A 72,089-nucleotide genomic window follows, 5' to 3' on the forward strand; every position below is an offset into this window, starting at 1 on the left:
TTAGCAGACACTCTTATCCAGTGCGACTTACAGGAGCAATTAGGGTTAAGTGCCTTTCTGCAGGGCACATAGATTTTTCACCTAGTCGGCTAGGGGATTCGAACCAGCAACCTTTCGGTTACTGACCCAACGCTCTTAACCGCTAGGCTACCTGCCGCCCAATATTTCCCATAATAATTCCTATATGCCCCTATACTATATTCCCCATTATCATAAAGATCACATATGAAAGTTATTTGATGCCACAGACAGACCTTCCGAAGCTGTCCTTTCTGTTGAAGTCTGCCCCTGTGTTGAGCAGCAGATTCAGACAGTCCAGGTTCCTGGTAACAAGATATCAAGTTCAGAAAGGCTCTCGTACATCTGAGCTATCAGGTGAATGGTAACAAGATATCAAGTTCAGAAAGGCTCTCGTACATCTGAGCTATCAGGTGGATGGTAACAAGATATCAAGTTCAGAAAGGCTATCGTACATCTGAGCTATCAGGTGGATGGTAACAAGATATCAAGTTCAGAAAGGCTCTCGTACATCTGAGCTATCAGGTGGATGGTAACAAGATATCTAGTTCAGAAAGGCTCTCGTACATCTGAGCTATCAGGTGGATGGTAACAAGATATCAAGTTCAGAAAGGCTCTCGTTCATCTGAGCTATCAGGTGGACGGTAACAAGATATCAAGTTCAGAAAGGCTCTCGTTCATCTGAGCTATCAGGTGGATGGTAAAAAGATATCAAGTTCAGAAAGGCTCTCGTACATCTGAGCTATCAGGTGGATGGTAACAAGATATCAAGCTCAGAAAGGCTCTCGTACATCTGAGCTATCAGGTGGATGGTAACAAGATATCAAGTTCAGAAAGGCTCTCGTACATCTGAGCTATCAGGTGGATGGTAACAAGATATCAAGTTCAGAAAGGCTCTCGTACATCTGAGCTATCAGGTGGATGGTAACAAGATATCAAGTTCAGAAAGGCTCTCGTACATCTGAGCTATCAGGTGGATGGTAACAAGATATCAAGTTCAGAAAGGCTCTCGTTCATCTGAGCTATCAGGTGGACGGTAACAAGATATCAAGTTCAGAAAGGCTCTCGTTCATCTGAGCTATCAGGTGGATGGTAAAAAGATATCAAGTTCAGAAAGGCTCTCGTACATCTGAGCTATCAGGTGGATGGTAACAAGATATCAAGTTCAGAAAGGCTCTCGTACATCTGAGCTATCAGGTGGATGGTAACAAGATATCAAGGTCAGAAAGGCTCTCGTTCATCTGAGCTATCAGGTGGATGGTAACAATGAGAACCTGAAAGAAAAGAGAAACCCGTACACTGCTCTTGCTAGTATCACTGTTTTTATAATGCTACTAAAAGCAATAATAAAAAGTGATACTAGCAAGAGCAGTTTGCAGGCTTCTCTTTCAAGAAGATATAAAGACAATTTAGACCAGAGCTCAAGTCAATACCACCATGGCATGGAACCACATTATACAGAAATGATACCGCACTAATGATCTATACGATTTTTTAAATAACTCTAAACAATACTGCTAAACCATGTGAAATGTAAGAGTGTGAATATGTGTTTGTTCTTTCTGGTGGCTTTCCAGTTCATGAACTAAATATTCCTTGGTGTAAAGCCTGGACCAGTCCACTCACCCTCCAGCTGCTGCAGCATGTAAACAGGTCCTTCCAAAGTCGTCAGGGGTGTCTATATCAAAGCCTGATGAGAGGAGCTTCCGACAGCAGTCAGAGAACCCACTGAGAGCAGCCAGGTGGAGGCGGAACATCCCATGGACGCCTCGCCTGCAACACATTTTTACATTTTAGACTTTAAGCAGACACTCTTATCCAGAGCGACTTACAGTTGATTCAGCTAAGATTGGAAACAGCACCACATCACAGTCCTCATTAAACCCCACAGCAGATCAACACATCAGAATGCTGCAATGCCCTGTCTATCAACCCCCCACACACCACAATGTGTTGAGCATAGTCTCCAAGCGGGAATTCGGTCAATGACAGAATTGCAGATGCATGTTGCATTATTGCTGGAAACTGTGTGTGTGTTCTCACTTGGCTGTGTCAGCTCCGTTCGTGATGAGTGTATTGATGAGTAACTCGTGGCCGTAGCGAGCAGAGATGTGCAGGGGTGTGTTTCCATTCTTATCTTCACAGTCGATCTCAGCACCTACAGAACACACACACACACAGACACACACAGACACACACAGACACACACAGACACACACAGACACACACACACACACACACATACACACACACAGACACACACACAGACACACACACACGTCAACCACTTGACCCTAGAGGCCTCATGAAGCTTCATGTTCAACCACATTGCAAGTAACATTGCTCTGTGCCAGTGAATCATGGTTTGAAGACTAAAGACAATGCTGAAGAGCCTACTGGTTCATATATATTCAGTTGAGAGCATTCACAGCGACTCACCATTCTGGATGATGGCTTGAGATCTGGAGAAGCGTCCGTGGATGGCCGTCATGTGGAGGGGGGTCTTTCCATCTTTACTCTGCAGATAGAAAGACAAAGATGGTTCACACGGCAGTCTGTGCTGCTGACAACAGGCAAAATCAAACACGTATTGGAGGAGCGCTTGATTGCATTTAGTTTGCATTGTTAGGCCTATTCCATTGGTATTTGAATGTAGACCAGGGCCAAATACTAAGCCATGTGCTGCGTCAGTGTGGGCGTCCCAAATGGCACCCTATTTATAAGTACACTACTTTTTGAACCAAAGTAGTGTACTTATAAAGGGAACAGGGTGCCATTTGGGACACAGGCAGTGTCATCACGGCTCCTTGCTCTATGGGCCCCTGGTCAAAAGTAGTGCACTACATAGGGAATAGGGTGTTATTTAGTTCAGACACGGTGTTGGTCATCCAGTCTCCTCACCTTGATGTTGACGAGGGCCCCGTTGCCCACCAGCAGCTCCAAGCAGAGCGCCCCATGGCGCAAGGCGGCCGTGAAGTGGAGTGGGGCGAAACCCTTCTCGTTCACCTGGTTCACGTTGGCGCCACACTCGATCAGCTCATTCACCACCACATCCTGCCCGTTGTAGCATGCCACGTGGAGGGGGGTGTTACCGTAACCATTGGGCTCATTTATCTGGAGGGAGCAAGGGAGGGAAAAGAGTGGAGAGAGAGAGGGGGGGGGGGGGAACAAAACAATACATTCCTGATCAGGTCACTTGGTTCTGAAACCCCCCTGGTCCAACCTCTCTCTCTTCATCACTTGGTTATGAAAAACCCCTGGTCCAACCTCTCTCTCTTCGTTACTTGGTTCTGAAAACCCCCTGGTCCAACCTCTCTCTCTTCATTACCTGGTTATGAAAACCCCCTGGTCCAACCTCTCTCTCTTCATTACTTGGTTATGAAAACCCCCTGGTCCAACCTCTCTCTCTTCATTACTTGGTTATGAAAACCCCCTGGTCCAACCTCTCTCTCTTCATTACTTGGTTCTGAAAACCCCCTGGTCCAACCTCTCTCTCTTCATTACTTGGTTCTGAAAACCCCCTGGTCCAACCTCTCTCTCTTCATTACTTGGTTCTGAAAACCCCCTGGTCCAACCTCTCTCTCTTCATTACTTGGTTATGAAAACCCCCTGGTCCAACCTCTCTCTCTTCATTACTTGGTTATGAAAACCCCCTGGTCCAACCTCTCTCTCTTCATTACTTGGTTCTGAAAACCCCCTGGTCCAACCTCTCTCTCTTCATTACTTGGTTATGAAAACCCCCTGGTCCAACCTCTCTCTCTTCATTACTTGGTTATGAAAACCCCCTGGTCCAACCTCTCTCTCTTCATTACTTGGTTATGAAAACCCCCTGGTCCAACCTCTCTCTCTTCATTACTTGGTTATGAAAACCCCCTGGTCCAACCTCTCTCTCTTCATTACTTGGTTATGAAAAACCCCTGGTCCAACCTCTCTCTCTTCATTACTTGGTTCTGAAAACCCCCTGGTCCAACCTCTCTCTCTTCATTACTTGGTTATGAAAACCCCCTGGTCCAACCTCTCTCTCTTCATTACTTGGTTATGAAAACCCCCTGGTCCAACCTCTCTCTCTTCATTACTTGGTTATGAAAACCCCCTGGTCCAACCTCTCTCTCTTCATTACTTGGTTATGAAAACCCCCTGGTCCAACCTCTCTCTCTTCATTACTTGGTTATGAAAAACCCCTGGTCCAACCTCTCTCTCTTCATTACTTGGTTATGAAAACCCCCTGGTCCAACCTCTCTCTCTTCATTACTTGGTTCTGAAAACCCCCTGGTCCAACCTCTCTCTCTTCATTACTTGGTTATGAAAACCCCCTGGTCCAACCTCTCTCTCTTCATTACTTGGTTCTGAAAACCCCCTGGTCCAACCTCTCTCTCTTCATTACTTGGTTATGAAAACCCCCTGGTCCAACCTCTCTCTCTTCATTACTTGGTTATGAAAACCCCCTGGTCCAAATCACTGGCTCTAACCTCTCTCTCTTCATTACTATTATGAAAACCCCCTACACATTTGAATGCGTGTTGACTCACATCCACTCCAAGGTCCAGGAGGTACTTGACCACACTGATCATTCCACTGGAGGCTGCAGAGTGGAGAGGGGTGTAGGCCTTCTTGTCTTTACAGGACACCTCTGATCCATGAGAGGCCAGCAGTTTCACCACCTCAATGTGCCCTATGGTAGAGAGAGAGAGGGAGGGATAAATAGAGAGAGAGAGAGAGAGAGAGAGAGAGAGAGAGAGAGAGAGAGAGAGAGAGAGAGAGAGAGAGAGAGAGAGAGAGAGAGAGAGAGAGAGAGAGAAGGGGAGGGAGATAGTAAGGGGGTTAAGAGAGAAACAGAGATACAAACACAGAGAGATAGGCAGAGAGAGGGAGAGATAGATTAGTTTACAGTGGTACACAGCACCATAAGCAACACCTACATCATGTTAGTACAACTGAAAACATCTAATCAACCTACTTAGTACATGATTCTGACATAATAACACACTAGACGTGGCTCATACAGCTGAGCTGTGAGACTAACACACAGTCCATTCATTCATTTATTCATTGGTATAAAGGACATTAGTCAGAATGTAAATGATGTGGTAAACTCATCACCCATGTAAGCAGCCCAGTGGATTGCTCGGCGATCCTTCTTGTCAAAGGCATTAATGTTGGCTCCTCTGGAGAGAAGCAGCCTCACCATCTAACAGGGAGAGGAGAGAGAAACAAAACACAGGTTGAGGAAAACTAAACAGCAAAATCCGCTAAATCTGGCTTCAAAGCCTTCCCTTTAAAATTATATATTTTGTATTCACAATGAATGAAAGATAACATGTAAAGACATTGTCACGGTTCAGACAGACGACCAGAGGACCACAATTGCGTCACACCAGAAAGTTTATTAAACTTAAGGGAAAAGGGAAGTAGGGAGTGAATGAAGGCTCCAGGGGTAACAGGGATCCCGTCCAATGCGCTGGGTCTGTGCCCCCCCCAGTGGCAGCGATGCGTCCTATGAAGCCGGTGGTGGGTGGTCCAGAAGTCCTGGGGGGGGGAGACACAGACACAACAGGGCGGAATGAAACCAGGCAGCAGTACAGTTCAAGGGAAATCCAAAATACGTAGTAGCAAGGCAGAAGGCTGGTCAGAGTTACCGGGATTGAAGAGTAGTCAGGAGTCGTAATGGCAGAAGCAGGTCTGGATCTCCTGAGGCAGAAGAGTATCCAAAAAACAGGCAGGTCCGGGGTCACAAAACCAGGGTGAGCCAGAAGCGCGAGCAAACAGGTTCCGGGTGTGAGCTTTGCAGACGATCTGACACCGGAGAGCTGAAAGACAGGGCCTTAAATACTGGGAGAGGTAGTGGGTAATGCAGCGCAGCTGGCAGAGTAATTAGAGCAGAGCAGAGCAGGGACAGGTGGAGCTAGTTAGGCTGAGTAGAGAGAGTGGTGAGCAGAGTGGAAGAAAATAAAGGTGGTAACCCGGTGGAGTGAGAGGCCCATGACAGAACCCCCCCCCCAAGGGACGGCCCCAGAAGTCCCAAGAGCAACACCACGCCGGGCGGGAGGAGGGGAGCCGGAGGAGGGCTAGAACTCCTCCGAACGGTCCGAGTGAACGTCCTCATCCTCGGAGGAAGCCGGAGGGCCGTGGTCGGGAGATGGGACAGGTCCCGAGACAGGATCAGGCACAGGACAGGAAGCTGAGCGGGCCGGACGGTTAGGGACCCCTCTGGGGCGGCCCCTACGGATTGCAGGTTGATCAGGATGCCGTTGGTGGAAAGCGGTGATGAGAGTCCTATCCACAATCCGACTAGCTGGCACCCAGGTCCTTTCCTCAGGTCCATAGCCCTCCCAGTCAATGAGGTACTGGAGACCCCTACCCCTCCGTCTGGACCGAAGCAGGCGGCGGACGGTGTAAACCAGACCACCATCGACGAGCCGTGGAGGAGGAGGACCAGGCGCAGCAGGGACCAGCGGACTCTCATGGATGGGCTTAATCTTAGACACATGGAAAGTGGGGTGCACCCTCAGGGAATTAGGCAGTTGGAGCCGGACAGCAGTTGGGATAATCACTCTTATGATAGGGAATGGGCCAATGAACCGAGGTGCCAGCTTCTGCGACTCCACCCTGAGTGGCAGGTTCTTCGATGACAACCACACCCTTTGACCAACATGGTAGGTGGGAGCAGGAATTCTCCGACGGTTGGCCCCGGTAGTGTAGCTGGCAACGGATCTGAGGAGTGTGGCTCGGGCTTGTGACCAGGTGCGGCGACATCGACGGGCAAAAGCAAGTGCAGATGGGCAAGTAACCTCCTCTTCCTGGCTGGCAAATAGAGGAGGCTGGTATCCATAAACACATTGGAAAGGGGACATACCGATGGCAGAGCAGGTCAGAGAATTGTGTGCGTACTCCACCCATGTCAATTGCTGCGACCAGGAGTGGGGGTTGCGTGAAGTCATGCATCGCAGTGCCTTCTCGAGCTCCTGATTAGCCCGCTCTGACTGCCCATTGGATTGGGGATGGAATCCGGAAGTCAGACTGACTGTGGCTCCCAGCAGGTGACAGAACTCCTTCCAAAAAGCGGAGGAGAATTGTGGACCACGGTCAGAAACTACATCCTTTGGCAGTCCGTGGATCCGGAAGACGTGTTCCAGGACCACCTGGGCGGTCTCCTTGGCGGTTGGGAGCTTGGGGAGGGGAATGAAGTGTGCCATCTTGCTGAAACGGTCAACGATGGTGAGAATGACGGTCATGCCACTTGAAGGGGGCAGCCCCGTGACAAAGTCAAGGGCGATGTGAGACCAGGGACGTCTGGGCACAGGCAGGGGCTGCAGCAATCCGGCTGGGGGCTGGCAGGACGACTTGTGTTGGTTGCAGATGGGGCAGGCTTGGACGAATTCCCGTACATCCTTCCTCAGAGAGGGCCACCAGAATCTCTGGGCGAGCAGGTTGTAAGTGCGGGTGGAGCCAGGGTGACAAGCTAGGCGGGAGTCATGTCCCCACTGAACGACCTGGGACCTCAGGTCTTCGGGGACAAAAAGGCGGTCAGCTGGGCAAGTGCTGGGACCTGGCTGGTTACGGAGAGCCTCCAGCACCTGTTCCTCAACAGCCCAGGTCAGAGCTGCAACGATGCAGGGACTTGGCAGAATCGACACAGGGTCCTTGGAGGGGGTGTCATCCTTCTGGAATTGACGGGAGAGGGCGTCTGGCTTGGTGTTGCGTGATCCAGGCCGGTATGACAGAGTGAAATTAAACCTGGTGAAGAACAGGGCCCAGCGGGACTGCCTGGAGTTCAACCGTTTGGCCGTGCGGATGTACTCCAAGTTCTTATGATCGGTCCAAACGAGAAATGGAATGGTGGACCCCTCCAGCCAGTGACGCCACTCCTCCAAGGCAAGCTTCACAGCCAGCAGCTCACGGTTCCCTATGTCGTAATTGCACTCAGAGGGGGACAACCGACGTGAGAAAAAGGCACAGGGATGGAGCTTCCTATCCTCCGCAGCCCACTGAGAAATCACAGCACCAACTCCCACATCCGAGGCGTCCACCTCCACAATGAATTGCCGGTCCACATCAGGCATCTGGAGGATGGGAGCGGAGGTGAACCTCACCTTGAGGGTACTGAAGGCTTTGTCGGCTGCTGGGGTCCAGGTGAAGGGTTGCTTGGTGCTGGTTAGAGCAGTGAGAGGGGCAGCAACGGTACTGTAGTTCCGGATAAACTTCCTATAGAAGTTAGCAAACCCCAGAAACTGTTGCAGCTTCTTTCTGTTCTCCGGAACTGGCCATGAAGTGACTGCTGATACTTTGGCAGGATCCATTTGGATACTTCCCTCTGCCACTATGTACCCCAGGAAGGCCACTGTCTTGACGTGAAACTCACATTTCTCTGCCTTGGCGTAGAGGGAATTCTCCAGAAGACGATGAAGGACTTGCTGGACATGGCGGGTGTGTTCAGACAGGTTTCTGGAGTAGATTAAGATGTCATCCAGGTAAACGAAGACAAACTTGTTTAACATGTCCCGCAGTACATCATTCACTAGAGCCTGGAACACAGCAGGAGCATTGGTGAGGCCAAAAGGCATAACCAGATACTCGTAGTGGCCTGTTGGTGTATTGAATGCGGTTTTCCATTCATCTCCCTCCCGGATCCGCACTAGGTGGTAAGCGTTTCTGAGATCCAACTTGGTAAAAACAGTGGCTCCCTGGAGCAACTCAAAAGCAGAGGTGAGCAGAGGCAGAGGGTAACGGTTCTTCACTGTGATGTCGTTGAGTCCCCTGTAGTCGATGCAGGGGCGAAGAGATCCGTCCTTCTTCCCCACAAAGAAGAAGCCAGCACCAGCAGGAGATGAAGATGAACGGATTAATCCTGCGGACAGAGAGCCATTGATGTAGTCCTCCATGGACTTTCTTTCAGGAGCAGACAACGAATAAAGACGACCCTTTGGAGGAGCTGTTCCAGGGAGGAGGTCGATGGCACAGTCGTACGGTCGGTGAGGGGGCAGAGATGTGGCTCTTGCTTTGTTAAACACCTCTCTGAGACCATGGTAGCATTCTGGGACATTGGAGAGGTCAGGAGCGGAGTTAGTAGGTACTGGCAGAGGGGGTAGTGCGGCAGCAAGCAGGCAGGTTCGGTGGCAGTCCTCTCCCCACTCCCTGATCACCCCGGTCACCCAGTCGAGCTGAGGATTGTGCCGGCGGAGCCATGGGTAACCCAGGATGAGGGGTTGGCCTGGAGAGGGGAGCAGGTGAAACTGGATAGTTTCTTGATGGTTTCCGGACAGACCCATCGAGACCGGGGCCGTGACATGAGTGACCGATCCGAGTAAGTGTCCGTCCAGTGCCCGGGCAGGAATAGGAGGTGTCAAACGGAGGTTCTCCAGTCCCAGTTGGCGTGCCAGCTTGATGTCCATTATGTTGGCTTCGGCGCCAGAATCCACCAGAGCAGCCAGGGTGTGAGTTGAGTCAGAGAGGCGGAGGTGAACTTGCAGCAGGGGTTTGCGGTCGGAGGACTGGATGGTCATTGAACTCAACCGGACTCCCCCTATGCCCGGTGAGCTTCGGCCCTTTAAAGGGCAGGTTACCACACGATGTCCATCACCTCCACAATAGAGGCAGAGGTTTGAGGTGAAGCGGCGCTGGCGCTCTGCAGGAGTGAGGGAGGCTCGCCCAATCTCCATAGGCTCAGACTGATCAAGCTGACCTGGGTGAGTGGCAGTAGATGACAGGAGCCCAGTCGGATCTCTCCGAATGCCGGTAGTAGGTGGACCTTGGCGCCCCCTCTCACGACGACGGGTCTGTATCCTTCTGTCGATCCTGACAGTCAGTGCGATGGCTTCATCAAGAGTGGAAGGCAGTTCATGGGAGACCAACTCGTCCTTGATATAGTCAGCCAAACTATGGAAGAACGCGTCCACCAACGATGGTGTGTTCCAAGAACTTCGTCTAGCCAGGGTTCGGAAGTCGATGGAATGGTCTGCGACTGTACGTCTGCCTTGTCGAATACTGAACAGTTCACGAGACGCCTCTGCGGTGGGTGAATCCAGGTCAAACACCTTCAGCATCTCCTCAGCAAACAGGTCGAAGGTTGCACATGCGGGGGTTTGACGTTCGAACTCTGCTGTTCCCCAGAGTCGAGCTCGGCCCGTCAGGTGAGTGATGGCATACCCAACTTTAGCCCCCTCCGTGGCGAAGGTCCTTGGCTGCAAGGAGAACTGAAGTCGGCAGCTAGTCAGGAATGGCCGGACCTGGGTTGAATCGCCGTTGAACCGCTCTGGGTTTCCAATCTTGGGTTCCGGAGCAGCGGCTGCAATGACCGGGGCAGGTAACTCGGGGGCTGGGCTGGTGGGCAGACTGGCTGGGGTAAGGTTGGTGAGGAGTTGAATGATCATGGCGAGTTGTTGTTGCTGCTGCTGGAACTGCTGCTCATGCTCATCGGTTTCCATGTCGGGGAAAGTGTGCGCTGAGTCCATAATGGTCAGATCGTACTGTCACGGTTCAGACAGACAACCAGAGGACCACAATTGCGTCACACCAGAAAGTTTATTAAACTTAAGGGAAAAGGGAAGTAGGGAGTGAATGAAGGCTCCAGGGGTAACAGGGATCCCGTCCAATGCGCTGGGTCTGTGCCCCCCCCAGTGGCAGCGATGCGTCCTATGAAGCCGGTGGTGGGTGGTCCAGAAGTCCTGGGGGGGGGAGACACAGACACAACAGGGCGGAATGAAACCAGGCAGCAGTACAGTTCAAGGGAAATCCAAAATACGTAGTAGCAAGGCAGAAGGCTGGTCAGAGTTACCGGGATTGAAGAGTAGTCAGGAGTCGTAATGGCAGAAGCAGGTCTGGATCTCCTGAGGCAGAAGAGTATCCAAAAAACAGGCAGGTCCGGGGTCACAAAACCAGGGTGAGCCAGAAGCGCGAGCAAACAGGTTCCGGGTGTGAGCTTTGCAGACGATCTGACACCGGAGAGCTGAAAGACAGGGCCTTAAATACTGGGAGAGGTAGTGGGTAATGCAGCGCAGCTGGCAGAGTAATTAGAGCAGAGCAGAGCAGGGACAGGTGGAGCTAGTTAGGCTGAGTAGAGAGAGTGGTGAGCAGAGTGGAAGAAAATAAAGGTGGTAACCCGGTGGAGTGAGAGGCCCATGACAGACATGGTACATTTCTCCCCTTTTAGTCCCCCTTTGACCTCCCCCTCCCCCCAGAATGCCTCCAAACACATTTAAAAAGAAAGGGAAAGTAATTGAGTTACATGTCAGAAAACAAAACAAAAGTATACAACAACGTTACTTCAAGCAAAAATGTAATAGCCTAACAATTTCAGGTGATTAAGTGATTTTATAGGCCTATATAGCAGTAATCTCAAGTTGGGCCAAGAGTACTAATCTGGAGGAAGTGTTTGGAGCTGTTCAAAATAGGATATCATCGGGTCCCAGGAGGAATAAAATGAGTTGGTTGACCCTCGAATGGTAACTTCATTTTTTCTCATTTTAGGAACAGCTTCAGATCTTCGAGCCAAAGAGAGGCTAAGGGAGGATTGATAGATTTCCAATCCAATAAAATCCTTCTGCGGGCTAACATGGAGGCAAAGGCAATGGCATCTAGCTGTCTATTGGTCAGAGAAGGATTGTTGTTTGGTACTCCAAAAATAGCAATTTCTGCACTAGGCTGCAACTTTATATCAAATGCTTCAGAAAGGGTTTTAAATAGTGGACAAATAATCTGCCAGACGGGGACAGGACCAGAACATGTGGGTCAAGTCCACCAAGGAGCTTTTACACCTGTCACATGTACCATCAATATTTGGGTAGAATTTGGACAATCTGGCCTTACTGAAATGGATACGGTAAAGTACCTTAAACTGTATAAGGCTGAGCCGGGCACAAGAGGAGCTTCCATTTACCCTCAGTAAGGCATTTCACACTCAGATCGGATTTTATTCAAAGCCTCCTCTGAACAAACTCAAGCATACAACTAGGGCTGTGATGGTCATGGAACTTCAGGTGTCGGTGATTGGCGTGTCTTATGTACGTGGTCATCGACAAAACTGACAGCTGACAGGGGGGCGGGACGCACATTAGCAAAGGAAAACATTAGCGCGTTTAGGCCAGTCTTGCTCTCAAGTTTGGGGAAGCTAATTTTCTCCATGAAGAATATATCAAGCATTCCATGCATCATCACATTTGCAAACTTATTAAAAATAAATAAAAAATTCACCTTTATTTAACCAGGTAAGCCAGTTGAGAACAAGTTCTCATTTACAACTGCGACCTGGCCAAGATAAAGCAAAGCAGTGCGATAAAAATAACACAGAGTTACATTTGGGGTAAAAAAACATAAAGTCAAAAATACAACAGAAAATATATATACAGTGTGTGCAAATGTAGCAAGTTATGGAGGTAAGGCAATAAATAGGCTATAGTGCAAAATAATTACAATAGTATTAACACTGGAATGCTAGATGTGCAAGAGATTATGTGCAAATAGAGATACCGGGGTGCAAAAGAGCAAAATAAATAACAATATAGGGATGAGGTAGTTGGGTGGCCTAATTTCAGATGGGCTGTGTACAGGTGCAGTGATCGGTAAGGTGCTCTGACAACTGATGCTTAAAGTTAGTGAGGGAGATAAGAGTCTCCAGCTTCAGAGATTTTTGCAATTCGTTCCAGTCATTGGCAGCAGAGAACTGGAAGGAATGGCGGCCAAAGGAGGTGTTGGCTTTGGGAATGACCAGTGAGATATACCTGCTGGAGCGCAGACTACGGGTGGGTGCTGCTATGGTGACCAATGAGCTAAGATAAGGCGGGGATTTGCCTAGCAGTGATTTATAGATGGCCTGGAGCCAGTGGGTTTGACGACGAACATGTAGTGAGGACCAGCCAACAAGAGCGTACAGGTCACAGTGGTGGGTAGTGTATGGGGCTTTGGAGACAAAACGGATGGCACTGTGATAGACTACATCCAGTTTGCTGAGTAGAGTGTTGGAGGCTATTTTGTAAATGACATCGCCGAAGTCAAGGATCGGTAGGATAGTCAGTTTTACGAGGGCATGTTTGGCAGCATGAGTGAAGGAGGCTTTGTTTGCGAAATAGGAAGCCGATTCTAGATTTAACTTTGGATTGGAGATTCTTTATGTGAGTCTGGAAGGAGAGTTTACAGTCTAACCAGACACCTAGGTATTTGTAGTTGTCCACATACTCTAGGTCAGACCCGTCGAGAGTGGTGATTCTAGTCGGGAGGGCGGGTGCCAGCAGCGTTCGATTGAAAAGCATACATTTAGTTTTACTAGTGTTTAAGAGCAGTTGGAGGCTACTGAAGGAGTGTTGTATGGCATTGAAGCTCGTTTGGAGGTTTGTTAACACAGTGTCCAATGAAGGGCCAGATGTATACAAAATGGTGTCGTCTGCGTAGAGGTGGATCTGAGAGTCACCAGCAGCAAGAGCGACATCATTGATATACACGGAGAAAAGTGTCGGCCCAAGAATTGAACCCTGTGGCACCCCCATAGAGACTGCCATAGGTCCAGACAACAGGCCCTCCGATTTGACACACTGAACTCTATCTGAGAAGTAGTTGGTGAACCAGGCGAGGCAGTCATTTGAGAAACCAAGGCTATTTAGTCTGCCAATAAGAATGCGGTGGTTGACAGAGTCGAAAGCCTTGGCCAGGTCGATGAAGACGGCTGCACAGTACTGTCTATTATCAATCGCGGTTATAATATCGTTATCCTATGTTGATTTATGACAAGTTCATTGACTAGGGCCCTATAAAATAAGCGTTGCGGACCGAATCACGGAATCCAGACATTAAACCGAAATTCAACAATATTCAAACATTTATTGAACTTAGTAAGAAATCAACTAAATCTATTCAACTTGTTAGAAAACACATTCATTTGCCCAAGTCAATCATAAGACATGAACAAAATGCATCAGTGATTCGTATTTCCATGAACTTTCTGAAACGGCACAGGAATGCCCCTGTCTGTGTGCATGTGTGCGGTGCGCGCGTATGTCTACACTTTGTGTAGCCGTTAGCGATGATGCTAATGATAACCTTCTTCTGGTAGGGAAGGAATGGCTTTCCCCAAAACCTTCGCAAGTAAATGTTAACTACAAAGTAGCCTATGCCTGCCTGGCAGAATTATACCGTGATCATTTGCATCACTCCAGTGGCCATTTGTTCTACAGCAACACCGCTTAACCAAACAAAGGTCTCTTCCTGGTGCACGCTTGCATTTAAGGGTAACTACACCCCAAAATCTAAATGTCTTACATTTTTCCCAGACCTCACAAATGGTCACCTGATAGGGTTTAAACATTGTTGTGGACATAGAACATCCAATTGTGCTGTTTTGCTATTAAAAAGGTGTACTTTTGAGAGCGAAAACCTGCCAAAACAGGGACAAACGGTCAACGGGGAAATCTAAACGGAGAAAAGGGAACTTGGGAATTAACGGAATCAGGCAAAACATTGAAGGGATTTTATAGTGCCCTAATGGACTACAGACATTGACTGTCTCCTAGACTAAAAACTAAGATTGCATGTACTGCCTATATTTTGAGGGAAACGCACTGTCCATTATTTGATTTGATCAGGGCAGGGCAGGGCAGCACACAAACTGCATTTAGTCCAATAACAATCCATGATATTATTAGGGTGATAAATAAAAGGCAGTTGCTCCATGACACAAGAGCACGCTCTACTGGGACAAAAAGCTTACAGCACCTGGTATTCCCAGGCGGTCTCCCATCCAAGTACTAACCAGGCCCAACCCTGCTTAGCTTCCGAGATCGGACGAGATCGGGCGTATTCAGGCTGGTATGGCCGTAAGCGAGGGAACAACTCTTGGTACACTATATAAAGTAAATGTGTCACTCACTCTGAAAGGGACACAGAAACTTATCCACTTTGTGACACAAACTGAAGAAGCTCAACCCTTGCTTACATTTCCTATATATATATATATATATATATATATATATATATATATATATATATATATATATATATATATATATATATATATATGAGTCTTGTGGGGGGGGGGGGGGGGGGAAAGAGGGCCTATCCTATGTTGATTTATGACAAGTTCATTGACTAGGAATCCTCATCTCATTCCCAGACCCAGTGTAACCCCTCTTCTCTAGGTAGACTTCCATTAACTCCTCCCACTCCAGGACAGAGTACTTATCTGAGCCATCACCCCTAAAAAGAGGTGGAGCACTAACATCTGACTTCACAACCAGATTCAGCTTGGACGCATCAATAAAGGTTGACCCACACTGCTCAGGCAGGGGAAACTGCTGGGGTTGGTGAGGGGGACGGGCAGGAGAAAGACTTGAAACCCCAGGCTGCAGTAAACTCGCTCTGATAGATTCTCCTATCTCTGAACCAATCTGCTTAATAAGGTCACTAAGCTGACTCGGAGGCGTCCCATTATCACCGAGTACTGTGGATGATGGTACATCAAAAGACAGAGGTGGGATACCCTGGTCAGGTGGAACAAACAGCCTACCCCTCCCAGTGCTTGCAAACTCAGGACTAGCAAACGCTCTACTCCCAGGAGCTGACTGTACAATTGGTGTAAATGGAAGGACACCCCTCCCTCTACCCACACTAAAATCCCCAGCATAACACGGTGCATTTAGTGCATTCAAATACCCCCCCCAAAAAATGCAATAAACAAATTCATCCAAAACATACAAATAAGCACGAATACCTGTATCTAATGAATATGCTACATTCACTTTCACTGTTTACAGTATATATTCACTTACAGTAAGCCATCAACAAATTCACATGCGCAGGTCGTGCACCTCATCCACATGCACAGCTCCGGCGGTCGGCTTGAGCTGACCAGTCGGCAGGTCACGTAATTAGGACACTGCCACAACTGGAATTCTGATGGTTGGATAATTTTTATTCGACCTGCACACGAAGAGACAACACACAATATGTTAGCTCTTGGTGCAGCCACAGCTCTCGGGCACCTTGCTAGTTGAAGGTCAGGCAAAAGAGAACAGGTGCTGCATGCACACATTCAGTGCCTAACAACACACTATACAATACAAGTAAAATGATATACAACATAATTCTGACAAAATAAATGACATACCTGTACACGAAGAGACAACACACAATAGTTTAGCCCTTGGTGCAGCCACAGCTCTCGGGCACCTGCGTGAGCACATAGACACTCACTCAAACACTGCCCCAAATACTCCCGAGTTACAATAGGTACCCTAATTAGCGAGCTCGGTGAAAGTTGTTAACATACATCTTTATATTGTCCACATTGTAACAAAACCTGTAGTTGCGTAACAGCACTTTGTGTAACTTTACCACAGTTTTATATCGACAAATTACGGCGCCAAGGACAACATACCTTGCTAGTTGAAGGTCAGGCAAAAGAGAACAATAAGAGGGTACATAAATACAGATAACCCGCGATGGACCAAACCAAAATATACACAACTTTTACAATTAGGTGTATTAACAATATAGATACATAAAAATGTTTGTACACCAAAAAATAACATTAGCTATGGAGCTGTAATTAAATAAAGAAACCGTATTGAATTATTATTATTATTAACTTTTTAACATCCCCTCTTGACCTGGCCTACTTGAACTGTCCTTGTGTGCAATTTGGTGCATAATCTAGGGGAACAACATCACACTACTACACATATAATTCAAGTCATACCTTTATTGTCATTCATGCTCTTATTTTTAACCGAGTAGTTTTGCAAAAGTGTAACCTGCGTCAATTCTAGGAAATATTGGAATAACGTGCTTAAGAGGACACCTGACACGCACAACAGGATAACACAACAACCAGATTTTCAATTGACAATCATTGATTTAAATGGATGTGGTCAATAGATTTGTATAGGCATATATACTAATTTAATTTAACTTGTAAGCCAAGGTTTGATTAGTAGGTCTATGCAACTTGCACCTGGATAACCGCGTCATGAATCGGAACGGGCTCCAACGTCCTCATATACACATTATGACAAAATAAAGATCTTAATCTTTCACGAAATAAAGATATAGAAGAAAACAGGTTCTAGAAACTCAATTTCTCCATGGCAATAGAATGTAAACATGTATGTTGCGCCAAACATAACCAAATATCGCCTACAACTCAATTCTCAGCGCAGCAAATTGGACGATTCCACAGGCATTGATCATTCGCGACTTTAAGTAATTCCTGTTATCTCTAGAGCATCCCGTATATTTATAGCGCTGCATTTCGTCCCCCTCTGACCATGGATAGGATTGGGAGCATTCCTGAGTTCACTTATGGTCCCACTAAGGTAATTTTAGGAGATATTCCTTTTGGCATACTGTAAATGCATGTGCATAATGTACCTAATAAAGCATACTTATTTTAATTATCTTCAAAGGAATTCTGTAGAAGCAGCCTTTATTTTCAGACTCTGCAGGCCTGCTGGGAGGAAGCATATTACAATAAACAGGTAAGATTCATCCCACAAAAACAGTAACCACAGAAAGAAAGAGATAGATTTAATCCCAAAACAAGAGTTTTATTTCAAGACAGTTTAGAGAAGATGGTCATAAGAGTTCTTAATATCACTTGCAAATTGTGAGACATGAGCAGTTGTGAAATGTTACGAGAGGCCCTTCTGAAAGCACATTATATGGTCTTTAGTGGCACGGTCTCACACCTTACCTCATCTTGCAGAAGAAGCTCATGGTCCACTATCTGCTGCTCCAGAGTCGAGGCCAGGTCTCGCCCCATGTCACCATGGAGCACATGAGCGACTGGCTGGTGTCTCAGGGCAAAAAATCCCTTAGGGAGAGGTGAGTACCACGTCAGCTCTCACCTTCACTGCCATTCTCTGTCACCAGCAGCACTCCAGGAGGTGTGGGTAAAATAAACAACAGATAAATAGGAAGCCAGGAAAGTTGAAATGCTTTGTGTTTTATTTGAAGGGTGTGGAAGGAAACCCTGGAGGAGGGGAACGAACTCGCTCGGCTGGTAAGAGAATGAGAGTTAGAGACTTAGACTATCAGTCAGTGAGCTCTTTTCTAGCCTTTCAACAACTAGTTAGTACAGCAGAATATATCTGTTGTGAAATTACACTAATGGGACTTCCTGTTTCCTACGGCAGACCTGGGAAGTAAACACCTGCCTAAAAATGATTGACATGGAGCACAAGGCTGTCTGCAAGCTCCGCCGCTCTATGCACCCCACCTCTCCAGCTGGCGCTGACATGTGAGTTCCATGTACTGCCCCGCATACGGCTTGCTCCATTCATCTACACATCTGGAGCTATGCAGAAAAAAACTAGGGCAGTGTTCTCTGTGTGAACATTGCACATTGTTTAGCTTTCTCTGCTGCTTTTTGTTGATTTCAGCGACCCCAAGGTCCACATCATCATGGAGAGAGCTGTGAGGAGCATTCAGGACAAGCTGTCCAATAAGCCCTGTAGCAACCTGCTCAGCCCATCCCAGGTGGTGGTGGAGCTGGTGCCCAGGATCCTCCTGGCCCTGTGGCTTCAGCCAGAGGAAGGCCATTCAGATCACCCCATCCTCCTAAGCGGGATGGCTGTGAGTATGGTGGTGGCCGTAGGGGAGAAGCTCTCCAGCATGTTGAAGGCCTCTTCTCCTCACACCCCTTTCTCCCGGGCTGCTACTTTTGACTCTGTGAGGTCGATCCTTGGGAGAATCAGCCAGTCCTTCTCCCTGGATGACCTCACAACCCCTTTTTTTATGAGCTCTGTCTGTGCCTTTGTGGCGGACGAGGTGAAAAGCTACTTCCAGCCTACTGCAGACACCCTGCCAGTTCCCCCTGTCCTAGTGGTGGCCGTCTCCGCCACACTACCAGCTGACATCCAAGCAGGTGAGTAGCACTCATAGAGAACACTCTGACATATGCCTTTTGTCATGACATCCTGGTGCCTTGTAGTAGTAAAGCCAATCAGGATTTTAATTGTCACCCCAAACACAGATGCAGACCAGGCTTCTTCCCACCTGGAGGTTGTGGAAATCCCCCATAACACAGAGGCAGACCCAGCTTCTTCCCACCCATTGGTTGTGGACATCACCCCTAACACAGAGTCAGACCCTGCTTCTTCCAACCTGGAGGTTGTGGACATCACCCATAACACAGAGGCAGACCCGGCTTCTTCTCAGCTGGAGGTTGTGGACATCACCCCTAACAAAGAGGCACACCTGGCTTCTTCCCACCTGGAGCTTGTGGACATCACCCCTAACACAGAGTTAGAACCGGCTTCTTCCTATCAGGAGGTTGTGGAAACCACCCCTAACACAGAGACAGACCCGGCTTCTTCCCACCTGGAGCTTGTTGACATCTCCCATAACTCAGAGGCAGACCCAGCATCTTCCCACCTGGAGGTTGTGGACATCACCTCAAACACAGAGGCAGACCCGGCTTCTTCTCACCTGGAGGTTGTGGACATCACCCCTAACAAAGAGGCACACCTTGCTTCTTCCCAACTGGAGGTTGTGGACATCACTCCTAACAAAGAGGCACACCTGGCTTCTTCCCACCAGGAGCTTGTGGACATCACCCCTAACACAGAGGCAGACCCATCTTCTTCCCACCAGGAGGTTATGGAAATCATCCCTAACACAGAGGCAGACCTGGCTGCTTTCCACTTGGAGCTTGTGGACATCACCCCTAACACAGAGGCTAAGAAGGCTTCTTCCCACCTGGAGCTTGTGGACATCACCCCTAACACAGAGTTAGACCCGGCTTCTTCCTATCAGGAGGTTGTGGAAACCACCCCTAACACAGAGGCAGACCCGGCATCTTCCCACCTGGAGCTTGTGGACATCACCCCAAACAAAGAGGCAGATCCTGCTTCTTCCCACCTGGAGCTTGTGGACATCACCCCTAACACAGAGTTAGACCCGGCTTCTTCCTATCAGGAGGTTGTGGAAACCACCCCTAACACAGAGACAGACCCGGCATCTTCCCACCTGGAGCTTGTGGACATCACCCCAAACAAAGAGGCAGATCCTGCTTCTTCCCACCTGGAGCTTGTGGACATCACCCCTAACACAGAGTTAGACCCGGCTTCTTCCTATCAGGAGGTTGTGGAAACCACCCCTAACACAGAGGCAGACCCGGCATCTTCCCACCTGGAGCTTGTGGACATCACCCCAAACAAAGAGGCAGATCCTGCTTCTTCCCACCTGGAGTTTGTGGACATCACCCCTAACACAGATGCAGACCTGGCTTCTTCCCACCTAGAGGTTGTGGACATCACCCCAAACACAGAGGCAGATCCTGCTTCTTCCCACCTGGAGCTTGTGGACATCACCCCTAACACAGAGGCAGACCCGGCTTCTTTCCACCTAGTTGTTGTGGACATAACCTTTAACACAGAGGCAGACCCGGCTTATTCCCAGCTGGAAGTTGTGGAAATCACCCCTAACATAGAGGCAGACCCGGCTTCTTCCCACCGTAAGGTTGTGGACATCACCCCTAATACAGAGGTAGACCCGGCTTCTTCCCACCGTATGGTTGTTGACATCTCCCATAACTCAGAGGCAGACCCAGCATCTTCCCACCTGGAGGTTGTGGACATCACCTCAAACACAGAGGCAGACCCGGCTTCTTCTCACCTGGAGGTTGTGGACATCACCCCTAACAAAGAGGCACACCTTGCTTCTTCCCAACTGGAGGTTGTGGACATCACTCCTAACAAAGAGGCACACCTGGCTTCTTCCCACCAGGAGCTTGTGGACATCACCCCTAACACAGAGGCAGACCCATCTTCTTCCCACCAGGAGGTTATGGAAATCATCCCTAACACAGAGGCAGACCTGGCTGCTTTCCACTTGGAGCTTGTGGACATCACCCCTAACACAGAGGCTAAGAAGGCTTCTACCCACCTGAAGTTTGTGGTCCTCACCCCTAACACAGAGTTAGACCCGGCTTCTTCCTATCAGGAGGTTGTGGAAACCACCCCAAACACAGAGGCAGACCCGGCTTATTCCCACCGTAAGGTTGTGGACATCACCCCTAACACAGAGGCAGACCCGGCTTCTTCCTATCAGGAGGTTGTGGAAACCACCCCTAACACAGAGGCAGACCCGGCATCTTCCCACCTGGAGGTTGTGGACATCACCCCAAACAAAGAGGCAGATCCTGCTTCTTCCCACCTGGAGTTTGTGGACATCACCCCTAACATAGAGGCAGACCCGGCTTCTTCCCACCGTAAGGTTGTGGACATCACCCCTAATACAGAGGTAGACCCGGCTACTTCTCACCTGGAGGTTGTGGAAATCACCCCTAACAAAGAGGCAGAACCCGTCTCTTCCCACTTGGAGATTGTGTTCGTCACACCTAACACAGAGGCAGAACCCGTCTCGTCCCACTTGGAAGTTGTGGACATCACCCCTTACACAGAGGCAGACCCGGCTTCTACCCACCTGAAGGTTGTGGACATCACCCCTAACACAGAGGCAGATCCGGCTTGTTCTCAGCTGGAGGTTTTGGACCTCACCCCTAACACAGATAAATACCCTGCTTCTTCACTCTTGGAAGTTGCGGACGTCACACCTGAAGAAAAGCCTCTCATGGTGGCCGTCTACGCCACTCTGCCATCTGACATCCAAGCAGGTGAGTAAGACTTATAGAAAGCACTCTGACAGGTGCCGTTCATCATGATAACATGTAAAGTGTTGGTCCCATGTTTCATGAGCTGAAATAAAAGATCCCATTCAACTGGCCAGTGTTTAGAACCTACGGTTTGCATTTATTTACATTCTGCCCCACTTTTGTCCCTTTCCAGAGGATGTTGCTGTGGTCACCCTGGACGTCACCCCACACGTCACCAAGGAGGTGACCCTGGATGTTCCATGCAGGGCGAGGAAAGGGGCAGTCCGGCGTTTTTTTTGCAGGCTTTGGAGGGCAGTGTGCTGCTGCGCTTGCCACAAGGAAGAGGAGGAACAATATTAATTATTCATTAGACCAGAAACAGGATTGAACCATAGACCATTAAATTCTTTGCATTATAGTTGCCTTCAATTCTGATTTTCTTCTGTTTAATTCTTAATTAATTTCAGAACATTTCTCTAAACTTTGTGGAGTAGGTTGTATAAATAAGTGGGAAACATCCCAATCCCAATTTTAATGCTTTTAATAATTAACTTATTACATTTTTTTTAGATGTATTATTTGACAAAAAAGTGGAGGGCGCGACCAAAAAACTTTAATCATCATAGAAAACTCTTGCTCACTATGAAAAATGCATTGTTTTATTTAAGCAAAGTTAAAAGATGAACGTTTCCGCCTAGTCTATGACGATATGCAAGTTGTGTTTGCCCAGTTAAAGGGGGACCCAGACTCACCCTGGTTCTTGAGGGTTGCAGACACTGAATAATTATCATTTGAAATAAATGGCACTTTTCAAGTCTTGACTAAAAATCTTTAATGAATATGAATTTAAATACAATTGACTTGAGGATCAGAGCAGGCAGACTGACTGGCTTGCCCTGAAGGCCCTCTACCTCTACCTCTGTGTGGTTAATCTCAGCCAAGAGGTTGTATGGGTTATCTGTCTCTCTCTGGGTGTGAATCACTATCACTATGACCTCTCGCTCCGCCTGCCCGTTGGCCTGATCACAGGAGCAGGGGTGATGGCATTCGGGGTAACCTCCTCCTCTCCTGTATCTAACCCATCTTTCTGGCTATGAGTTCGACTGAGGTCACTCGTTCTCTCTCCCAGGGTGTTGGATAGTTTCTCCTCCTCTGTGTCTTGTGTATTTTCTACATTGTAGAATAATAGTGAAGTCTTCAAAACTATTAAATAACACATATGGCATCATGTAGTAACCAAAAACGTGTTACACATATCAAAATATATTTCAGATTTGAGATTCTTCAAAGTAGCCACCCTTTGCCTTGAAATGTTCTGAGACCAGGTTGCGCTTTCACCTCCCTCGGTAAGAGGGGAATAAGGCAACCTCAGAGTTACATCCAAGGATACTTTATTGACACACACGGATGAAATGGACATGGAAAGGTAGTGGAATGATAGTGGTCCTGTAATGGACAGATAACAGGGGTAATGAATATGCACAATAACTGATAGCACAAGTAGAGCAACAACGCTATTAACAAAGGAAGGGCTGTATTAATGGCATAATGCTACCTGCGGAGTATTACACAACACAGTAAAACACAGAGAGGCAACTTACAATAGGCAATGGTAGTAACTATAAAGAACAACAAGCAAGAATGATATACATGTTACAAACTCACTTTGTGCACGTACACTATCCCACGGTATCTCTGTGCATTCAAATTGTCATCGATAAAATGCAATTGTGTTCATTGTCCGTAGCTTATGCCTGCCCATACCATAACCCCACTGCCACCATGGAGCATTCACAACGTTGACATCAGCCAACAGCTCGCCCATACGCTGCTTTACAAGTGGTCTGAAGTCGTGAGGCCAGTTAGAAGTACTGCCAAATTCTCTACAGCCGCCTTGGCTTATGGTTGAGAAATTAACATAAACGTATCTGGCAACAGCTCTGGTGGACATTCCTGCAGTCTGTAAGCCAATTGCACGCTGCCTCAAAACTTGAAACATCTGTGCATTGTGTTGTGTGACAAAACTGCACATTTTAGAGTGGCATTTTATTGTCCTCAGCACAAGGTGCACCTGTGTAATTATCATGCTGTTTAATCAGCTTCTTGATATGCCATATTTGTCAGGTGGATGGATTATCTTGGCAAAGGAGAAATGCTTGCTTACAGGGATGTAAACAAATGTGTGTACAATCAGTTGTGTTGTGACAAGGTAGAGGGGGTTTACAGAAGATAGCCCTATTTGGTAAAAGACCAATGGAAGACCCAGAGTTACCTCTCATGTTAACTTGCTGCATAGGATAAGTTCATTAAAGTTCCCAGCCTCAGAAATTGCAACCCAAATAAATGCTTCACAGAGTTCAAGTAACAGACACATCTCAACATCAACTGTTCAGAGGGGACTGTGTGAAATCAGGCCTTTGTGGTTGAATTGCTGCAAAGAAACGACTACTAAAGGACACCAATAAGAAGAAGAGACTTGCTTGGGCCAAGAAACACGAGCAATGGACATTAGACCGATGGAAATTTGTCATTTGGTCTTTGTGAGACGCGGTGTGGGTGAACGGATGATCTCTGCATGTGTATTTCCCACCATAAAGCATGGAGGAGGTGGTGTTATGGTGTGGGGGTGCTTTGCTGGTGACACCGTCTGTGATTTATTGATTCAAGGCACACTTAACCAGCATGGCTACCACAGCATTCTGCAGCGAATCGCCATCCCATCTGGTTTGGGCTTAGTGGGACTATCATTTGTTTTTCAACAAGACAATGACCCAACACACCTCCAGGCTGTGTAAGGGCTATTTTACCAAGAAGGAGAGTGATGGAGTGCTGCATCAGATGACCTGGCCTCCACAGATGACTTGGCCTCCCCCAACCTCAACCAAATTGAGATGGTTTGGGATGAGTCGGACCACAGAGTGAAGGAAAAGCAGCAAACAAGTGCTCAGCATATGTGGGAACTCCTTCAAGACTGTTGGATAAGCATTCCAGGTGACACTAGTTGAGAGAATGCCAAGAGGGTGCAAAGCTGTCATGAAGGCAAAGGGTGGCTATTTGAAGAATCACTATTATTCTACAATGTAGAAAATAGTAAAAATTAAGAAAAACCCTTGAATGAGTAGGTGTTCTAAAACTTTTGAACAGTAGTGTAAGTATTCACACCCCTTAGTCAATACATGTTAGAATCACCTTTGCCAGTGATTACGGCTGAGAGTCTTTCTGGGTAAGTCTAAGAGCTTTGCACACCTGGATTTTACAATAGTTGCACATTATTCTTTTTTAAATGATTTTTTAAATTTGTCAAGTTAGTTGTTGATAGATTTAAGCCAATTTAAGTCAAAACTGTAACTAGGCCACTCAGGAACACATCTTCTTGATAAGCAACTTGTGTACGTGCATTCACTTTCTCCTCATTGTTACGTTACAGCCTTATTCTAAAATTGATTAAATACAAATCTACACACAATATCCAATTATGACAAAGCGAAAAACAGGTTTTTATATATATTTTTCTTACAAATGTATTAAAAATAAATAAAATACCTTATTTACATAAATATTCATACCCTTTGCTATGAGACTCGAAATTGAGCTCAGGTGCATCCTGTTTCCATTGATCATCCTTGAGATGTTTCTACAACTTCATTGGAGTCCACCTGTGGTAAATTCAATTAATTGGACATGATTTGGAAAGGCACACACCTGTCTATATAATGTCCCACAGTTGACCGTGCATGCCATGAGGTCGAAGGAATTGTCCGTAGAGGTCTGAAACAGGATTGTGTCGAGGTACAGATCTGGGGAATGGTACCAAAACATTTCTGCAGCATTGAAGGTCCCCACGAACACAGTGGCCTCCATCATTCTTAAATGGATGAAGTTTGGAACCACCAAGACTCTTCCTAGAGCTGGCCACTCAGCCAAATGGAGCAATCGGCGGAGAAGGGCCTTGGTCAGGGAGCATAGTCACAGCCTGGGTAGGACAACAACAAGACAACCATGGTCACAGCCTGGGTAGGACAATGACAAGACAACCATGGTCACAGCCTGGGTAGGACAACACCAAGACAACAGTAGTCACAGCCTGGGTAGGACAATGACAAGACAACGTTATGGCCTATAAGATAACAGCAAGAAACACCACAAAAAAGGCTGAAAGCCAACAAGAGCCATATAAGTCCACAACACCAGGGCACCAATTTTTTTCTGACCACACATTACCTGACAAGGAACATCTCCAGATCCTGGCTATAACTACTGTCTGGAGTTTTCCCTCTCATGTCATGTGAGATAGAAAAAGGAAAATAAATGTAACTGGTGTTAGAACCCCTACCTCTTTGAGAGTGTAGTGTAAAACTAGTTTGTCATTGGCTGTTTTTTGTTTCCTCTTGGTCAAAGCCTCCCCCAGCAACTCCTGTTTGACCTATGAGAACAGAGCAGACTGTCAGTTAACGCAGTGTACAGGTGTTCCTCTAAGCAGGTGAGACTAAAGATTGATTGATTCCTCTACCTTGAGTAGGTGAGATAATAAAGATATTGATTGAGTGATAGATTGATACCTGTACCTTGAGCAGGTCAGACAGGGTTGAGAGGACGTCTGCTGGCCCTGCCTCCAGCTCCTGGCCATCTTCTGATTGGGTGTACGTCACGTTGCCCAGATACAGGATGGCAGAGAGCATGGAAAATATCCTACACAGACACGCACAATTATTATACAATACACCTTTATTACTGATCATATCCTGCACAAGAAAACATAGGGCACAATACACCTGGATAACAGTCTCACACACCAGGAGCGCCTCTCACTGGCTAGTAGGAGTTATTGCATCATCCTTATTTCAAGGACACAATACACATATACACACATGATCATTTACGAGCTACCATATAATTACATAGAGAAACAACCCCAGTAGGCCACCAGGTGAGTAACAAAGATCTACTGTTCCACCTGCCACACCCTAAGACCATGATCAGATGTCTGCTGCTGAAATGTTCCCTGCATTTTTCTCCTGCTAGGACTGACAAGCTCTAACCTGCTGTGGCCATGGGGGAGAGAGGTGCAATTCTTGGAGAGTTGTTATGTTAAATACAGACTGTTTTAGTTCCATCAGGTTTGACTGTGACAGAAACTTTTCATGAAAGAGATATCATCAGGGATCATGAGAGATGACAAGAGAATGGTACAGGGGACGTAAACAGGAGAGGATAAGGTTTCTGAGATAAACTGGTTTATAGAGATCTGGCGCTCTCTATTTTGTCATTATCTCAGTCTCCCTCTGTCTCCTTCACGCTTTCTCGTTTCGTTGCACACGCTCTGTCTCGCTCCCCTGAAGAGTTAACCCTAAAAGTATCCATACGTACTGTTTTTTAGTGGAGGGCAGGAATCCCACCATCTCCATGGCCTGATGAAGCCTCTTGAACTCATGTCTGAGATCCTCAGCGTCTTCTAAATGAAAGTTATCCTGAGCAGAGTGACAGAGATAACTAATTGAAACAAACTTTTTAAAATGTCAATCCACTTAAAACAAAAAATAGAGAAAATAGAGAGACAATTGACAGAAAATAAAGAGAAAATATGAAGACAAATATGCTTTTAGCATCTGTATTGCTGACCTAGAGTACAGGCTTACAGACTGTTGTAACTTTAATGGGTTACAGAGCTAATGTTTACAGTGAATTCATTGAGCTATTGAGTTATTTACATATGTAAGACTAATTGTATTAGAATTCATGTGATGGAGGTTGAGAGAACTATGTAAATATTTCTGTTGTATTGGTTAGTATTGGATTACGCTATTGACTGCAAGTACCAGAATGCCTTGCGACAGGAAGTAAGAAAAACGAGAACGCGCCAGTTATGTACAAGTGATTATCCTGGCTTTCGCTAGCAACTTTCTTTTATTGTTTTTAAAATCTAAAGCAGTAAAATGTAACATGAACAAGTATTATTACTAAAAAGAAGCTTTCATCTCACAACCGACGTCCCGAGTCATTACTTTGAAGATAGTTATTCTATACAGACAGGTATTACCCTGATGACAGACAGACGTGCACTAACAGATCATAATGTAACAGTCAGAGCCACATGATAGGGCAGTTTAGACTAGAGATGAACTCTGACACTAAGTCACCCTATTCCCTACATAGTGCACTACTTTTTATCAGGGCCAATGGCACCCTATTACCTATATAGTGCACTACTTTTGATCAGGGCCAATGGCACAATTCCCTACATAGTTTGCACTACTTTTGACCAGAGTCATATGGGTACTGATCAAAAGTTGTGCCCTATATAGGGAATAGGGTGCCATTTGGGACACAACATTAATAATGAATACAACAATAGAGTTGAGCGCTCCAGACCAGGCTTTCGTATGAAAAGTTATACAAGTAATGACTTCCATACAGTTGAACTGGTGTTTACCCTGTGTTGCTGTGTGATTGTGTGTGTGTGTGTGTGTGTGTGTGCGCACGCATATGTGTGTGTACCTGTTGTAGGTATGTGTAGTCTTCAGGCTGCAGCAGACTGAACTCTCTCTGCTCCTCCTTGGACGCTCCCACCAGCAGGTAGTAGAACACGTGGTAGTTCCTGGAGGTCAAGGGTCAGAGGTCATACTGTGTGTGTTTCAGTCAGAAGCCCCCCACCAGCAGGTACTAGAACATGTAGTAGTTCCTGAAAGTCAGATGTTAGAGGCTATACTGTACTGTAGAGAGGGCCAGGAGTTTTTTCTGACTGCATGACCTGACCAGGAAAAATTCCAGGCCTTAGTTATAGGCAACAACTACCGTAAGGCTCTGGGTATTTCCTGGTCAGTAAAAATATAGGTCCCCAGTCATAGACTGTTAATCATTAGTGTATATATAGTGCATGAATCAGTAATAAACATTGTCACTAATTGATTCAAATGGTGTGATTGTGTGATTTGTCCTGTGTTTTGTATCATATTGTACAACAGCTGATGAAACTAACACTGTAAAAGTGTTACAAATAAAAAAAAATCGGTGTTATTTCCTAATAGCTGCTTGTTGAAAATACAATCTAAACAGGACCTTCTAATCAGCAGGTTTGCATGGGTGGGAGTTTCGGCTTTCCTGGTGACATCACCAGGCGGTAAATTGGTTAATAGACCAATAACAACGAGTTCAAACCTCTCTGCCAATAACAGCCAGTTTTCAGTTTTCCCCTCCCCACTCAGACCACTCCCAGACAGTCCTAGCAAAACTCTTGCATGAGAAATTATTTTTCGCTAAAAAGCGATTTTTGTACAGTAAGGTACTTAACTGTTAACCAGTAATTATCTGATATCGAACAGCGTTGCCGTATCCCCTAACGTGGAGTCCATCTTTAAGTGTTTCCATCATTAGTTTCCATTTTGCAGCATGAGAGTAATGTACAGCGGTGCTATCACTTATACCTTCTCTATGCTTTTCCGCATTCCTTGAATTAAAGTCTACTTCACTTTCATATTAAGTTACACTTCAGACCAGGGTTAAACTTTAAATAAGGGGACCTAAAAGAATAACAAGGAGCGCATGCTGTGTGTGTGGCATTAACCTCACAGCCTGTGAAAGTCTCCCGAGTGGCGCAGTGGTCTAAGGCACTGCATCGCAGTGCTAGCTGTGCCACTAGAGATCCTGGTTCGAATCCAGGCTCTGTCGTAGCCGGCCGCAACCGGGAGACCAATGGGGCGGCGCACAATTGGCCCAGCGTCGTCTAGGATAGGGGAGGGAATGGCCGGCAGGGAGGTAGCTCAGTTGTTAGAGCATGGCGTTTGCAACGCCAGGGTTGTGGGTTCGATTCCCACAGGGGGCCAGTATAAAAAAATAAATAAAATGTATGCACTAACTGTAAGTCGCTCTGGATAAGAGCGGCTGCTAAATGATGTAAATGTAAAGTAAGAAGCAGAAAATTGCTTCAGAGAATAGTTGATGTGATGCTCCTATGACAAATGAAAAGCTTCTGTACAATTCATGATCTGAGATTGAGTCAAAGCGTGAATTTCCTGAATTAGTGTTGACACTTTCACAATGAACTGAGTCTTCTTGGATGTGCTCATTTCTACATCGCAAAGCAAGGACTCATTCAGTAAGGGACAGAGTCAAAATGTAGATAAGCAGGTGCAACTCTGGCTTTCCCTTGAATCATTCATTGATGTCAATAGCGCAAAAATGTTTGTCAAGCGCCAGGTCTTCCCTGCTAGTCCATCCATACCTGTGTGTGTGTGTGTCAGATCTCTGCTAGTCCAGCCATACCTTTCACTCTTAGCTCTGAACACCAGTCGACACTTTTCCAGCAAGTACTTCTCAATTACTGCCCTGCAAGGGAGACAAACAGATCAATCAATACCAACAACTGATAGAAGTGTGGTTTGTGTACTTATGTCTGATTTGTAAAATAAAGCCAAATGGCTGTGCTGTGAACTAAAAAGAAAGGTTATGACAGCAGTCATGTTAGAGACACTGGCAGCAAGGAACTACATAAATAAACCAATTAATTACAATGAGATTCAATTTTAGCCAGAAACTCACTGATGAAAATGTGATTGCCATTCAGTGAGGAAATATAGCCTGGTCCCAGATCTTTGTGCTCTTGCCATAAGAAGTTGGCAAGAGAGCAGAAACATACAGGCACCCAGGCAAACCAAAATAAACCAATTCACTGATTTAAAAGTGAATGGTATTTTGTTTCTGTGATGCTGCTATCATGCAGCGACAGTTGTTGCTATGGTATGAAATATGTCATGGAATACATGATAACACAAACACACTGCCTTACCCTCTCACCGACCCACTCTCCAGATAGTTGACCCGGATGAACTTCCCAAAGCGGCTGGAGTTGTTGTTCTGTGCAGTCTTTGCATTGCCAAACGCCTGTTTAGAAACAGAGCGAGAGGAGATATTATTTACAGTTACAAAAACTGTACTGTAAAGGGTTGAGACTGCATCTTGGGAAGAGGTGGGATAGGGTGGGACACAGCCCTACTTTGTGCCTTATGTAAGTCGTTACTAATGACAGTACTGCACTTAAACCGTAATAACAGAACAACAGTGGTCTAAGCAAAGACAGTGCCTTCAGAAAGTATTCATACCCCTCGACTTATTCCACATTTTGTTGTGTTACAGCCTGAATTCAAAATGGATTAAATATATTTTTCTCACCCATCTACACACAATACCCCATAACGACAAAGTGAAAACCTGTTTAGAAATGTTGGCAAATTTATTGAAAATGAAATACAGAAATATCTAAATTACATACACTACAGGTTAAAAGTTTTAGAACACCTACTCATTCAAGGGTCTTTCTTTATTTTTACTATTTTCTACATTGTAGAATTGTCACGGTTCAGACAGACGACCAGAGGACCACAATTGCGTCACACCAGAAAGTTTATTAAAACTTAAGGGAAAAGGGAAGTAGGGAGTGAATGAAGGCTCCAGGGGTAACAGGGATCCCGTCCAATGTGCTGGGTCTGTGCCCCCCCCAGTGGCAGCGATGCGTCCTATGAAGCCGGTGGTGGGTGGTCCAGAAGTCCTGGGGGGGGGAGACACAGACACAACAGGGCGGAATGAAACAAGGCAGCAGTACAGTTCAAGGGAAATCCAGAATACGTAGTAGCAAGGCAGAAGGCTGGTCAGAGTTACCGGGAATGAAGAGTAGTCAGGAGTCGTTATGGCAGAAAGCAGGTCTGGATCTCCTGGGGCAGAAGAGTATCCAAAAATCAGGCAGGTCCGGGGTCACAAAACCAGGGTGAGCCAGAAGCGCGAGCAAACAGGTTCCGGGTGTGAGCTTTGCAGACGATCTGACACAGGAGAGCTGAAAGACAGGGCTTTAAATACTGGGAGAGGTAGTGGGTAATGCAGCGCAGCTGGCAGAGTAATTAGAGCAGAGCAGAGCAGGGACAGGTGGAGCTAGTTAGGCTGAGTAGAGAGAGTGGTGAGCAGAGTGGAAGAAAATAAAGGTGGTAACCCGGTGGAGTGAGAGGCTCATGACAGAACCCCCCCCCCAAGGGACGGCCCCAGAAGTCCCAAGAGCAACACCACGCCGGGCGGGAGGAGGGGAGCCGGAGGAGGGCTAGAACTCCTCCGAACGGTCCGAGTGAACGTCCTCATCCTCGGAGGAAGCCGGAGGGCCGTGGTCGGGAGATGGGACAGGTCCCGAGACAGGATCAGGCACAGGACAGGAAGCCGAGCGGGCAGGACGGTTAGGGACCCCTCTGGGGCGGCCCCTACGGATTGCAGGTTGATCAGGATGCCGTTGGTGGAAGGCGGTGATGAGAGTCCTATCCACAATCCGACTAGCTGGCACCCAGGTCCTTTCCTCAGGTCCATAGCCCTCCCAGTCAATGAGGTACTGGAGACCCCTACCCCTCCGTCTGGACCGAAGCAGGCGGCGGACGGTGTAAACCAGACCACCATCGACGAGCCGTGGAGGAGGAGGACAAGGCGCAGCAGGGACCAGCGGACTCTCATGGATGGGCTTAATCTTAGACACATGGAAAGTGGGGTGCACCCTCAGGGAATTAGGCAGTTGGAGCCGGACAGCAGTTGGGCTAATCACTCTTATGATAGGGAATGGGCCAATGAACCGAGGTGCCAGCTTCTGCGACTCCACCCTGAGTGGCAGGTTCTTCGATGACAACCACACCCTTTGACCAACATGGTAGGTGGGAGCAGGAATTCTCCGACGGTTGGCCCCGGTAGTGTAGCTGGCAACGGATCTGAGGAGTGTGGCTCGGGCTTGTGACCAGGTGCGGCGACATCGACGGGCAAAAGCAAGTGCAGATGGGCAAGTAACCTCCTCTTCCTGGCTGGCAAATAGAGGAGGCTGGTATCCATAAACGCATTGGAAAGGGGACATACCGATGGCAGAGCAGGTCAGAGAATTGTGTGCGTACTCCACCCATGTCAATTGCTGCGACCAGGAGTGGGGGTTGCGTGAAGTCATGCATCGCAGTGCCTTCTCGAGCTCCTGATTTGCCCGCTCTGACTGCCCATTGGATTGGGGATGGAATCCGGAAGTCAGACTGACTGTGGCTCCCAGCAGGTGACAGAACTCCTTCCAAAAAGCGGAGGAGAATTGTGGACCACGGTCAGAAACTACATCCTTTGGCAGTCCGTGGATCCGGAAGACGTGTTCCAGGACCACCTGGGCGGTCTCCTTGGCGGTTGGGAGCTTGGGGAGGGGAATGAAGTGTGCCATCTTGCTGAAACGGTCAACTATGGTGAGAATGACGGTCATGCCACTTGAAGGGGGCAGCCCCGTGACAAAGTCAAGGGCGATGTGAGACCAGGGACGTCTGGGCACAGGCAGGGGCTGCAGCAATCCGGCTGGGGGCTGGCAGGACGACTTGTGTTGGTTGCAGATGGGGCAGGCTTGGACGAATTCCCGTACATCCTTTCTCAGAGAGGGCCACCAGAACCTCTGGGCGAGCAGGTTGTAAGTGCGGGTGGAGCCAGGGTGACAAGCTAGGCGGGAGTCATGTCCCCACTGAACGACCTGGGACCTCAGGTTTTCGGGGACAAAAAGGCGGTCAGCTGGGCAAGTGCTGGGACCTGGCTGGTTACGGAGAGCTTCCAGCACCTGTTCCTCAACAGCCCAGGTCAGAGCTGCTACGATGCAGGGACTTGGCAGAATCGACACAGGGTCCTTGGAGGGGGTGTCATCCTTCTGGAATTGACGGGAGAGGGCGTCTGGCTTGGTGTTGCGTGATCCAGGCCGGTATGACAGAGTGAAATTAAACCTGGTGAAGAACAGGGCCCAGCGGGACTGCCTGGAGTTCAACCGTTTGGCCGTGCGGATGTACTCCAAGTTCTTATGATCGGTCCAAACGAGAAATGGAATGGTGGACCCCTCCAGCCAGTGACGCCACTCCTCCAAGGCAAGCTTCACAGCCAGCAGCTCACGGTTCCCTATGTCGTAATTGCACTCAGAGGGGGACAACCGACGTGAGAAAAAGGCACAGGGATGGAGCTTCCTATCCTCCGCAGCCCACTGAGAAATCACAGCACCAACTCCCACATCCGAGGCGTCCACCTCCACAATGAATTGCCGGTCCACATCAGGCATCTGGAGGATGGGAGCGGAGGTGAACCTCACCTTGAGGGTACTGAAGGCTTTGTCGGCTGCTGGGGTCCAGGTGAAGGGTTGCTTGGTGCTGGTAAGAGCAGTGAGAGGGGCAGCAACGGTACTGTAGTTCCGGATAAACTTTCTATAGAAGTTAGCAAACCCCAGAAACTGTTGCAGCTTCTTTCTGTTCTCCGGAACTGGCCATGAAGTGACTGCTGATACTTTGGCAGGATCCATTTGGATACTTCCCTCTGCCACTATGTACCCCAGGAAGGCCACTGTCTTGACGTGAAACTCACATTTCTCTGCCTTGGCGTAGAGGGAATTCTCCAGAAGACGATGAAGGACTTGCTGGACATGGCGGGTGTGTTCAGACAGGTTTCTGGAGTAGATTAAGATGTCATCCAGGTAAACGAAGACAAACTTGTTTAACATGTCCCGCAGTACATCATTCACTAGAGCCTGGAACACAGCAGGAGCATTGGTGAGGCCAAAAGGCATAACCAGATACTCGTAGTGGCCTGTTGGTGTATTGAATGCGGTTTTCCATTCATCTCCCTCCCGGATCCGCACTAGGTGGTAAGCGTTTCTGAGATCCAACTTGGTAAAAACAGTGGCTCCCTGGAGCAACTCAAAAGCAGAGGTGAGCAGAGGCAGAGGGTAACGGTTTTTCACTGTGATGTCGTTGAGTCCCCTGTAGTCGATGCAGGGGCGAAGAGATCCGTCCTTCTTCCCCACAAAGAAGAAGCCAGCACCAGCAGGAGATGAAGATGAACGGATTAATCCTGCGGACAGGGAGCCATTGATGTAGTCCTCCATGGACTTTCTTTCAGGAGCAGACAACGAATAAAGACGGCCCTTTGGAGGGGCTGTTCCAGGGAGGAGGTCGATGGCACAGTCGTACGGTCGGTGAGGGGGCAGAGATGTGGCTCTAGCTTTGTTAAACACTTCTCTGAGACCATGGTAGCATTCTGGGACATTGGAGAGGTCAGGAGCGGAGTTAGTAGGTACTGGCCGAGGGGGTAGTGCGGCAGCAAGCAGGCAGGTTCGGTGGCAGTCCTCTCCCCACTCCCTGATCACCCCGGTCACCCAGTCGAGCTGAGGGTTGTGCCGGCGGAGCCATGGGTAACCCAGGATGAGGGGTTGGCCTGGAGAGGGGAGCAGGTGAAACTGGATAGTTTCTTGATGGTTTCCGGACAGACCCATCGAGACCGGGGCCGTGACATGAGTGACCGATCCGAGTAAGTGTCCGTCCAGTGCCCGGGCAGGAATAGGAGGTGTCAAACGGAGGTTCTCCAGTCCCAGTTGGCGTGCCAGCTTGATGTCCATTATGTTGGCTTCGGCGCCAGAATCCACCAGAGCAGCCAGGGTGTGAGTTGAATCAGAGAGGCGGAGGTGAACTTGCAGCAGGGGTTTGCGGTCGGAGGACTGGATGGTCATTGAACTCAACCGGACTCCCCCTATGCCCGGTGAGCTTCGGCCCTTTAAAGGGCAGGTTACCACACGATGTCCATCACCTCCACAATAGAGGCAGAGGTTTGAGGTGAAGCGGCGCTGGCGCTCTGCAGGAGTGAGAGAGGCTCGCCCAATCTCCATAGGCTCAGACTGATCAAGCTGACCTGGGTGAGTGGCAGTAGATGACAGGAGCCCAGTCGGATCTCTCCGAATGCCGGTAGTAGGTGGACCTTGGCGCCCCCTCTCACGACGACGGGTCTGTATCCTTCTGTCGATCCTGACAGTCAGTGCGATGGCTTCATCAAGAGTGGAAGGCAGTTCATGGGAGACCAACTCGTCCTTGATATAGTCAGCCAAACTATGGAAGAACGCGTCCACCAACGATGGTGTGTTCCAAGAACTTCGTCTAGCCAGGGTTCGGAAGTCGATGGAATGGTCTGCGACTGTACGTCTGCCTTGTCGAATACTGAACAGTTCACGAGACGCCTCTGCGGTTGGTGAATCCAGGTCAAACACCTTCAGCATCTCCTCAGCAAACAGGTCGAAGATTGCACATGCGGGGGTTTGACGTTCGAACTCTGCTGTTCCCCAGAGTCGAGCTCGGCCCGTCAGGTGAGTGATGGCATACCCAACTTTAGCCCCCTCCGTGGCGAAGGTCCTTGGCTGCAAGGAGAACTGAAGTCGGCAGCTAGTCAGGAATGGCCGGACCTGGGTTGAATCGCCGTTGAACCGCTCGGGGTTTCCGATCTTGGGTTCCGGAGCAGCGGCTGCAATGACCGGGGCAGGTAACTCGGAGGCAGGGCTGGTGGGCAGACTGGCTGGGGTAAGGTTGGTGAGGAGTTGAATGATCATGGCGAGTTGTTGTTGCTGCTGCTGGAACTGCTGCTCATGCTCGTCGGTTTCCATGTCGGGGGAAGTGTGCGCTGAGTCCATAATGGTCAGATCGTACTGTCACGGTTCAGACAGACGACCAGAGGACCACAATTGCGTCACACCAGAAAGTTTATTAAAACTTAAGGGAAAAGGGAAGTAGGGAGTGAATGAAGGCTCCAGGGGTAACAGGGATCCCGTCCAATGTGCTGGGTCTGTGCCCCCCCCAGTGGCAGCGATGCGTCCTATGAAGCCGGTGGTGGGTGGTCCAGAAGTCCTGGGGGGGGGAGACACAGACACAACAGGGCGGAATGAAACAAGGCAGCAGTACAGTTCAAGGGAAATCCAGAATACGTAGTAGCAAGGCAGAAGGCTGGTCAGAGTTACCGGGAATGAAGAGTAGTCAGGAGTCGTTATGGCAGAAAGCAGGTCTGGATCTCCTGGGGCAGAAGAGTATCCAAAAATCAGGCAGGTCCGGGGTCACAAAACCAGGGTGAGCCAGAAGCGCGAGCAAACAGGTTCCGGGTGTGAGCTTTGCAGACGATCTGACACAGGAGAGCTGAAAGACAGGGCTTTAAATACTGGGAGAGGTAGTGGGTAATGCAGCGCAGCTGGCAGAGTAATTAGAGCAGAGCAGAGCAGGGACAGGTGGAGCTAGTTAGGCTGAGTAGAGAGAGTGGTGAGCAGAGTGGAAGAAAATAAAGGTGGTAACCCGGTGGAGTGAGAGGCTCATGACAAGAATAATAGTGAAGAGATCAAAACTATGAAATAACACATAAGGAATCATGTAGTAACCAAAAAAGTGGTAAACAAATCAATATATATTTTATATTTGAGATTATTCAAAGTAGCCATCCTTTGACTTGATGACAATCAGTTGTGTTGTGACAAGGTAGAGGGGGTTTACAGAAGATAGCCCTATTTGGTAAAAGACCAATGGAAGACCCAGAGTTACCTCTCATGTTAACTTGCTACATAGGATAAGTTCATTAAAGTTCCCAGCCTCAGAAATTGCAACCCAAATAAATGCTTCACAGAGTTCAAGTAACAGACACATCTCAACATCAACTGTTCAGAGGGGACTGTGTGAAATCAGGCCTTTGTGGTTGAATTGCTGCAAAGAAACGACTACTAAAGGACACCAATAAGAAGAAGAGACTTGCTTGGGCCAAGAAACACGAGCAATGGACATTAGACCGATGGAAATTTGTCATTTGGTCTTTGTGAGACGCGGTGTGGGTGAACGGATGATCTCTGCATGTGTATTTCCCACCATAAAGCATGGAGGAGGTGGTGTTATGGTGTGGGGGTGCTTTGCTGGTGACACCGTCTGTGATTTATTGATTCAAGGCACACTTAACCAGCATGGCTACCACAGCATTCTGCAGCGAATCGCCATCCCATCTGGTTTGGGCTTAGTGGGACTATCATTTGTTTTTCAACAAGACAATGACCCAACACACCTCCAGGCTGTGTAAGGGCTATTTTACCAAGAAGGAGAGTGATGGAGTGCTGCATCAGATGACCTGGCCTCCACAGATGACTTGGCCTCCCCCAACCTCAACCAAATTGAGATGGTTTGGGATGAGTCGGACCACAGAGTGAAGGAAAAGCAGCAAACAAGTGCTCAGCATATGTGGGAACTCCTTCAAGACTGTTGGATAAGCATTCCAGGTGACACTAGTTGAGAGAATGCCAAGAGGGTGCAAAGCTGTCATGAAGGCAAAGGGTGGCTATTTGAAGAATCACTATTATTCTACAATGTAGAAAATAGTAAAAATTAAGAAAAACCCTTGAATGAGTAGGTGTTCTAAAACTTTTGAACAGTAGTGTAAGTATTCACACCCCTTAGTCAATACATGTTAGAATCACCTTTGCCAGTGATTACGGCTGAGAGTCTTTCTGGGTAAGTCTAAGAGCTTTGCACACCTGGATTTTACAATAGTTGCACATTATTCTTTTTTAAATGATTTTTTAAATTTGTCAAGTTAGTTGTTGATAGATTTAAGCCAATTTAAGTCAAAACTGTAACTAGGCCACTCAGGAACACGTCTTCTTGATAAGCAACTTGTGTACGTGCATTCACTTTCTCCACATTGTTACGTTACAGCCTTATTCTAAAATTGATTAAATACAAATCTACACACAATATCCAATTATGACAAAGCGAAAAACAGGTTTTTATATATATTTTTCTTACAAATGTATTAAAAATAAATAAAATACCTTATTTACATAAATATTCATACCCTTTGCTATGAGACTCGAAATTGAGCTCAGGTGCATCCTGTTTCCATTGATCATCCTTGAGATGTTTCTACAACTTCATTGGAGTCCACCTGTGGTAAATTCAATTAATTGGACATGATTTGGAAAGGCACACACCTGTCTATATAATGTCCCACAGTTGACAGTGCATGCCATGAGGTCGAAGGAATTGTCCGTAGAGGTCTGAAACAGGATTGTGTCGAGGTACAGATCTGGGGAATGGTACCAAAACATTTCTGCAGCATTGAAGGTCCCCACGAACACAGTGGCCTCCATCATTCTTAAATGGATGAAGTTTGGAACCACCAAGACTCTTCCTAGAGCTGGCCACTCAGCCAAATGGAGCAATCGGCGGAGAAGGGCCTTGGTCAGGGAGCATAGTCACAGCCTGGGTAGGACAACAACAAGACAACCATGGTCACAGCCTGGGTAGGACAATGACAAGACAACCATGGTCACAGCCTGGGTAGGACAACACCAAGACAACAGTAGTCACAGCCTGGGTAGGACAATGACAAGACAACGTTATGGCCTATAAGATAACAGCAAGAAACACCACAAAAAAGGCTGAAAGCCAACAAGAGCCATATAAGTCCACAACACCAGGGCACCAATTTTTTTCTGACCACACATGACCTGACAAGGAACATCTCCAGATCCTGGCTATAACTACTGTCTGGAGTTTTCCCTCTCATGTCATGTGAGATAGAAAAAGGAAAATAAATGTAACTGGTGTTAGAACCCCTACCTCTTTGAGAGTGTAGTGTAAAACTAGTTTGTCATTGGCTGTTTTTTGTTTCCTCTTGGTCAAAGCCTCCCCCAGCAACTCCTGTTTGACCTATGAGAACAGAGCAGACTGTCAGTTAACGCAGTGTACAGGTGTTCCTCTAAGCAGGTGAGACTAAAGATTGATTGATTCCTCTACCTTGAGTAGGTGAGATAATAAAGATATTGATTGAGTGATAGATTGATACCTGTACCTTGAGCAGGTCAGACAGGGTTGAGAGGACGTCTGCTGGCCCTGCCTCCAGCTCCTGGCCATCTTCTGATTGGGTGTACGTCACGTTGCCCAGATACAGGATGGCAGAGAGCATGGAAAATATCCTACACAGACACGCACAATTATTATACAATACACCTTTATTACTGATCATATCCTGCACAAGAAAACATAGGGCACAATACACCTGGATAACAGTCTCACACACCAGGAGCGCCTCTCACTGGCTAGTAGGAGTTATTGCATCATCCTTATTTCAAGGACACAATACACATATACACACATGATCATTTACGAGCTACCATATAATTACATAGAGAAACAACCCCAGTAGGCCACCAGGTGAGTAACAAAGATCTACTGTTCCACCTGCCACACCCTAAGACCATGATCAGATGTCTGCTGCTGAAATGTTCCCTGCATTTTTCTCCTGCTAGGACTGACAAGCTCTAACCTGCTGTGGCCATGGGGGAGAGAGGTGCAATTCTTGGAGAGTTGTTATGTTAAATACAGACTGTTTTAGTTCCATCAGGTTTGACTGTGACAGAAACTTTTCATGAAAGAGATATCATCAGGGATCATGAGAGATGACAAGAGAATGGTACAGGGGACGTAAACAGGAGAGGATAAGGTTTCTGAGATAAACTGGTTTATAGAGATCTGGCGCTCTCTATTTTGTCATTATCTCAGTCTCCCTCTGTCTCCTTCACGCTTTCTCGTTTCGTTGCACACGCTCTGTCTCGCTCCCCTGAAGAGTTAACCCTAAAAGTATCCATACGTACTGTTTTTTAGTGGAGGGCAGGAATCCCACCATCTCCATGGCCTGATGAAGCCTCTTGAACTCATGTCTGAGATCCTCAGCGTCTTCTAAATGAAAGTTATCCTGAGCAGAGTGACAGAGATAACTAATTGAAACAAACTTTTTAAAATGTCAATCCACTTAAAACAAAAAATAGAGAAAATAGAGAGACAATTGACAGAAAATAAAGAGAAAATATGAAGACAAATATGCTTTTAGCATCTGTATTGCTGACCTAGAGTACAGGCTTACAGACTGTTGTAACTTTAATGGGTTACAGAGCTAATGTTTACAGTGAATTCATTGAGCTATTGAGTTATTTACATATGTAAGACTAATTGTATTAGAATTCATGTGATGGAGGTTGAGAGAACTATGTAAATATTTCTGTTGTATTGGTTAGTATTGGATTACGCTATTGACTGCAAGTACCAGAATGCCTTGCGACAGGAAGTAAGAAAAACGAGAACGCGCCAGTTATGTACAAGTGATTATCCTGGCTTTCGCTAGCAACTTTCTTTTATTGTTTTTAAAATCTAAAGCAGTAAAATGTAACATGAACAAGTATTATTACTAAAAAGAAGCTTTCATCTCACAACCGACGTCCCGAGTCATTACTTTGAAGATAGTTATTCTATACAGACAGGTATTACCCTGATGACAGACAGACGTGCACTAACAGATCATAATGTAACAGTCAGAGCCACATGATAGGGCAGTTTAGACTAGAGATGAACTCTGACACTAAGTCACCCTATTCCCTACATAGTGCACTACTTTTTATCAGGGCCAATGGCACCCTATTACCTATATAGTGCACTACTTTTGATCAGGGCCAATGGCACAATTCCCTACATAGTTTGCACTACTTTTGACCAGAGTCATATGGGCACTGATCAAAAGTTGTGCCCTATATAGGGAATAGGGTGCCATTTGGGACACAACATTAATAATGAATACAACAATAGAGTTGAGCGCTCCAGACCAGGCTTTCGTATGAAAAGTTATACAAGTAATGACTTCCATACAGTTGAACTGGTGTTTACCCTGTGTTGCTGTGTGATTGTGTGTGTGTGTGTGTGTGTGTGTGCGCGCGCATATGTGTGTGTACCTGTTGTAGGTATGTGTAGTCTTCAGGCTGCAGCAGACTGAACTCTCTCTGCTCCTCCTTGGACGCTCCCACCAGCAGGTAGTAGAACACGTGGTAGTTCCTGGAGGTCAAGGGTCAGAGGTCATACTGTGTGTGTTTCAGTCAGAAGCCCCCCACCAGCAGGTACTAGAACATGTAGTAGTTCCTGAAAGTCAGATGTTAGAGGCTATACTGTACTGTAGAGAGGGCCAGGAGTTTTTTCTGACTGCATGACCTGACCAGGAAAAATTCCAGGCCTTAGTTATAGGCAACAACTACCGTAAGGCTCTGGGTATTTCCTGGTCAGTAAAAACATAGGTCCCCAGTCATAGACTGTTAATCATTAGTGTATATATAGTGCATGAATCAGTAATAAACATTGTCACTAATTGATTCAAATGGTGTGATTGTGTGATTTGTCCTGTGTTTTGTATCATATTGTACAACAGCTGATGAAACTAACACTGTAAAAGTGTTACAAATAAAAAAAAATCGGTGTTATTTCCTAATAGCTGCTTGTTGAAAATACAATCTAAACAGGACCTTCTAATCAGCAGGTTTGCATGGGTGGGAGTTTCGGCTTTCCTGGTGACATCACCAGGCGGTAAATTGGTTAATAGACCAATAACAACGAGTTCAAACCTCTCTGCCAATAACAGCCAGTTTTCAGTTTTCCCCTCCCCACTCAGACCACTCCCAGACAGTCCTAGCAAAACTCTTGCATGAGAAATTATTTTTCGCTAAAAAGCGATTTTTGTACAGTAAGGTACTTAACTGTTAACCAGTAATTATCTGATATCGAACAGCGTTGCCGTATCCCCTAACGTGGAGTCCATCTTTAAGTGTTTCCATCATTAGTTTCCATTTTGCAGCATGAGAGTAATGTACAGCGGTGCTATCACTTATACCTTCTCTATGCTTTTCCGCATTCCTTGAATTAAAGTCTACTTCACTTTCATATTAAGTTACACTTCAGACCAGGGTTAAACTTTAAATAAGGGGACCTAAAAGAATAACAAGGAGCGCATGCTGTGTGTGTGGCATTAACCTCACAGCCTGTGAAAGTCTCCCGAGTGGCGCAGTGGTCTAAGGCACTGCATCGCAGTGCTAGCTGTGCCACTAGAGATCCTGGTTCGAATCCAGGCTCTGTCGTAGCCGGCCGCAACCGGGAGACCAATGGGGCGGCGCACAATTGGCCCAGCGTCGTCTAGGATAGGGGAGGGAATGGCCGGCAGGGAGGTAGCTCAGTTGTTAGAGCATGGCGTTTGCAACGCCAGGGTTGTGGGTTCGATTCCCACAGGGGGCCAGTATAAAAAATAAATAAAAATGTATGCACTAACTGTAAGTCGCTCTGGATAAGAGCGGCTGCTAAATGATGTAAATGTAAAGTAAGAAGCAGAAAATTGCTTCAGAGAATAGTTGATGTGATGCTCCTATGACAAATGAAAAGCTTCTGTACAATTCATGATCTGAGATTGAGTCAAAGCGTGAATTTCCTGAATTAGTGTTGACACTTTCACAATGAACTGAGTCTTCTTGGATGTGCTCATTTCTACATCGCAAAGCAAGGACTCATTCAGTAAGGGACAGAGTCAAAATGTAGATAAGCAGGTGCAACTCTGGCTTTCCCTTGAATCATTCATTGATGTCAATAGCGCAAAAATGTTTGTCAAGCGCCAGGTCTTCCCTGCTAGTCCATCCATACCTGTGTGTGTGTGTGTCAGATCTCTGCTAGTCCAGCCATACCTTTCACTCTTAGCTCTGAACACCAGTCGACACTTTTCCACCAAGTACTTCTCAATTACTGCCCTGCAAGGGAGACAAACAGATCAATCAATACCAACAACTGATAGAAGTGTGGTTTGTGTACTTATGTCTGATTTGTAAAATAAAGCCAAATGGCTGTGCTGTGAACTAAAAAGAAAGGTTATGACAGCAGTCATGTTAGAGACACTGGCAGCAAGGAACTACATAAATAAACCAATTAATTACAATGAGATTCAATTTTAGCCAGAAACTCACTGATGAAAATGTGATTGCCATTCAGTGAGGAAATATAGCCTGGTCCCAGATCTTTGTGCTCTTGCCATAAGAAGTTGGCAAGAGAGCAGAAACATACAGGCACCCAGGCAAACCAAAATAAACCAATTCACTGATTTAAAAGTGAATGGTATTTTGTTTCTGTGATGCTGCTATCATGCAGCGACAGTTGTTGCTATGGTATGAAATATGTCATGGAATACATGATAACACAAACACACTGCCTTACCCTCTCACCGACCCACTCTCCAGATAGTTGACCCGGATGAACTTCCCAAAGCGGCTGGAGTTGTTGTTCTGTGCAGTCTTTGCATTGCCAAACGCCTGTTTAGAAACAGAGCGAGAGGAGATATTATTTACAGTTACAAAAACTGTACTGTAAAGGGTTGAGACTGCATCTTGGGAAGAGGTGGGATAGGGTGGGACACAGCCCTACTTTGTGCCTTATGTAAGTCGTTACTAATGACAGTACTGCACTTAAACCGTAATAACAGAACAACAGTGGTCTAAGCAAAGACAGTGCCTTCAGAAAGTATTCATACCCCTCGACTTATTCCACATTTTGTTGTGTTACAGCCTGAATTCAAAATGGATTAAATATATTTTTCTCACCCATCTACACACAATACCCCATAACGACAAAGTGAAAACCTGTTTAGAAATGTTGGCAAATTTATTGAAAATGAAATACAGAAATATCTAAATTACATACACTACAGGTTAAAAGTTTTAGAACACCTACTCATTCAAGGGTCTTTCTTTATTTTTACTATTTTCTACATTGTAGAATAATAGTGAAGAGATCAAAACTATGAAATAACACATAAGGAATCATGTAGTAACCAAAAAAGTGGTAAACAAATCAATATATATTTTATATTTGAGATTATTCAAAGTAGCCATCCTTTGACTTGATGACAATCAGTTGTGTTGTGACAAGGTAGAGGGGGTTTACAGAAGATAGCCCTATTTGGTAAAAGACCAATGGAAGACCCAGAGTTACCTCTCATGTTAACTTGCTGCATAGGATAAGTTCATTAAAGTTCCCAGCCTCAGAAATTGCAACCCAAATAAATGCTTCACAGAGTTCAAGTAACAGACACATCTCAACATCAACTGTTCAGAGGGGACTGTGTGAAATCAGGCCTTTGTGGTTGAATTGCTGCAAAGAAACGACTACTAAAGGACACCAATAAGAAGAAGAGACTTGCTTGGGCCAAGAAACACGAGCAATGGACATTAGACCGATGGAAATTTGTCATTTGGTCTTTGTGAGACGCGGTGTGGGTGAACGGATGATCTCTGCATGTGTATTTCCCACCATAAAGCATGGAGGAGGTGGTGTTATGGTGTGGGGGTGCTTTGCTGGTGACACCGTCTGTGATTTATTGATTCAAGGCACACTTAACCAGCATGGCTACCACAGCATTCTGCAGCGAATCGCCATCCCATCTGGTTTGGGCTTAGTGGGACTATCATTTGTTTTTCAACAAGACAATGACCCAACACACCTCCAGGCTGTGTAAGGGCTATTTTACCAAGAAGGAGAGTGATTGTGAGGTCTGGGAAAAATGTAAGACATTTAGATTTTGGGGTGTAGTTACCCTTAAATGCAAGCGTGCACCAGGAAGAGACCTTTGTTTGGTTAAGCGGTGTTGCTGTAGAACAAATGGCCACTGGAGTGATGCAAATGATCACGGTATAATTCTGCCAGGCAGGCATAGGCTACTTTGTAGTTAACATTTACTTGCGAAGGTTTTGGGGAAAGCCATTCCTTCCCTACCAGAAGAAGGTTATCATTAGCATCATCGCTAACGGCTACACAAAGTGTAGACATACGCGCGCTCCGCACACATGCACACAGACAGGGGCATTCCTGTGCCGTTTCAGAAAGTTCATGGAAATACGAATCACTGATGCATTTTGTTCATGTCTTATGATTGACTTGGGCAAATGAATGTGTTTTCTAACAAGTTGAATAGATTTAGTTGATTTCTTACTAAGTTCAATAAATGTTTGAATATTGTTGAATTTCGGTTTAATGTCTGGATTCCGTGATTCGGTCCGCAACGCTTATTTTATAGGGCCCTAGTCAATGAACTTGTCATAAATCAACATAGAATAACGATATTATAACCGCGATTGATAATAGACAGTACTGTGCAGCCGTCTTCATCGACCTGGCCAAGGCTTTCGACTCTGTCAACCACCGCATTCTTATTGGCAGACTAAATAGCCTTGGTTTCTCAAATGACTGCCTCGCCTGGTTCACCAACTACTTCTCAGATAGAGTTCAGTGTGTCAAATCGGAGGGCCTGTTGTCTGGACCTATGGCAGTCTCTATGGGGGTGCCACAGGGTTCAATTCTTGGGCCGACACTTTTCTCCGTGTATATCAATGATGTCGCTCTTGCTGCTGGTGACTCTCAGATCCACCTCTACGCAGACGACACCATTTTGTATACATCTGGCCCTTCATTGGACACTGTGTTAACAAACCTCCAAACGAGCTTCAATGCCATACAACACTCCTTCAGTAGCCTCCAACTGCTCTTAAACACTAGTAAAACTAAATGTATGCTTTTCAATCGAACGCTGCTGGCACCCGCCCTCCCGACTAGAATCACCACTCTCGACGGGTCTGACCTAGAGTATGTGGACAACTACAAATACCTAGGTGTCTGGTTAGACTGTAAACTCTCCTTCCAGACTCACATAAAGAATCTCCAATCCAAAGTTAAATCTAGAATCGGCTTCCTATTTCGCAAACAAAGCCTCCTTCACTCATGCTGCCAAACATGCCCTCGTAAAACTGACTATCCTACCGATCCTTGACTTCGGCGATGTCATTTACAAAATAGCCTCCAACACTCTACTCAGCAAACTGGATGTAGTCTATCACAGTGCCATCCGTTTTGTCTCCAAAGCCCCATACACTACCCACCACTGTGACCTGTACGCTCTTGTTGGCTGGTCCTCACTACATGTTCGTCGTCAAACCCACTGGCTCCAGGCCATCTATAAATCACTGCTAGGCAAATCCCCGCCTTATCTTAGCTCATTGGTCACCATAGCAGCACCCACCCGTAGTCTGCGCTCCAGCAGGTATATCTCACTGGTCATTCCCAAAGCCAACACCTCCTTTGGCCGCCATTCCTTCCAGTTCTCTGCTGCCAATGACTGGAACGAATTGCAAAAATCTCTGAAGCTGGAGACTCTTATCTCCCTCACTAACTTTAAGCATCAGTTGTCAGAGCACCTTACCGATCACTGCACCTGTACACAGCCCATCTGAAATTAGGCCACCCAACTACCTCATCCCTATATTGTTATTTATTTTGCTCTTTTGCACCCCGGTATCTCTATTTGCACATAATCTCTTGCACATCTAGCATTCCAGTGTTAATACTATTGTAATTATTTTGCACTATAGCCTATTTATTGCCTTACCTCCAGAACTTGCTACATTTGCACACACTGTATATATATTTTCTGTTGTATTTTTGACTTTATGTTTTTTTACCCCAAATGTAACTCTGTGTTATTTTTATCGCACTGCTTTGCTTTATCTTGGCCAGGTCGCAGTTGTAAATGAGAACTTGTTCTCAACTGGCTTACCTGGTTAAATAAAGGTGAATTTTTTTTTTTTTTTTAATAAGTTTGCAAATGTGATGATGCATGGAATGCTTGATATATTCTTCATGGAGAAAATTAGCTTCCCCAAACTTGAGAGCAAGACTGGCCTAAACGCGCTAATGTTTTCCTTTGCTAATGTGCGTCCCGCCCCCCTGTCAGCTGTCAGTTTTGTCGATGACCACGTACATAAGACACGCCAATCACCGACACCTGAAGTTCCATGACCATCACAGCCCTAGTTGTATGCTTGAGTTTGTTCAGAGGAGGCTTTGAATAAAATCCGATCTGAGTGTGAAATGCCTTACTGAGGGTAAATGGAAGCTCCTCTTGTGCCCGGCTCAGCCTTATACAGTTTAAGGTACTTTACCGTATCCATTTCAGTAAGGCCAGATTGTCCAAATTCTACCCAAATATTGATGGTACATGTGACAGGTGTAAAAGCTCCTTGGTGGACTTGACCCACATGTTCTGGTCCTGTCCCCGTCTGGCAGATTATTTGTCCACTATTTAAAACCCTTTCTGAAGCATTTGATATAAAGTTGCAGCCTAGTGCAGAAATTGCTATTTTTGGAGTACCAAACAACAATCCTTCTCTGACCAATAGACAGCTAGATGCCATTGCCTTTGCCTCCCTGTTAGCCCGCAGAAGGATTTTATTGGATTGGAAATCTATCAATCCTCCCTTAGCCTCTCTTTGGCTCGAAGATCTGAAGCTGTTCCTAAAATGAGAAAAAATGAAGTTACCATTCGAGGGTCAACCAACTCATTTTATTCCTCCTGGGACCCGATGATATCCTATTTTGAACAGCTCCAAACACTTCCTCCAGATTAGTACTCTTGGCCCCACCTTGAGATTACTGCTATATAGGCCTATAAAATCACTTAATCACCTGAAATTGTTAGGCTATTACATTTTTTGCTTGAAGTAACGTTGTTGTATACTTTTATTTTGTTTTCTGACATGTAAGTCAATTACTTTCCCTTTCTTTTTAAATGTGTTTGGAGGCATTCTGGGGGGAGGGGGAGGTCAAAGGGGGACTAAAAGGGGAGAAATGTACCATGTCTTTACATGTTATCTTTCATTCATTGTGAATACAAAATATATAATTTTAAAGGGAAGGCTTTGAAGCCAGATTTAGCGGATTTTGCTGTTTAGTTTTCCTCAACCTGTGTTTTGTTTCTCTCTCCTCTCCCTGTTAGATGGTGAGGCTGCTTCTCTCCAGAGGAGCCAACATTAATGCCTTTGACAAGAAGGATCGCCGAGCAATCCACTGGGCTGCTTACATGGGTGATGAGTTTACCACATCATTTACATTCTGACTAATGTCCTTTATACCAATGAATGAATGAATGAATGGACTGTGTGTTAGTCTCACAGCTCAGCTGTATGAGCCACGTCTAGTGTGTTATTATGTCAGAATCATGTACTAAGTAGGTTGATTAGATGTTTTCAGTTGTACTAACATGATGTAGGTGTTGCTTATGGTGCTGTGTACCACTGTAAACTAATCTATCTCTCCCTCTCTCTGCCTATCTCTCTGTGTTTGTATCTCTGTTTCTCTCTTAACCCCCTTACTATCTCCCTCCCCTTCTCTCTCTCTCTCTCTCTCTCTCTCTCTCTCTCTCTCTCTCTCTCTCTCTCTCTCTCTCTCTATTTATCCCTCCCCCTCTCTCTCTACCATAGGGCACATTGAGGTGGTGAAACTGCTGGCCTCTCATGGATCAGAGGTGTCCTGTAAAGACAAGAAGGCCTACACCCCTCTCCACTCTGCAGCCTCCAGTGGAATGATCAGTGTGGTCAAGTACCTCCTGGACCTTGGAGTGGATGTGAGTCAACACGCATTCAAATGTGTAGTCACTGTTCAATTACAACTCAATGAAAATACAGAGCTCTAGTGGGTTGGCGAATGATTTCCTTTCAAGTAATGAAGAGATGGAGGTTGGAGCCAGTGTTTTGGGCCAGGGGGTTTTCAGAACCAAGTGACCTGATCAGGAATGTATTGTTTTGTCCCCCCCCCCCCCCCTCTCTCTCTCCACTCTTTTCCCTCCCTTGCTCCCTCCAGATAAATGAGCCCAATGGTTACGGTAACACCCCCCTCCACGTGGCATGCTACAACGGGCAGGACGTGGTGGTGAATGAGCTGATCGAGTGCGGCGCCAACGTGAACCAGGTGAACGAGAAGGGTTTCGCCCCACTCCACTTCACGGCCGCCTCGCGCCATGGGGCGCTCTGCTTGGAGCTGCTGGTGGGCAACGGGGCCCTCGTCAACATCAAGGTGAGGAGACCGGATGACCAACACTGTGTCTGAACTAAATAACACCCTATTCCCTATGTAGTGCACTACTTTTGACCAGGGGCCCATAGAGCAAGGAGCCGTGGTGACACTGGCTGTGTCCCAAATGGCACCCTGTTCCCTTTATAAGTACACTACTTTGGTTCAAAAAGTAGTTCACTATGAAGAGAATAGGGTGCCATTTGGGACGCACACACTGACGCAGCACATGGCTTAGTATTTGGCCCTGGTCTACATTCAAATACCAATGGAATAGGCCTAACAATGCAAACTAAATGCAATCAAGCGCTCCTCCAATACGTGTTTGATTTTGCCTGTGGTCAGCAGCACAGACTGCCGTGTGAACCATCTTTGTCTTTCTATCTGCAGAGTAAAGATGGAAAGACCCCCCTCCACATGACGGCCATCCACGGACGCTTCTCCAGATCTCAAGCCATCATCCAGAATGGTGAGTCGCTGTGAATGCTCTCAACTGAATATATATGAACCAGTAGGCTCTTCAGCATTGTCTTTTGTCTTCAAACCATGATTCACTGGCACAGAGCAATGTTACTTGCAATGTGGTTGAACATGAAGCTTCATGAGGCCTCTAGGGTCAAGTGGTTGACGTGTGTGTGTGTCTGTGTGTGTGTCTGTGTGTGTGTGTGTGTGTGTGTCTGTGTGTGTGTGTCTGTGTGTGTGTGTGTTCTGTAGGTGCTGAGATCGACTGTGAAGAAAATAATGGAAACACACCCCTGCACATCTCTGCTCGCTACGGCCACGAGTTACTCATCAATACACTCATCACGAACGGAGCTGACACAGCCAAGTGAGAACACACACACACACAGTTTCCAGCAATAATGCAACATGCATCTGCAATTCTGTCATTGACCGAATAGCCGCTTGGAGACTATGCTCAACACATTGTGGTGTGTGGGGGGTTGAAAGACAGGGCATTGCAGCATGCTGATGTGTTGATCTGCTGTGGGGTTTAATGAGGACTGTGATGTGGTGCTGTTTCCAATCTTAGCTGAATCAACTGTAAGTCGCTCTGGATAAGAGTGTCTGCTTAAAGTCTAAAATGTAAAAATGTGTTGCAGGCGAGGCGTCCATGGGATGTTCCCCCTCCACCTGGCTGCTCTCAGTGGGTTCTCTGACTGCTGTCGGAAGCTCCTCTCATCAGGCTTTGATATAGACACCCCTGACGACTTTGGAAGGACCTGTTTACATGCTGCAGCAGCTGTTGGGTGAGTGGACTGGTCCAGGCTTTACACCAAGGAATATTTAGTTCATGAACTGGAAAGCCACCAGAAAGAACAAACACATATTCACACTCTTACATTTCACATTGTTTAGCAGTATAAAAAAATCGTTTAGATCATTAGTGCGGTATCATTTCTGTATAATGTGGTTCCATGCCATGGTGGTATTGACTTGCGCTCTGGTCTAAATTGTCTTTATATCTTCTTGAAAGAGAAGAGAAACCTGCAAACTGCTCTTGCTAGTATCACTTTTTATTATTGCTTTTATTAGCATTATAAAAACAGTGATACTAGCAAGAGCAGTGTACGGGTTTCTCTTTTCTTTAAGGTTCTCATTGTTACCATCCACCTGATAGCTCAGATGTGAAAGGGCCTTTCTGAACTTGATATCTTGTTACCATCCACCTGATAGCTCAGATGAACGAGAGCCTTTCTGAACTTGATATCTTGTTACCATCCACCTGATAGCTCAGATGTACGAGAGCCTTTCTGAACTTGATATCTTGTTACCATCCACCTGATAGCTCAGATGAACGAGAGCCTTTCTGAACTTGATATCTTGTTACCATCCACCTGATAGCTCAGATGTACGAGAGCCTTTCTGAACTTGATATCTTGTTACCATCCACCTGATAGCTCAGATGAACGAGAGCCTTTCTGAACTTGATATCTTGTTATCATCCACCTGATAGCTCAGATGTACGAGAGCCTTTCTGAACTTGATATTTTGTTACCATTCACCTGATAGCTCAGATGTACGAGAGCCTTTCTGAACTTGATATCTTGTTACCATCCACCTGATAGCTCAGATGTACGAGAGCCTTTCTGAACTTGATATCTTGTTACCAGGAACCTGGACTGTCTGAATCTGCTGCTCAACACAGGGGCAGACTTCAACAGAAAGGACAGCTTCGGAAGGTCTGTCTGTGGCATCAAATAACTTTCATATGTGATCTTTATGATAATGGGGAATATAGTATAGGGGCATATAGGAATTATTATGGGAAATATTGGGCGGCAGGTAGCCTAGCGGTTAAGAGCGTTGGGTCAGTAACCGAAAGGTTGCTGGTTCAAATCCCCTAGCTGACTAGGTGAAAAATGTGTCTATGTGCACTGCAGCAAGGCACTTAACCCTAATTGCTCCTGTAAGTCGCACTGGATAAGAGTGTCTGCTAAATGACGTAAATGTAAAATGTAAATGTTATACAGCTCCAATAAGCTGTTTCTGTTGTTGATGTTGAATGGTTTCTGTGCGTTCTTCTAGGAGTCCTCTGCATTATGCGGCAGCCAATTGTAACTACCAGTGTCTGTTTGCCTTGGTGGGGTCTGGGGCCAGTGTGAACGATCTGGATAAAAGGGGTTGCACCCCGCTCCACTACGCTGCTGCCTCCGACACAGACGGAAAGTACGTCTCACACCTCTCTTACTGTTGTGTGTGTTGTGGTGCCATGACCTTTCACTGTAGTCTGGAGAGTATGTTGTGGTGCCATGACCTTTCACATTTCACTGTAGTCTGGAGAGTATGTTGTGGTGCCATGACCTTTCACATTTCACTGTAGTCTGGAGAGTATGTTGTGGTGCCATGACCTTTCACATTTCACTGTAGTCTGGAGAGTATGTTGTGGTGCCATGACCTTTCACATTTCACTGTAGTCTGGAGAGTATGTTGTGGTGCCATGACCTTTCACATTTCACTGTAGTCTGGAGAGTATGTTGTGGTGCCATGACCTTTCACATTTCACTGTAGTCTGGAGAGTATGTTGTGGTGCCATGACCTTTCACATTTCACTGTAGTCTGGAGAGTATGTTGTGGTGCCATGACCTTTCACATTTCACTGTAGTCTGGAGAGTATGTTGTGGTGCCATGACCTTTCACATTTCACTGTAGTCTGGAGAGTATGTTGTGGTACCATGACCTTTCACATTTCACTGTAGTCTGGAGAGTATGTTGTGGTGCCATGACCTTTCACATTTCACTGTAGTCTGGAGAGTATGTTGTGGTGCCATGACCTTTCACATTTCACTGTAGTCTGGAGAGTATGTTGTGGTGCCATGACCTTTCACATTTCACTGTAGTCTAGAGTATGTTGTTGGTCGTGTTTGAATACATACTAGTGTTAAATCTGCAGTGTGAAAGCTTGGCCACGTCTCCTTTGGGAAAGTGTCTCTGCTTGCTTATCTGTCTGTCTTGATGTTGGTATAATGATTATTGAACTCTTGACCTCTGACCTCTAGGTGTCTGGAATATTTGCTGCGAAACGACGCTAACCCAGGGATCAGGGACAATCAGGGCTACAACGCAGTCCATTACGCGTCTGCGTACGGACACCGCCTCTGTCTGGAGCTGGTGAGTCAGAACCACAGGGGACTAGACGCCCTGCATTCACAGACCATTTTGTCTGCGTCCCAAATGGCTGTAGGGCCCATAGGGCTCTGGTCAAAAGTAATGCACTATATAGGGAATAGGGTGCCATTTGGGACAGACGTTGATATTCAGTAGGTTTTAAGGTGTGGTTGCATGTTTGTCGTGGCCGCATCGTCACTCTTGATGTTCTTTTTCCAGATTGCAAGTGAAACACCTTTAGATGTGGTAAGTACCAGTTGGTTACTTTTCCTCACACTAGCTTGTTTAAGATACGAATGCAACACCCCAGTATGTCTGCAGGGGCTGGTCACTGAGATTTACAACATGAAACATGCTACTAGACTAACCTTCAAAGTAAATATGTTACAAGTCTAAACTGGCCCGTCCTTGTCTTTCCCCAGCTAATGGAAACCTCAGGGACAGACATCCTGAACGACTCTGATGTCAGAGCTCCCATCAGCCCCCTACACTTAGCTGTGAGTAAAGCCTACCTGCTCCTGTAGGGGTCTCGCCACATGACAAATGGCACCCTATTCCCTATTTAGTGCACTACTTTTGACCAGAGCCTTATGGGCCCAGATCAAAAGTACTGCACTACATGGGAAATAGGGTGCTATCTGGGATGCAGGCATGGTGTTGTTTTTCCACGAAAAGTTGATTGTCCAGACACTCACACACCATGTTCCTATCTGTTCCTGATTAGTGTAAAATACATGCATATTTTGACACGGTGATGATGAGGATGATTTCCTTATTTTGCCATTTGAGTTAATCAACCTCCAACAGAGGAGAAGTAGAGTGTTTCTAAATCTCACGCTTGGCAGGGACCTTCGATGTTGATGCTGGGCGGGAGAAAAAATGGGCACCCGATTTGAGAGACACTGGTCTACTTTAGGGGTCTAGGACTGTTTCTGTTCAGGCATACCACTGGTCTACTATAGGACATTGATTATATTAAGAGTGTATTTCTGTTCAGGCATACCACTGGTCTACTATAGGACATTGATTATATTAGGAGTGTATATCTGTTCAGGCATACCACTGGTCTACTATAGGACATTGATTATATTAGGAGTGTATATCTGTTCTGGCATACCACTGGTCTACTATAGGACATTGATTATATTAGGAGTGTATATCTGTTCAGGCATACCACTGGTCTACTATAGGACATTGATTATATTAAGAGTGTATATCTGTTCAGGCATACCACTGGTCTACTATAGGACATTGATTATATTAGGAGTGTATATCTGTTCTGGCATACCACTGGTCTACTATAGGACATTGATTATATTAGGAGTGTATATCTGTTCTGGCATACCACTGGTCTACTATAGGACATTGATTATATTAGGAGTGTATTTCTGTTCAGGCATACCACTGGTCTACTATAGGACATTGATTATATTAGGAGTGTATATCTGTTCAGGCATACCACTGGTCTACTATAGGACATTGATTATATTAAGAGTGTATATCTGTTCAGGCGTACCACTGGTCTACTATAGGACATTGATTATATTAGGAGTGTATTTCTGTTCAGGCGTACCACTGGTCTACTATAGGACATTGATTATATTAGGAGTGTATATCTGTTCAGGCATACCACTGGTCTACTATAGGACATTGATTATATTAGGAGTGTATTTCTGTTCAGGCATACCACTGGACTTTGCTTCAGACTGTGTGTTTGTTTCCATTCAGGCGTACCACGGCCACCACCATGCTATGGAGGTCCTGGTTCAGTCTCTGCTGGATCTAGACGTGAGGAACAGCCAGGGGCGCACCCCTCTGGACCTGGCTGCCTTTAAAGGCCATGTGGAGTGTGTTGACGTCCTCATCAACCAGGGAGCCTCCATCCTGGTTAAAGACTTCACCCTGAAGAGGACCCCCATCCACGCTGCAGGTACGCATAGGATATCACGTAAGACCTAGAGATTCTGTAATTCAAAAGTTTTCCTTACCAAGATGGACATTTGTTTGGTCATGTTGCTAGGACGCCAATGTCCACTCTAGGGATATTATATAGCATAGTGTGAAAATGCCCACTACACACTGATCTAAGGTCATTTTTTGTCATTATTGCTGAGGATCTGGGGAGGGTAAGCTGATCCTAGATCAGTGCACAGGGGGACTTCTATCCAGAGCCAGGTACACAGCTAGCAGGTGACAGGCTTCGAGGGCCTCAGCCCCAAAATGTTTTATTATCTGCTGTGTTAACATCATGAGGATGTCATCTACCAATACCACTGTTCTAGAAATCTGTCTGTTCATGTGAAGGTAATAGTCGTCCAGCAATCAGCTCATATCCTCTCTGTTTAGCCTCCTCTAGCTACCAACGGTCAATCATCTCACATTCTTATATCCTCTCTGTTTATCCTCCTCTAGCTACCAACGGTCAATCATCTCACATTCTTATATCCTCTCTGTTTATCCTCCTCTAGCTACCAACGGTCATTCGGAGTGTTTGCGTTTGCTGATTGGAAATGCTGACCTCCAGAGTGCAGTGGACGTTCAAGACGGGAATGGACAGTAAGTCAATTGGGTTTTGGATACAATTCCTGAAATAAAGAGATTTTGACACTAGTTCTACGTCCCAAATGGCACCCTATGCCCTACTTGGTGCACTACTTTAAACCAGAACCCTATGGGCTCGGGTCAAAAGTAGTGTACCATATAGGGAATAGGTTGCCATTTGGGACTCAGCCTGGTTATTACCAGTTTGTAATATGACCTTGTTGTCTTGTGTATCAGAACCCCTCTGATGCTGTCAGTGCTGAGCGGACACACAGACTGTGTGTACTCACTACTCAACAAGGGAGCCAGCGTAGAAGCCAAAGACAAGTGGGGCAGAACAGCGCTACACAGAGGGGTGAGGAGGAGAGCTGGCTGTATACGCTCACACACAGAAAGAGACGGGGAGGCTCAAATATACATATTATCTTCAGAAAAGTAGTTGTCCATGGGTAGTGGTGTATTCATCCCTGTAGGGGGACCTGCCTCCAGACATCATTTGTAATAATTGATGATTCATTATTATATCATTGATTATTAGTTATTCAAATCCATTCTTGTCTCCCTGCCCTTCCTCCCAGGCGTTGACGGGTCATGAGGAGTGTGTGGAGGCCCTGCTGCAGCACAGCGCCAGCTTCCTGGTTCGGGACTGTAAGGGGCGGACCCCTGTCCACCTGGCGGCGGAATCCGGACACATCGGGGTGCTGGGGGGACTCCTACACGCCGCCCAGTCAGTGGAGACCCTCCCCGTCATCACAGACAACCAGGGCTACACGCCACTACACTGGGCCTGCTACAACGGTACGTACTGGACTAACGGAACACTAGATATTTTCTGATTTTCTCTCTTCAGCACCGTAAACATGTCCCTGAATTAGGCAGGCCATACAACTAGGGGTGTAACTATTCGATTTGTATCACGATTCGTGGTTGTCGATACGATTCAAGGACGATATTGGTTCATTTAGAACGATACGATCCGAAACGATTCAGTGACTTGAAATCGATTCAGTAACCTTTTAGCCAAAAATTCAACCAGTGTGACTGAAATAAATACCTGGATACTGGACAGTGCAGGTGAAGTTTCCTAGATTCCTGTTTCTTGTAAGGACCGCAATGGTGGCTTGATAATTTCTCGCTCGTCGGCTTCTCCTCTGTCGTCCGCCATGCTATGTTTTGTTGTCTTTGCGCCTTTGCGCTGCTGCTGGCGTGGGGCGATGACGTCACGGATAGGCAGACTGAATCGAGTAATGTTTAAAGCCTTTATCATTAAAAGTGCTAAGAAAAAACATCCATATAAAGTCTGACGTGCTTAAATCCAATGGGTTATTTCCTAGAATCGATACAATCGATTTATTACATTTTAAAACGATGTTAGAGTGATATATGTTGTCCAAAAGGCCAACTCACCGAGCACAGATCGATGTAGTTGGATCATAGGAATATAAATCGATACATCGATGTAGTAGATGGATCGTTACACCCCTACATACAACGGTACGTACTGACTAACTGGACTGTAGCTCTGTTCTCTCCTCCATGAAGTGTACACTCATTCACTCCCTCTTGTGGCTTGAAAAGCATTCGATTGGTGTGGACGGAGCCATGTGGGGGAATGAACAAGACTACAACAGAATTAGGGGTTATGACTCTCAGTGGAGGACCTTACACTGAAACAGGACTTTGTCATAGCATATGTCACCGAGGGCAACTCGTTCAGCCCCCTCCACTGTGCTGTGATCAATGACAACGAGGGGGCTGCAGAGATGCTGATTGACACTCTGGGGCCGGCCATTGTCAACGCCACTGACACCAAGAACCGGTAACTACAGCACATGACAAAGTCCTTTTCTTCTGGAGAATAATGTTGTCTTGGGAATAAAATGACCTCTGGGGTTGGATGAGGGATTGTAGATTACTTTTAATACATCTATTAGTGATTTTATATTTCTATGGTATAAACAGGGTTAATTGAACAAACTTGTTTATAACAGTCCTACATGATATCGGTGAAATAAGTTTCCTCTCTCTCCAGGACCCCCCTGCATGCGGCGGCTTTCACGGACCACGTGGAGTGTCTTCAGCTGCTGCTAGGCCACAACGCCCAGGTCAACTCCCCCGATGCCTCCGGGAAGACCTCCCTCATGATGGCTGCTGAGAACGGACAAACCAACGCTGTCGGTACGCAGCCCCCTCTCCTCCGCTTTGCCTCGCCCAGCCGGCTTAAGTTCAACATGTCTGTTTTACATTTTAATAAGTCGCTTCATTTCCTAATTGAGTTTCTTTATGTTTCTCTGTCTGTGTCAGAGCTGTTGGTGAGCAGTGCCAAAGCAGAGCTCACCCTGCAGGATGCAGTCAAGAACACTGCTCTTCATCTGGCCTGCAGTAAGGTGAGCATCCCCACATGAAGATGACGTTCATCTGAACAGTTGGCTCTCTCTGGTTGAAATTTTGGTCTGACATGTTTGACTCTGGTTTTTAAAGGGGCATGAAACCAGTGCTTTGTTGATATTGGAGAAGATTACAGACAGGAACCTCATCAACTCGACTAACGCAGCCTTACAGACGTACGTATGGTTCAGCTGTATTAATTGGGCCAGAAGAATTAGAAGAAGTGCACTATATAGGGAATAGTCTGGCATTTGGGAGGTATCCTCATTTGCTGCTGGCTAATCTGACGGTACTTTCTCCTCAGGCCGTTACACGTTGCAGCCAGAAATGGTCTGACGGTGGTGGTTCAGGAGCTACTAGTGAAGGGTGCTAGCGTGCTAGCAGTCGATGACAATGGTAAGATCCATAACGCTAACACCGTTTTCTTCTGTACTTCTCTTCTCAATGTGTCCTTAAATGTTTCTCTCTAGTCCACTGCTTGGTTATTGTCTTAACTTTGTATCTCCTAGCCTGCTGTTATTTCATGTTTTTCACCAAAAGTGTTATAGTAAACGGTGATGCTCCTGAAGTGACCCTCTGCTGTTCTGTTTGAACCCCTCAGGTTACACGCCTGCCTTGGCCTGCGCCCCCAACAAAGACGTGGCGGACTGCCTGGCGCTGATCCTGGCCACCATGATGCCCGTGTCCCCCTGCAACCCGGCGCCCAGCCTGTCCTTCAGTGCCATTAACCACTACACCACCAGCCCCTCCAAGAGTGTGACCTTCGACAGCCTGCCCGTGCTGCGCAGCGAGCACAGCTCCTACTGCAGCTTCAACAACATCGGCCACCGCGACCACGATGGAGGCTTCTACAAGGATGAGGAACTCAACGACTCAGACTCAGAGACATACTGAGGGGGGTGGTGGTCGCTGCCCAGGAGGGGAGCCAAGGGTAGGCGGATGGACAGTGAAGTGGGGCAGAGGCCACAAACAAATCCACACATACACACCGTGTCTTAAATCACCACAGCCAGCTTTGGGAGGGCACGAGCCGAGACAGTCCGCACAGGAGCCTTAAGAGTCCTGCAGATGGAGAGAGAGAAATGGAGGGAGGGAGGGAGAGGGGGAGGCACAACAGGCTGGCTGGCCACACTCATCCTCTCGTACCACCAGGTGTCCTTCCAGCAGATACTGGACTTCAGAGGAACTGCTGCTGCTATACCCCACCTTTACCTTTACCCACAAAGGTCCTAAACGGTAGAAACTGTCCAGCCAACAGACAGACGGACACCTTATGACGGCAATAACCTGTAGTCCAAGGGGATAGTAGCACTTCACTGAGTGAAAAACAGACATGGACCAAAAGATGTGGAAGAAGCCTTTTCAAAACCTGTTTTGACAGTAGAAATGGGATTGAGCGTTTTGGCCTGAGAAAAAACATAAGGAGTGATGTTTCATTTAAGTTTTATGAGAGTGATGGTCATGTTTATCCGCACACTAAGACAGTCAGAACGCACCTAGCCTCTTGTCTGTAATCCATGTGGGAGGAGGGGAAATCATTTATTTTTTATGAACAAACATTTTAATAAAATCATTCATGTCTTAAGCTCCTGACCCTCTGTGGGAACCAAAAAATCGTAGTATTTGCTCTCATGAGTAATTTCAAAGAATTTCCATCCCCAATGGCACCCTATTCCCTTTATAGTACACTACTTTTGACCAGGGCCATAGGGTTCTGGTCAAAAGTAGTGTACTCTATAAAGAATAGGGTGCCATTTAGATTTTGCATTTGTATGTGAGCGACAGGACTTTTTACATTTGCGTTATTAAACCTACCTGTCCTTTGCCCTCTAGAAAATATTTTAGAAAGTAAATTATTAATTCATATATTCTTTCTTGTGATATTTATGTCATCATTTTGTGCCTTCTTTAGTTACTGAGGGGAGGTTAGGAGAGTAGGGGCAGCTGTATGAGCGAAAACAATGATGCACACTAAGTACTACAACGTTTGTGAAAAGCACTGATACTATTCCGAGGCATACGAGGGGGAAAACATGCCTCCCTTGGAGAGGAGAAACACTGTAAACCAATGGTTTTGTCTCTTTTTTAAAATAATTTAAACTGGAAATATGTACAATACATATGCTATGTTCGTCAAATCAGGATCAGGAGGTTCACAGGTTTTTTCGTGTCCTTTTTTTCTTTAAAAGGATGAAACTAGCATGTACATATGAAATAGTGACTGAATCGAAACTCCCATGAATTCTTTCAGTATCTGAAGATTGCTGTATATTTTATGAGTAATAAAATAAAGAAATGAGTTATGTTATTTAATAATGAACTATGGGTTATCTGTTTTATGTGACAACCGCAGTATCAATTTCTAGGTGACAGTGGTGCTAATCCCAAAAGAAAGGCTACATACAACAAGGAACAAGAAGTCTATTGGCAAAGTGATGAATATTGCATGTACCTTGGCCTAACGGTGTGGGTTATGTATTTTATTTTTCATGGCGTCCTCAACATTACAGTTTTAAGGGCAACAATAGCCTACATTTGTTTACAACTCGCAGGATTTCCATACATGAGCTTTCAACAACACAGAGTGTTGCATCAGCACGAGATCGAAAGTGCGTCAAATCTGTACAGGTCATTGTTACGTCATCACTGATAAACGTTGAAACTGATGAAAAACCGCTGGAGCAGTTCAGTCTAAACCTCCCTAGTGCTGGAGGATTGCGTTTGTTTTCGCTCTGGATGCGCGTTCATTTTGGCAAGGAAATGTGCTGATTTTGCAAGGAGATGGAGAATAAAGAGTTCAAGGTAGGCATGTTATTTATTTTTAAATCTTCAATTATATTAATTACTGTGGATTAAATATTGTTTAACAAATGAAATAATGTGCTATTCATGCTGTAATATCAAACTAGAAAGTCTATGGCCGGGGAGTCATGAGAGTTGGCTAAAGGTACAGTAGGGTCAAATGGGGGTCAAAGGTTATGACAGCACCTTCATGAATTCGTCCAAAATGGCACCCTATTCCCTATGTAGGCTAGTGTACTACTTTTGACCAGGAGCCATAGAAGGGTTGGCTGACGTCACGAAAATGATGCTCGCGCATCGATGGCCGGAAGTCGTGTATCTTGTTATGATTCTGAACCTCAGCTAACAACAAGCTGCCATGTGGGGAATCGTAGCTCTGTGGCATGTTTCAGCTTGTTGTATGGTGTTATTGATACCATGTCTTGTTTTGAGGTGTTTTGACTGATATCATGTCTATGCAATGACTCAAATTCGCTACCTAGCTAACCAACAACAACTGTAACAATGTATTTGAGACGAGTTCATTGTTCAAATGTATTTATGTTTGCATTAAACATTTAGAGACTAAATATAGTTTACATGTTGTCAACAGTCTAAGTCAAACCCTGTCTATTTTGCCCCATAGTTGCATGCCAGTTTTGTTGCTTAACAACCAACCCCTCTATAGAGTCCCACAGTGGAGGTGTGATAATACCCATAAAACCTAGCGGTCAAACAGGGACATGGTTCCAATCGTTTTTCCACCATTCATTTTTCCCATAGCCGATTTTAGAAACACATAAAATAAGGGCTGTATTTCGTGTAGGCTTACCCTGGCGTGACGTTTTTGTAACTATGTAAATCTCTCTCGGACAAGTTGACTTTTATCAGTATATTTACATTTTACATTTATATCATTTAGCAGACGCTCTTATCCAGAGCGACTTACAATGGTGCATTCAACAATTGGTGCATTCAACTTATGATAGCCAGTGGGACAACCACTTATTTTTCTTATTTTTTTTTTTATGGGGGGGAGGGGGGGGTAGAAGGATTACTTTATACTATTCCAGGTATTCCTTAAAGAGGTAGGGTTTCAAGTGTCTCCGGAAGGTGGTCAGTGACTCCGCTGTCCTGGCGTCGTGGGGGAGCTTGTTCCACCATTGGGGTGCCAGAGCCTGAAGGTAAGGAGGTGCCGTTCCCCTCACAGCTCCGTAGGCAAGCACCATGGTCTTGTAGTAGATGCGAGCCTCAACTGAGCGGGGTGACATGAGAGAACTTGGGAAGGTCGAACACCAGACGGGCTGCGGCGTTCTGGATAAGTTGTAGGGGTTTAATGGCACAGGCAGGGAGCCCAGCCAACAGCGAGTTGCAGTAATCAAGACGGGAGATGACATGTGCCTGGATTAGGAACTGTGCCGCTTTCTGTGTAAGGTAGGGTCGTACTCTGCAAATGTTGTAGAGCATGAACCTGCAGGATCGGGTCACCGTTTTGATGTTAGCAGAGAATGACAGGGTGTTGTCCAGGGTCACGCCAAGGCTCTTTGCACTCTGGGAGGAGGACACAATGGAGTTGTCAACCGTGATGGCGAGATCATGGAACGGGCAGTCCTTCCCAGGGATGAAGAGCAGCTCCGTCTTGCAGAGGTTCAGCTTGAGGTGGTGATCCGACATCCACACTGATATGTCTGCCAGACATGCAGAGATGCGATTCGCCACCTGGTTATCAGAAGGGGGAAAGGAGAAAATTAATTGTGTGTTGTCTGCGTAGCAATGATAGGAGAGACCATGTGAGGATATGACAGAGCCAAGTGACTTGGTGTATAGAGAGAATAGGAGAGGGCCTAGAACTGAGCCCTGGGGGACACCAGTGGTGAGAGCACATGGTGCGGAGACAGATTCTCGCCACGCTACCTGGTAGGAGCGACCTGTCAGGTAGGACGCAATCCAAGAGTGAGCAGCGCCGGAGATGCCCAACTCGGAGAGGGTGGAGAGGAGGATCTGATGGTTTACAGTATCAAAGGCAGCGGATAGGTCTAGAAGGATAAGAGCAGAGGAGAGAGAGTTAGCTTTAGCAGTGCGGAGAGCCTCCATGACACAGAGAAGAGCAGTCTCAGTTGAATGACCAGTCTTGAAACCTGACTGGTTTGGATCAAGAAGGTCATTCTGAGAGTGATAGCAGGAGAGTTGGCTAGAGACGGCACGCTCAAGAGATTTGGAGAGAAAAGAAAGAAGGGATACTTACTTGTCTGTAGTTGTTGACATCGGAGGGATCGAGTGTAGGTTTTTTGAGGAGGGGTGCAACTCTCGCTCTCTTGAAGACGGAAGGGACATGGCCAGCGGTCAAGGATGAGTTGATGAGCGAGGTGAGGTGAGGTGAGGTAAGGGAGAAGGTCTCCGGAAATGGTCTGGAGAAGAGAGGAGGGGATAGGGTCAAGCGGGCAGGTTGTTGGGCGGCCGGCCGTCACAAGTCGCAAGATTTCATCTGGAGAGAGAGGGGAGAAAAAAGTCAAAGCATAGGGTAGGGCAGTGTGAGCAGGACCAGCGGTGTCATTTCACTTAATAAATGAGGATCGGATGTCGTCAACCTTCTTTTCAAAATGGTTGACGAAGTCATCCACAGAGAGGGAGGAGGGTGGGGGAGGAGGATTCAGCAGGGAGGAGAAGGTGGCAAAGAGCTTCCTAGGGTTAGAGGCATAGGCTTGACATTTAGAGTGGTAGAAAGTGGCTTTAGCAGCGGAAACAGAGGAAGAGAATGTAGAGAGGAGGGAGTGAAAAGATGACAGGTCCGCAGGGAGTCTAGTTTTCCTCCATTTCCGCTCGGCTGCCCGGAGCCCTCTTCTGTGAGCTCGCAATGAGTCGTCAAGCCACGGAGCAGGAGGGGAGGACCGAGCCGGCCGGGAGGATAGGGGACATAGAGAGTCAAAAGATGCAGAAAGGGAGGAGAGGAGGGTTGAGGAGGCAGAATCAGGAGATCGGAGGGAGAAGGATTTAGCAGAGGGAAGAGATGATAGGATGGAAGAGGAGAGAGTAGCGGGAGAGAGAGAGCGAAGGTTGTGATGGCACATTACCATCTGAGTAGGGGCAGAGTGAGTAGTGTTGGAGGAGAGCGAGAGAGAAAAGGATACAAAGTAGTGGTCGGAGACTTGGAGGGGAGTTGCAGTGAGATTAGTAGAAGAACAGCATCTAGTAAAGATGAGGTCAAGCGTATTGCCTGCCTTGTGAGTAGGGGGGGACGGTGAGAGGGTGAGGTCAAAAGAGGAAAGGAGTGGAAAGAAGGAGGCAGAGAGAAATGAGGCAGAGACGTAGGGAGGTTAAAGTCACCCAGAACTGTGAGGGGTGAGCCATCCTCAGGAAAGGAACTTATCAAGGCGTCAAGCTCATTGATGAACTCTCCAAGGGAACCTGGAGGGCGATAAATGACAAGGATGTTAAGCTTGAATGGGCTAGTGATGTGACAGCATGGAATTCAAATGAGGAGATAGACAGATGGGTCAGGGGAAAAAGAGAGAATGTCCACTTTGGAGAGATGAGGATTCCTGTGCCACCGCCGCGCCGACCAGATGCTCTCGGGGTATGCGAGAACACATGGTTAGACGAGGAAAGAGCAGTAGGAGTAGCAGTGTTTTCTGTGGTAATCCATGTTTCCGTCAGCGCCAAGAAGTCGAGGGACTGGAGGGTAGCATAGGCTGAGATTAACTCTGCCTTGTTGGCTGCAGAACGGCAGTTCCAGAGGCTGCCAGACCACTAGGTTTTATGGGTATTATGACTCATACTGTGGGACTCTATAGGGCTCCAGCCAAAAGAAGTGCACTATATTGGAACTAGGGTGCTATTTCGGACACAAGCATAGATATGATGCATTATTATGTGACCATAGAAATAGAATCACTAGAAAGGATAGAGCCTCTGACCTTGGCAATTTGACTGGTAAACTGAACTGCACACCTGATATGATGTTCTGGTGATTCTATTTCTCTGAATATGATGCATTATGATGTGACAATGAGAGTTGGGTTAATGGTGCTCTCAAGGCAACTGGGAACTCGAAAAAAATAACTAGGTCAAATCATGACGTCCGTGATCTTCAGGTCGGAAAGTCGGAGCTCTAGAAAGATGCCAGAGTTTCCGACTTGGAATTCCTTTTTACATTTTGTGGTGGTTATTTTATCCCCTTTTTCTCCCCAATTTTTCGTGATATCCAATTGGTAGTTACGATCTTGTTACGATCTTGTCTCATCGCTGCAACTCCCCAGCGGGCTCGGGAGAGGTGAAGGTTGAGTCAGGCGTCCTCCAAAACATGACCCGCCAAGCCGCGCTGCTTCCGACTTGGAATTCCGAGTTGGATGACTGTTCAAAACGATTTTTCCCAGTCGGAGCTTGTTTTTTTTTCCTATTTCCCAGTTGTCTTGAACGCACTGAAGTCGGAAGTCAGAGATTTCCCAGTTGTTTTGAACACGGCAAAAGGCGACACAGTAGGTGACATCTAAACATGACTTTGTGCTGTCTTTCAGAGGTCAGAGGTCAATGGGAATGACCTCACCCTCATAGACCTGGATGACCCCATCAATGAAGCTGATGTTATGAAGGAAGTCAGGTAAGTGATTTACACTAATGACACATTTGTGACTGGTTACAGGATCACATAGGCCTACAGATACAGATTCAGTAGTAGGTCAAAGGTCACCGCCTATGGAGAGGTAGGCCCAGAGCCATGTATTTAGAGAGTTGGGACATTGAGATATAAACTCAGCAAAAAAAGAAACGTCCTCTCACTGTCAACTGCGTTTATTTTCAGCAAACTGAACGTGTAAATAACGCATCTCCCGAGTGGCGCAGTGTTCTAAGGCACTGCATCGCAGTGCTAGCTGTGCCACTAGAGATCCTGGTTCGAATCCAGGCTCTGTCGTAGCCGGCCGCGACCGGGAGACCCATGGGGCGGCGCACAATTGGCACAGCGTCGTCCAGGGTAGGGGAGGGAATGGCCGGCAGGGATGTAGCTCAGTTGGTAGAGCATGGCGTTTGCAACGCCAGGGTTGTGGGTTAGATTCCCACGGGGGGGCAGTATGAAAAAAAAAAATATATATATATATAAAAAAAGAATAAAAATAAAATAAACAAATAAAACAATGTATGCACTCACTAACTGTAAGTCGCTCTGTAGCTCAACTGGTAGAGCACGGCGCTTTGTAACGCCAAGGTAGTGGGTTCGATCCCCGGGACCACCCATACACAAAAATGTATGAACGCATGACTGTAAGTCGCTTTGGATAAAAGCGTCTGCTAAATGGCATATTATATTATTATTATTATAAGAGCGTCTGCTAAATGACTAAAATGTAAAAATGTAATGTAAATATTTGTATGAACATAACAAGATTCAACAACTGAGACATAAACTGAACAAGTTCCACAGACGTGTGACTAACAGAACAAAGGGGGGGGTCAAAATCTAAAGTAACAGTATCTGGTGTGGCCACCAGCTGCATTAAGTACTGCAGTGCATCTCCTCCTCATGGACTGCACCAGATTTGCCAGTTCTTGCTGTGATATGTTACCCCCTCGTCCACCAAGGCACCTGCAAGTTCCCAGACATTTCTGGGGGGAATGGCTAAATCCTAGCCCTCACCCTCCGATCCAACAGATCCAGGCTCTTCATGGCAGAACACTGACATTCCTGTCTTGCAGGAAATCACGCACAGAACGAGCAGTATGGCTGGTGGCATTGTCATGCTGGAGGGTCATGTCAGGATGAGCCTGCAGGAAGGGTACCACATGAGGGAGGAGGATGTCTTCCCTGTAACGCACAGCGTTGAGATTTCCTGCAATGACAACAAGCGTAGTCCGATGATGCTGTGACACACCGCCCAAGACCATGACGGACCATCCACCTCCAAATCGATCCCGCTCCAGAGTACAGGCCTTGGTGTATCGCTCATTCCTTCGACGATAAACACGAATCCGACCATCACCCCTGGTGAGACAAAACCGCGACTCGTCAGTGAAGAGCACTTTTTTGCCAGTCCTGTCTGGTCCAGCGACGGTGTGTTTGTGCCCATAGGCGACGTTGTTGCCGGTGATGTCTGGTGAGGACTTGCCTTACAACAGGCCTACAAGCCCTCAGTCCAGCCTCTCTCAGCCTATTACGGACAGTCTGAGCACTGATGGAGGGATTGTGCGTTCCTGGTGTAACTCGGGCAGTTGTTGTTGCCATCCTGTACCTGTCCCGCAGGATGTTCCGATCCTGTGCAGATGTTGTTACACGTGGTCTGCCACTGCGAGGATGATCAGCTGTCCGTCCTGTCTCCCTGTAGCTCTGTCTTAGGCGTCTCACAGTACGGACATTGCAATTTATTGCCCTGGCCACATCTGCAGTCCTCATGCCTCCTTGCAGCATGCCTAAGGCACGTTCACGCAGATGAGCAGGGACCCTGGGCATTTTTCTTTTGGTGTTTTTCAGAGTCAGTAGAAAGGCCTCTTTAGGGTCCTACGTTTTCATAACTACCGTCTGTAAGCTGTTAGTGTCTTAATGACCGTTGCACAGGTGCATGTTCATTAATTGTTTATGGTTCATTGAACAACATTTTACATTTTAGTCATTTAGCAGACACTCTTATCCAGAGCGACTTACAGTTAGTGAGTGCATACATTTTCATACTGGCCCCCCGTGGGAAACAAACCCACAACCCTGGCGTTGCAAGCGCCATGCTCTACCAACTGAGCTACAGGGGACTAGCATGGGAAACAGTGTTTAAACCCTTTACAATGAAGATCTGTGAAGATATTTGGATTTTTACGAATTATCTTTGAAAGATCCTGAAAAAGGGACGTTTTCTTTTTTTGCTGAGTTTATGTATACATTACATGACACAGTAGATATCCATATGACAGCTTGCTCCCCATGGGCAATGTTGACATTTTAAACAATGCTATGTAACTGAACATCTATAATTAGAATTTACTTATAATGAAAGGATAAATGAAAGGCTCCAAGGCGCTAACATGGAGTCCTTTTAAAAGTTGGCAGAATTCTCTAAATATTTGGCTCTGGATAGGCCGAGTCATCTCAAGAGTATTGGAGCCATATAATTTGAGTGATTCTATTCTAATTCTAGAATGATTCATTCTAATTCTGTGATTCTAATTCTATAATTACACATCCTCACACTCACATTATAGCAGTGACCTAAGAGAGATTCCTTTTCTCTATCTAGATCCCATAAAGATCACAGAGAGGCTGAGAGACTGACCAAGTTGGACGAGGCTGTTCTAGACACAGATACCCCAACTCAGTCACAGGAGGTTGAAGAAGAGAGTGAGTTGGACGAGGCTGTTGCCATCCCATCTCAGTCGCAGGAGGTTGAAGGAGAGAGTGAGTTGGACGAGGCTGTTGCCATCCCATCTGAGTCGCAGGACGATGAAGGAGATAGTGAGTTGGACGAGGCTGTTGCCATCCCATCTCAGTCGCAGGAGGTTGAAGGAGAGAGTGAGTTGGACGAGGCTGTTGCCATCCCATCTCAGTCGCAGGAGGTTGAAGGAGAGAGTGAGTTGGACGAGGCTGTTGCCATCCCATCTCAGTCGCAGGAGGTTGAAGGAGAGAGTGAGTTGGACGAGGCTGTTGCCATCCCATCTCAGTCGCAGGAGGTTGAAGGAGAGAGTGAGTTGGACGAGGCTGTTGCCATCCCATCTCGGTCGCAGGAGGTTGAAGGAGAGAGTGAGTTGGACGAGGCTGTTGCCATCCCATCTCAGTCGCAGGAGGTTGAAGGAGAGAGTGATTTGGACGAGGCTGTTGCCATCCCATCTCAGTCGCAGGAGGTTGAAGGAGAGAGTGAGTTGGACGAGGCTGTTGCCATCCCATCTCAGTCGCAGGAGGTTGAAGGAGAGGGTGAGTTGGACGAGGCTGTTGCCATCCCATCTCAGTCGCAGGAGGTTGAAGGACAGAGTGAGTTGGACGAGGCTGTTGCCATCCCATCTCAGTCGCAGGAGGTTGAAGGAGAGAGTGATTTGGACGAGGCTGTTGCCATCCCATCTCAGTCACAGGAGGTTGAAGGAGAGAGTGAGTTGGACGAGGCTGTTGCCATCCCATCTCAGTCACAGGAGGTATGATGTATTTTTCTATTACATGGATGACATTTCATTGAGATATTTTGTGTTTTAATGACGCAAAATTGAATTCCAGCCTAACTCTGCTTTCTGTTGTCGCCATCAGGCTGCAGTGGTGACCTTCACTACCGTGACCCATAAGGATGAAACTTCCCAGACCAGCCTCACCCTCAGCAGGGGAAAGAGAAGCTACCCAGACCTACACACCTTTGTGCAGGACATGAAGGACGAGTAAGTTGCTCTTTGGCTTCCCCATGCATCCCCTAGATATGTTCCCTATCTCAATTGCATACTCCTCGTGTCCTCTCTTCTCAAAACCCATTGGATGAGAAAGCCAGAGGTCCCGCCCTTCTGACCTTCTCATCCAATGGGTTTTGAGGAGGAGGTGAGGAGATTGAGAGTCTCCCATAGTCTCGGGCCAATACAAAGGACTCAACGGACCAAATAACCAATCAGGGATGTCTGGGTGTGGCCTAGTTCCATAGAGGTCCATCCTTAACGTAGTCTAAGATAATAGAGGTAATGTCCATCCATAACGTAATCTAAGATAATAGAGGTAATGTCCATCCATAACGTAATCTAAAATAATAGAGGTAATGTCCATCCATAACGTAATCTAAAATAATAGAGGTAATGTCCATCCATAACGTAATCTAAAATAATAGAGGTAATGTCCATCCATAACGTAGTCTAAGATAATAGAGGTCATGTCCATCCATAACGTAGTCTAAGATAATAGAGGTAATGTCATGTAGTTCATTGTGTACTTGCATTTATTTACTTTTCAGCCATTGGAATCTGCTGAGTGAGAATATGCGTGCCGGGGTGAGTTATAGTCACCTCTAAAGTAGTTAATGTTGGTAAAATGGACCAAACATTCATTTGTGGAAATCCTGCAGGACCTTTAATCCTGAACCACTGCTTTAATTGACTAGCTTGAGTAAATGGTTCTACGTTTTATATCAGTGCAGCCCCTTTAACAAACTAACTCTGGATGGTCTTTTAACATTGCAGATGAGCAGACATGAGTTTAGTGCCAAGTGCATGGATATTGTAGCATGGGTGATGGAGTCTACATCCACTGTGGTTGTTCCCGCCCTTGACCTCACCATGCAGATAGAGCTCTCTGATTCGCCAAGCTCTTCTGGATCAGGAAGTAATGAGGCAGGAGAGGTGACCTCTCTTGGCCGCAGCGTCAGATTCAGCTGTAGTGGAGGACCCAGCAGGTGCACCAGCGCCAGAACCGCCTGCAGCACACGCACTCCCACGCCTTTCCCCTCCTCTCACAGGTACCTAGCCCTATCCCCTCCTCTCACAGGTACCTACCCCTATCCCCTCCTCTCACAGGTACCTACCCCTCTCCCCTCCTCTCACAGCTACCTAGCCCTATCCCCTCCTCTCACAGGTACCTAGCCCTATCCATGCCTCTCACAGGTACCTAGCCCTATCCCCTCCTCTCACAGGTACCTAGCCCTATCCCCTCCTCTCACAGGTACCTAGCCCTATCCCCTCCTCTCACAGATACCTAGCTCTATCCCCTCCTCTTTTTGCAGGTCTTTCCTGTTATAGGTACAAATATCCATTCCAGATCCACTTAGTGAGAAATACTACTTAGATACTACACAACCACTCTAAAAAGTTTACTCTAAATGTTAATGTTTGGACTGAGTGTGGTTTGAGATGGTTCACAATGCTTCCTTTGAATAACAATAACAAGGTTGAGTTTGTGTCCCAAATTCTTGGATCATATTTTTTTATTTTGTTACCATGTATTATTCATTTCTATTGTGCATTCTGCAGGTGTTTGACCTCTTTGCTGAGTGAGGACAATGAGCGATATGTCTCCTCACCTGAGGGTGGCGATAGAGAGATGAGACACAGACCACACTCAGCACCACTGAGATCTGTGTTTGGCATCTCTGAGGACTCTGTCTTCGACATGGTCCAGAGCGGCCAGTCGCAGGGTGACATCGTACCGCCGCCCAAACGGAGTAGACAGGAGAAATACAGACCTAGCAAAATGTCAACGGACGGCAAGTTTATGATGGGTATTGTCGAGTTGGTTATAAACCTTCTCAACTCCAGATGGGCTGAGCTAATGCGAAGTGTCAGTCAGGGAACTCTAGTTCTGCTGACTGGAAGTATCTCAGCAAGTCAACAGTTTGCCCAAGAGATGCTAAGCATGGCGACTTCTAAGATGTATTCCCATGCCATAGAGCATATTGCGCTCGGCCACAAGTCTCCCCTTGAGTTAGAGAGGGAGCTTGAGGCCATCTTGGGTCCTCTGGCTGGACAGGTCATAGTCATCATCATAGATAGCATCATCAAGGCTAAAACCAACGGAGGAAATGAGGGGAGAGCGACCAGCCCCTTGACCTATTTTCTAACTGCCATTTCGGCAGAAATACAAAGCCTAGTGGTTCACAGATCGGCTAGCAGACCATCCACCAGACTGTCCAACAACGACCCACTGCTGAACATTTCCAAGTCGAAGGTCTTAAGATCAGTTCTGCTCAAAATGGCAGAGCTCTTTGGCCAAGGTCCAAGTGAAACATGTCTAGTTCCACTAGTCCAGAGTCAGTCCAACAACTCCATTTGCGACTGGACTGTGAATGCAGGCACCATTCATCCAAGTACATTTCTGTCCGACAACAGAATGATAGAAGTGTCATCCGATGTTGTGGATCTTGTACTTGAGGTTTTTTGGATAACAGGATTTTTGGATAACAGGAACCCGTCAAGGCCACAGAGTGCCTGCTCCCACAACTCAGCTAGTGGAGCAATAGATATGAGAGCTCTTGCTGGGGACTTGGTCAGACAGGTGTCTGTCAAACTCAGCCCGTTTGTCTCTGAGAGTCAACTCTCCACCATGTCCATGACAGATCTGTCATCATCTTTTTCTGACTCCACCTTGAAGCAGTTGTGTTCTCGCTCTGTTGTTGCTCTGGTAACTGCCTGTCAAGCAATCAAAACAGAGCTCGAGAACCAGAGACCTACCAACCTGGCAGCCAGAGACCTACTATCGTCTCTGGTAGAGACCATTGAGGACATGGATATCTCTGACATCCTCCGGGGCCCGTCGGCCATTTTGGAGGTGGCTGCTGTGATAAAGCACCCAGAGATGTCCACCTCGACAATATACAGATCTCTGCTTCTCGACTCATCTCTCGCCTCCTCTAAGATGGTCACTGAGAGCATTATCTTCAACAACCCATGCCCATCAGAGGAGAATGTGAGTATTCAGAAGGAGCTCCCTGCTGATAAAGTTGACATCCTCCATGGTCAACCAGTGGAGGAGTATATTGTCAAAGCTGAGCAATGCATCACTCAGGTCATTCAGGATGCAGCTGTGACATATACTGCTGCGCTGGATAAAACCGACACTTGTGGGAAACTGTCGGAAATCCTATCTGTCCATGTTTCCTCAGAGAATATTGAGGAGGCATCCTCTGATCTCTTTGGTGGAATTATTTCCGACCTGCTTGAGGTATATGAGGTCAATAAGGCCTCCAAGCGTACGAAATCAGGTC

At 46.5% G+C, this 72,089-nt stretch overlaps 3 protein-coding genes across 3 annotated transcripts; 1 reads left to right on the forward strand and 2 right to left on the reverse strand.

The window, feature by feature from the left end:
* Positions 1 to 25,868: 25,868 nt before the first annotated feature.
* Positions 25,869 to 38,417, reverse strand: LOC311116936 (unconventional myosin-IXb-like; the record flags this gene model as incomplete). The annotated part of the gene is made up of 7 exons (XM_084191950.1): positions 25,869 to 26,015; positions 26,158 to 26,281; positions 26,960 to 27,060; positions 28,088 to 28,187; positions 29,852 to 29,914; positions 30,375 to 30,469; positions 38,379 to 38,417. 7 exons carry the CDS (start codon positions 38,415 to 38,417, stop codon positions 25,869 to 25,871), a joined length of 669 nt encoding a protein of 222 aa, XP_084048076.1.
* Positions 38,418 to 38,948: 531 nt separating this feature from the next.
* On the reverse strand, positions 38,949 to 41,379 carry LOC311116937 (unconventional myosin-IXb-like). Its single transcript, XM_084191951.1, has 4 exons — positions 41,172 to 41,379; positions 40,044 to 40,144; positions 39,242 to 39,365; positions 38,949 to 39,099 (listed from the first exon to the last, which is right to left on the reverse strand). Exons 2-4 carry the CDS (start codon positions 40,079 to 40,081, stop codon positions 38,953 to 38,955), a joined length of 309 nt encoding a protein of 102 aa, XP_084048077.1. The 5' UTR covers positions 40,082 to 40,144; positions 41,172 to 41,379; the 3' UTR covers positions 38,949 to 38,952.
* Positions 41,380 to 48,064: 6,685 nt separating this feature from the next.
* Positions 48,065 to 58,699, forward strand: LOC311116938 (serine/threonine-protein phosphatase 6 regulatory ankyrin repeat subunit A-like; the record flags this gene model as incomplete). Its single annotated transcript, XM_084191952.1, has 21 exons — positions 48,065 to 48,152; positions 48,549 to 48,691; positions 48,928 to 49,140; positions 49,528 to 49,606; positions 49,852 to 49,966; positions 50,241 to 50,387; positions 51,252 to 51,320; positions 51,667 to 51,807; positions 52,638 to 52,749; positions 52,966 to 52,992; positions 53,169 to 53,243; positions 54,475 to 54,676; positions 55,215 to 55,302; positions 55,525 to 55,642; positions 55,866 to 56,085; positions 56,941 to 57,106; positions 57,320 to 57,465; positions 57,592 to 57,674; positions 57,769 to 57,851; positions 57,980 to 58,071; positions 58,277 to 58,699. The coding sequence occupies 21 exons, from the start codon at positions 48,065 to 48,067 to the stop codon at positions 58,567 to 58,569; spliced, it is 2,700 nt and encodes an 899-aa protein (XP_084048078.1). The 3' UTR covers positions 58,570 to 58,699.
* Between the last annotated feature and the right edge of the window lie 13,390 nt (positions 58,700 to 72,089).

Source organism: Coregonus lavaretus, assembly GCF_964263955.1.
Source record: "Coregonus lavaretus genome assembly, contig: HAP1_SCAFFOLD_1309, whole genome shotgun sequence".
NCBI classification, from domain to species: Eukaryota; Metazoa; Chordata; class Actinopteri; order Salmoniformes; family Salmonidae; genus Coregonus; species Coregonus lavaretus.

Bases quoted from the DNA above. Each gene is read 5' to 3' on its own strand.
- LOC311116937 (XM_084191951.1), bottom strand. From the start codon at position 40,081: ATGGAGATGGTGGGATTCCTGCCCTCCACTAAAAAACA. The intron at 39,366-40,043 runs GTACGTATGGAT...GTGTCTGTGTAG, and splicing joins CTGCCCTCCACTAAAAAACA to GATATTTTCCATGCTCTCTG. The intron at 39,100-39,241 runs GTACAGGTATCA...CTGTTCTCATAG, and splicing joins CCCTGTCTGACCTGCTCAAG to GTCAAACAGGAGTTGCTGGG.